This window comes from Caretta caretta, chromosome 7 (assembly GCF_965140235.1).
Source record: "Caretta caretta isolate rCarCar2 chromosome 7, rCarCar1.hap1, whole genome shotgun sequence".
Classification (NCBI taxonomy): Eukaryota; Metazoa; Chordata; order Testudines; family Cheloniidae; genus Caretta; species Caretta caretta.
In genome coordinates this window covers 109,348,247-109,420,335 of record NC_134212.1, presented here as the reverse complement: position 1 = coordinate 109,420,335, position 72,089 = coordinate 109,348,247, and the positions used below count along the sequence as shown (strand labels likewise).

Here is a 72,089-nt window from a genome sequence, read left to right as displayed (position 1 = left end):
GAATTAGGATCCTTTGTGACTGTTAATGGGGAGTGCCTCCCAAGCCTGGGGAGCAGCATGGGAGAAAACACAAAAGTGCTTGCTGGAAAATTTAACAAGTGGGCAATGGAGGCTGCATCATTGGCCAGTCAGAGGTGAGAGTCGACATCATGATTGTGAATGAGAGATGATAGGTAGGGTGGGAATAGGCTGTGAAAGGCCTTGAAAGTGAAGATAAGTAGCTTATATTTGATGTGATAGTGAAGGGTGAGACAATGCAGGGACACAAATAGAAGGGTGAGGCGGTCAAAGTATTGAGATAGGAATATGATCTTTAAAGCAGCATTGGGAATGGATATGAGCAAGGCAAGACTATTTGTTAAGGCCAGAAAAGGATGTTGCAGTAATCAAGACATGAGATTATGAGAGGTTAGATGAGTCTTAGCTGTGTCGATAGATAGGCAAGGCTGCATTTAGACACAGCCTGGATGTGAGGTTATGGAGAGGCGTGAGTCAAAGACGATGCCCAGCTTACGAGCCTCAGTGACAGGCAGGATGGGGGGTGTTGTCCACAGTGATTGGGAAGGAAGGTAGTAGGGAGAAATTCGAAATGGGAGGGGTGGGGGATGGTGAGCAGGATCTGTGTTTTAGCCATATCAAGCTTGAGCTGACAGCTAGACATCCACAAGCAGATGGCAGAGATTTTAGCTGGACAGAACAAGACAGCTCTGGAGCAGAGAGGTAAATAACTGAGGTAGGGTAGAGATTGTTGAATGTGTATGCAGATGAGATTACCCAGTGATAAGGTGTAGAGGGAGAAGGGAAGGGGACCAAAGACAGAGAGCTCTGTGGAACCCCCAGAGAAAGTTAGAGGGAGGTGAGGAAAATCCTCTGAAGGCCACACTGAAGGAGTGATTAGAGAGGTAGAAGGAAAACTAGGAGAGGACAGAGTCATAAAAGCCAAGCGAGGACAAGATTTAAAGAAGAACATAGACAGAGGTGTAAAAGGTGGCTAACAGCTCAAGGAGGCTGAGCATGGAGTACTGGTTCTGAGCTTTGGCTAGGAAGAGATCATTAGTTACTTAGTGAAAACAAGGGTCGGAATACGGATTGAAGAGGGTCCAGCATGGAACTGGAAGAGAGGACCTCCAGACAGCAACTGTAAACAGCTTGTTCAGTGAGCTCAGAAAAGAAAGTAAAAAGGGAGACAGAGCAGTAGTGGGAGAGGTAAAGGTGGTTGAGGGTTTTTTAGGATGGGAGAGGCTAAATCATGTTTCTGAGGGAGAAGAGCCAGAGGAGAATGAGAGGTTGAGGAGAACAGGGAGGGCAAGAGAGTGGACACAAGGGAGATCAGGATATGGGATGGGAGTCACTGGGACAAGTTGAGGGTTTAGAGCAGAACTGACAAGAAACTTGTCTATGACAGGAAAAAGGAGAGAGAGTTGTAGGTGGGGAGGGGGAAGGTCACCTAGTTTGTCCATTCTCTCATGGAAGAAATGGTGAGATCCTTTACAGAAAGAGGTGTGGAGGCAGGAGGAGGGGAAAGACTTAGGAGTGAGTGAAACATGGCAAAAAGGGTGGCTGGGATTGAGGACATGGGATTTAATTAAATTGGAACCATAGAGTGATGTAGTTCAAAAGATGGCAGAAGTGAAGGAGAAGAGAATGTATTTGTAATGGAGGAAGTCAGCCTGGTCACAGAACTTTTGCTAGAGAATAAGTGGTGGAGTGGAGGAAGCAGATGTTGGGGGCGAACCATGGCTGGGGGTCAGCAGGGTGAACCTTGCAGCTGGAGAGAGGCAAAAGAGTCAAGGGTGGGAGAGAGTGAAGGATGGACAGAAACAACCATATTGATGAAAGAATGGGAAGAGAGAGCAGGGAGGAGTGGACTGAGAGCAGAGGAGAAGTCATCAATGCTGATAGATCAGAAGTCACAGAAATGCTGAGTAACAGGATATGAGTGGAAAGGGGTGGGGAGGCTGATGGGCAATGCGGAAAGAAACCAGGTGATAGAGAAGGGAAACTCTAACCCAGAGGGAGAGAGGAAGAGAGAGCAGTACTTGGTGAAGACCAAAGTCCAGTGAACAGCTCTTTTGGTGAGTAGTGGAGTGTCACTGGGAGAATGAAGAGGTGAGGGGAGGAACTAGGCAGCCATGCTTCAGATAGCTCATCCGCATGGAATGAGTGTGGGAGATTGTGAGGGGAGGAAAAGAAGGAGGAATTGAAATCAGAGAAGGCGGCTGATAGGGAGGCATTGGGCAGATTGTAGATGACAGCAACATGAATGTGGAGAGGCGAGTCAGAGGCAGTGCTGTTCAAGCAAAGAGGAGGGGAGGTTATATAATATAGTTAGATGTTTGAATTGTTAGCAATAAACATACACCTAATTTTAAAAGGTTTTTTTCATATTACAGTTCGTTACTTGTTGTATTTTTGTTTGATCTTCTATCTGTAAAACAGGTATAATATCGCCTTTCCCCAATGGTAGGGTTGTGAGGTTTAATTACGTTTATGTAAAGCACATGAAGATAATGAAAAAGTACAGAAGAGCAAGATAATGAAAAAGTACAGAAGAGCACATTTTAATTAAAAATCCTCTACATTCTTGAGAAAAATAGCAAATCTGAAGATTTTTGCAGATGTTTTGTTGGAGTGCAGCAACTGAAGTTCACTTAAAGTAATGCAGGTTCTAATTTTTACTTCCTTTCCTGTAGCAATTGTGACAGGGTCGAGCCGGATGGCTACAGGAGAGTAATAGAAGGCAGATATATTAGCCCCAGGTTAAGTAGGTCCCTTTTCCCTGGGTAAGGTAACAGGGAAGGTTCCAGAACAATCAGGAACCTTCTAGAGACAATTAAGACAGGCTGATTAGAACACCTGCAGCCGATCAAGAAGCTGCTAGAATCAATTAAGGCAGGCTAATCAGGGCACCTGGGTTTAAAAAAGGAGCTCACTTCAGTTTGTGGTGCACATGTAAGGAGCTGGGAGCAAGAGGCACTAGGAGTGCGAACACATACTGTTGGAGGACTGAGTACAAACACTACCAGGAGGAAGGTCCTATGGTGAGGATAGAGAAGGTGTTGGGAGGAGGCCATGGGGAAGTAGCCCAGGGAGTCGTAGCTGTTGCACAGCTGTTCCAGGAGGCACTCTAGACAGCTGCATTCCACAGGGCCCTGGGCTGGAACCCGGAGTAGAGGGCGGGCCTGGGTTCCCCCCAAACCTCCCAACTCCTGGTCAGACACAGGAGGAGTTGACTTGGACTGTGGGTTCATGAAAACAGCCAAACTGAGGGCTGCTGTGAAGCTCCAAGGCGAGCAAATCCGCCAATAACCGCAAGACCCACCAAGGTAGAGGGGGAACTTTGTCACACAATATGCTGTAGTCACGCTACACAATGTAAAGCTGTAGAAGCCTGTAGTTTAATTGTATTGTATTCTAAATTATGTACAGACATTGCAGTTGAGTTATGGACACACCACCATCTAAATACAGCACTTCAGTTGTAGAGCTCAAAGCACTTCACATGGCTAAGCATCAATATGCCCATTTTTCACATGAGAAAAACTGAGGCACAGCGAGGTGAAGGGCCAGATGTTCAGAATTACTGAGCACATGCACCTGATTTCCAGCAGTGAATGCTCAGCACTTTTGAGAATCAGGCTCCAAGGTTTCACAAGGCAAATAGTCAGTGACAACGCTGGGAAAACAATCCAGGCAGACATTTGGTACCATTCTGACCAGTATCTACAAAATTCAGGTCAGTTTGTGCCTTATACAGCCAGTGTTTTGGGACTAAGGTGCTGAGGTACTGACTTGGTTCTTACAATCTGGCCCTTGTGTACATATAAAAGTATAATGGAATTATATTGCCTATGTTCAATTTTACATGTGATTTATCTTTACAGTACATTAACAGAGTTCATGCATTCTTAAGTTAAATCAAACATTTTTTTCCCCCGAGTGCAGATAATAAATCCTCACAAGCCCTCTTATGTTTCATAGACCTGAACTCACCCTTTAAATAAAAAAAAAAAAAAATCAAGCTAAAGCGATCCCAAAACAATGTTTGATAATCCTCAGCTGTCAATCTGAAATGCGGCTATTCTCTTGACAGACCCTCTGGACTCCAGTAACCAGGATTTCCTGATTTCACATTGAGAAATCCCAACTGCCATTGACAAAACAACTTGATAGATGCATCTTTGTGCTATGGAAGAAGCCTTTTACAGATTAAAAATTTAGGGCCTTGTCCTGAAAACACAAATGCACAGGAGCAACTTTACTCCTGTAAGTGGTCTCACTGAAGCCAACGGAACTACTCATGAAAGAATATCATGTCTGTGTTCACAAGATCAGACCCTCAGAGGGACACAGAGCTATAACAATACAAAACAAAAACATAGCTGAACATAGCTCCATTGAATTCAATAGAGCAATGCCAGTTTCTTCTTCTTCGGCTATCCCTTGATTCAAGGATGTCTGCCAAGCGGGTTCATGGGTGAGGTTTTAAGTGGCTGAGGAGCCCAATTCTTGCCTTGCAGATTTTCCCACAGAAATGACAGGTGTAATCTTGAAGGAGACATAGCTGTTGGCTGGAGTGTTGTGCCCTTTCTTTCCTCCTTTATTGCTTCTCTGTTTCATGAGGACATCTATTCCAGTTTACACCAGGTGGGGATCTGGCCCCATTTTTAAGTCATTATCCTTCTTTACTTATGCTACTGGAAGCATTGCAGATAATTAAAACAAAGCATGAAAATTCAATTTCCTGTACTTAACTCAGCTTACACAGTTAAATCAGACCAGTTGGTCTGAATGTCTTTTATCATGTACAGTGTACATTTGCAGCACTCCTGGGGAATGTTTAGATATGATTTAAAAAAAAACAAAACTCCTTAGGATTGTTAGCATTTTACTATTTCATTTAAAATTGTATATTTGTATTAGGTTTTGTAAACCCAATCCCACCCCTCCCCCTGCATTTTGGGTATAAAGTACTTGACAGCATCCATTCAACCAATACAGTACATGAAAATATTGTAAGACACGAAACCTTGGACCCATTCCTTGTCCCACTGAAATCAATGCCAAAATTCCCATGGACATCAATGGGACCAGGCACTGGCTCCAAGGTTCTCAAATAAAATAAAGTACATAATCTGAACAATAAAAATATAGCTTCTCTACCAACAAGAGAAAAAACTGAAAATGTGCAAAACATCCACAAGATTGGGCATGCATTCAGTTCATCTGTGCTATCATGCAAGCAGATCCTATTTAAATCCTACTCATGTCCTGGATTTGAGTTTAAATACTTTATTGAAAAGAAATAAAAGTACTTCTGCTTACTTATCTTTCATATAAAATCTATTCTGGCAATATTTACCATGAGTAAACTTACAGAAAATTTACATAACAGCAGATGGTTGACGGTTGATTTAAAGGCCAAATTCCAATTGGAGGGTTCAGAAAACTTTATAGGATACAGTGACAACTGGAGCAACATGTATGTCGGTTTAAGGGCCTGATCTCACTTATACAGTTAGATGTTTGAATTGTTAGAAACAAACACACACCTAATTTAAAAGGTTTTTTCATATTACAGTTCGTTACTTGCTGTATTTTTGTTTGATCTTCTATCTGTAAAAAAGGTATATCGCCTTTTCCCAGTGGTAGGGTTGTGAGGTTTAATTAAGTTTATGTAAAGCACATGAAGATAATGAAAAAGTACAGAAGAGCAAGATAATGAAAAAGTACAGAAGAGCATGTATTATACCAATTTAACTCCATTGGTTTCTGTGAAGCTACCCCCCGATTTACACCAGTGAGAGAGCAGAATCAGGACCTACATTTACAATCAGAAACAGTTTAGTTTTCTTTTAAAATGAAAACAGGTATCTGAAAGGATTCAGTAGCCCAGTGCTTGAGTCCTTTTAAAAAACAACAACAAAACCCTCCCCACACACACACACTAGAGTGCCAGAACACTTTTCTGGTACTATCGCTCCTAGAGTGATGATAATGCAAGCAAGCCCAAGGCACCAGGTTCCACCCAGCACCCTCCCCCCTACCCAAAGGAGCCTACATCACAGTCCAACACTCACTCAGGCTCTCTGCTAGCACTGGCAGCAGTGTGTCCCAGCAGCCCGTGAAGCACCCTCTCCTTCCTGCGGCTTGGGACAAAGCAAGTGAGCGAGAGCTGGCAGCACACCAAGGCTAGGTGAAGTCTCTGCCCAGAGCCAGCAGGAACCACGCTGACAGCCAGCAGCCCGTCAGTTGGTACAGACAGGGAGCTCTGGGCTTAGGGGGTGGGAAATGGCTCCAAGATCCAGTGAGGTGAGGAGGGGGGCAGGTGTAAACCATCCAGTCCATGACCCGCAGCCTCCCTATAATAGTGATAGTACCAGAAATACTGGAGCACCATTCCAGCTCCCCAAACAAGTGCTAGAATCACATTGTGGCATGAGGAGTCTTATAGACTATATAGGAAATCCTTTAGAGCCAAATTCTGGTATGACATGGAACAGGGACTCTAGGGGGTGAGTGAGAACTGGGTTTGAGACACACACGGCATACCCTATAGGTTTGTATAGCACTCTGAGAACATAGGATGGAATGCATTATAGGAGCATTAACTGGTTTGTATTACACTTAAGTAATCTGTTCTGCAGGAGATGCTCATACCAGTAGGTGATGTTTCTGATGCCAACTTTCCTTTAGGTGCCTGCCAGGGAAGGTTGCTTTAACTCTCACCAGAGCACCCTTGACAGAAGCTGCTGAATCAGCACATTCTCTGGCTGCCTTGCCATACTACCTTCCCAGCTAGAACTGTTCCTTGACAGCTTATCCCCTGGCACCACTTTCACTGCCAGGGCCTATGGCAGCGTAGACTCTAAAGGTGAATTTCACCCTGCATGCACAACAATATATTGTACTTCAACAACGCTATTTCAGGCTCTCCTACTTTTTATTAATCAAATCATAACACCTTGTGAGATTGTAACAGACATGAGAAAAATCTTGGCTTGTAATTGACTGTGAAGAAGCATAACTACTGATTAGACGGGACATATTTACTTACCTCAGAGTAAAATACTGGTAAGTAGCCAACATGCTCACAGATACCTGTAAATGATTATGTCCTGATTGGCTACACTGAGTACCAAGAAAACTTTTCACCCCCCAACTTTTTGTTTGTCTTAAACCCCCAAGGACTAACAACTTCATCCCCACTATTCAAACATTAGTTTCAAAGGAAACAAACACAGCTAACATGTTATAGCTTTGAATAGGATTCTAGCCTAACTTTTTCAACAAGGCTTTCAATTGGTCAGTATTTAGCTCTCAAATCCATAACATGTTCACTTCAGTAGAAAGTAATAGCTGTTTACACCCATTTTCCAGAAAGCTAAAGTGAAACAGCAGTTGTATCATAACAGATATGATTACTGGTCACCAAAAAAAGAGAAAGTGTACGATAATCAGTTTATGCGGTACCAAAAATATATACATTAGCCAGAGATTGTCATTTTAATCCATGATATAAAAACAAACAATCTTGGTATTTGTTTTATTTGACCAAAGCACTGATATCACAGCATAACTAGTTCTTGGAGACAAAGGTTATTTATATCAAAATATGTTTCTGGCCCTAAATCTAGACATGTTATTTTTATTGGTTTGCTTCAAAGCATCAAATGTATCTTTGTATTCATTGTTGTTTTGGCAAACATCCTTTAAAACATTTTGTCTTCCAGGAAAGTGAATGTTGAAATATATACATAGAGTCCCTGTATCCAGTGAGACTTTAAAAATATTTAGAGTAAAAGATCCCTCCTGTATATTCTCAGTTTACACACAGAGGAATCAGTGACAGATTGCTCCTGGCTCATTGCTTGAATACAGTATAGAGTGTGGGTTTGTAAAACCTACTCCTCTTGAAGAAAGAAGTGTATTCCACAACCCTGGGTGTTGCCTATTTTCCAGTGTCAATGTTCAACGCCCAAGAGTCATTCTTTGGAAATGTTAACCCTGGAAGAGCAAACGATCTGATGGGAACAGTTTCACATTGTAGGTCTCAGTTAAATGCATCCACTCCTTTGAGATGCTTATGTAGCTGGACACAAAACTATAACAGGAAAGGAGTAGCTGATACAAAATTTCTTAATTTAAAACAGTCTTAAAGATGAACAGCATTATCTTATCCACTGCGTTATCATTACAGTTGGACTTGTCATATGGGTTTGAGGCATAAAATTATATTCACTTCATGCTTTATATGATATAAAACTACTTAATTAAATGTTAATTTGCAGGAATTTAATTACAGTGTAAGCAGTTTTTATTATTGTTTATGGTTTGTATTACAGAAGTGCCTAGACCCCAACCAAGACCAGGACTCTATTGTGCTCAATACTGTGCAAACACACAGCAAGAGAGACAGCTGCCGTCCTGAAGAGCTTGCAGTCTAACTAGACAGACAGAGGATGAGGGAAAAGGTACATAACAGAGAAGACTGGAGACTGAGGCACAGAGAGATTAAGTGACTTGTCCAAGGTCACACAGGACTGTAGCAGAGCTGAGAATTGAAACCTTGATCTCCTGTCATAGTCCAGAGCCTTAACCACAAAACTATCCTTCCTCCTATACTGTACCATACAAATGATGGTGACTGAATCTGCTACTGAAATTAGTCAGGAGTCCCACATGAAAAGGACAAAACAGGTGACCGAAAATGGGGTATAGTTGTTGTGACCTCCCTCTTTCCTAGGGGGTCATTAAGAACCTAATTTTGCAAGTGGTTGGTGTTCAGCTCCCAGGGACTCAAATGGGAGAGCAGTACACAGAGGGTTTTGTAGGACCAGTGCCTAGGATTTCAGGACCCTCCTTAGGATACTCTAAGTTATGCTCAATGGGCCCAATTCCTTCTCCTGAGGGTGTCGAAGTTCCCCATGCAGTGGGACTAGTGAGGTTTCACTGCACTGGAGGTAGAGGACAAGGAGACATCAGTATTGCCAACCATGGCAAAATTTGGTGTTTTTCGTAAGGTCCCAGCTCCTGGAATCAAACCATCACAGGAAATGCTCACATTTCATTTTTTAAGATTTACCAGCCCTCGGGGTTGTAGAAGAAAGCTTGAACGTGTGATCCACCTGCACCCTAAAGTTGCAGAACCCAGAAGACAAAGAAAAAACAATCACTTATTTTAAAAATTCCATCAATCAATTTTCTATTTAGTCAAAGTCATGATTTATGGAGAACTGATTCATGATGATTTTTTGTATGTTTGGGGTTGTCAATTCTAATCTCTGTGGAGAACGTGATTCCGCACAGCATGGAACTCAGCTCCAGGGAGAGCCTGGGCTCCAATCACAGGAGGAGAGGCTGGGAAGAAGCTGCTATGGGGATCTTCCTTCCCCTAAGAAAGAGCATGGCTCAGGGGCTAGTTAGAAATATTGCCCATTTGTTTCCCTTCCTTCCCCTTTGTTTTTCGCAGCCCTCCAACTACACAACACATGGGGTAGAAAAGAAACTGCACTCACTCCCTTGCTGCTTTGCCCCCATACCCTGCTTGGGGCATCTAAAAGGAGTTCTGTTCATGCTTACCCTTATTTCCTTTCTCCATTTTCCTTCTCCGCTTTTACCCATTGGACAAACCTGTTTATAGATTTCAAAGACCTCCACAATTGGGTATCAAGATAAAGGCCCAGCTTCTGCAAACACTTAGTTAATCTTAAGCACAGAAGAGTCTCCTTGAAGTTAAGATGACTAATTATGTGCTTCAAGTGTTTGCAGGGGTATGGGCAAAACACCCTGACCTCAGTCTGAGTGAAGTACACTTTTCAAAGTGAAGCCACCTACACAGTGGGTAAAATTCAAACAGGGTAGTATGAGCCATACAAGGCTCCTAGGAGAGCAACACGATGATAGTTCTGCCACGCCAGAGTTTGGGCACCGAGAAGGGGCAAGTCACACCAATATCAAACAAGCTGACAGACAGGGCTGCTCAGAACATGGTTGAGAAGAGCTTACTTGCTCAGATCCACATGACATATGGCTTCACTGGGGGGAAAAAGTGTTCTTTACTCAGGTTAAAATAGCAGAACACATGGCAACTCAGTCTTTAACTCAGGTTAGCAGCTCGAGTTCAACTCCAGCCTCCCCTATAGGCTTTAATTCATGCTCACCCGAGTTCCTGTGTCTTCACTGCTATTTTAACCCAAGTTAGCTTAGCTAACATTTTCTTGGAAGGAGGGGGGGGCAGTGAAGACATCTTTATAAAGATCCTGTAGCTTGGGGTAGGGATCTAATCTCCACAAAGCTTGATTATTTTAGCATTGTGCTCATGTTGGAAGGAGTGTGTACTTGTCCTCAAATGCAAATTTGAAAACCGAGTTTGCAATGAGAGTAAATTATTTTTATAAGTGAGTGCACTGAGCCATGGAGTTTATCCTGGTACACCAATAAAGTTACAGAAATTACACATACATTTGTTTGGGCTGTGTGACATTGTTTAATTAAAATAGAACCATGCAAATTATTATTGCTAGTACTGTTATATAATTGCAACGAATCTTATACAAAATATAACTCATGGCCAGAAAGGGTTAAACAGCTTGTAGACTAACTAACCCAAAGCCGACCTTTAAAGACATGTTAGAAATGGTAATTAGGGACATTCTATGGCTAGGTAGGCTAGAACTTTGAAATGCAAACCTATATTGTTAGAAGTTAGAAATGATACTAATTGTGTGCATCTTAGATACTACCAATGTAAACAGACAGTTCCTGTCTGTCACTATAGCTACTAATTCAGAGATCAAAAGGGAATATTAACATTTAGATGAATATTGGGTGAAATAATGTCATTGTCTATATGTCTCTCTGAAGTTTTTGATAGACTGCCTCCTGGATAAATTGCCCTATGTTAATTTATGTAACTAATTACTGGTGGTGTTTAGAAAAGAGAAAGTTACATCAAAAGCCTATTGTTTACCCAGGATTGTAAGGTCAAGTGGATGCAAGAACACTGAATAAAAAGACCCTTGGTCTTGATCCTGTTTATCTCAAATTTGCTTGAGGCTTCCCCTGCATGAAACCTAAGCCACAAGGACTGAGATCCCAGTTCTGACTCTACTGCCCTAAAATATAAACATTGGACTATAACCTATGGACTAAATTCTAAAGGAACTCTTTACAACTACAAAGCTCACCATCTCTGCTATGTATCTGAACCTCCAGAATTGAACTCATGTCTGTATGTATATTGATCTTTTAACCCCCTTTTCTTTTTTAATAAATTTTAGTTAATAGGAATTGGCTGTGTGTGTGTATTTGGGTAAGATCTGGAATATTAAATAACCTGGGAGATAATGTGTCCGAACCTTTGGGATTGGTAGAGCCTTTTCTTTCATATGATGAAATAAGATATTCAGAAATCATCATATTTGACTTGGGTACCTGAATGGAGGCCTGAGTCTGGGTTACTTCAAGGGAACTGTGTTGTTTGGAATTCTGAGTAACCAGTAAGGTATAACAGAAGCTGTTTAGTGCTGGCTTGGTAAATCTAAGTATTGAACTATCCACTAGCTTTGGGGTTTCTCTGCCCCATTTTTTGCAGTTCACCTTAACTGAGTGACCTCAACTGGCTCCCCATTGGGACCCCGGTCACAGCCTGCATCTTATGCCCACATAGAGATCAACTTCATGAATATCTCTTGACTAAGGTCAAACGTGAGACCTCATTGCAAATTGAGGGAAAATGATCTTTCTAATGACTATTAGGCTCAAATTCTCAAGTAATAAATATTTGGTTTTGCACTCATGAGGGCAGTATGATGGGAAGAAGGCACAGGATTACAATTCACTCTATCAGCACTTAACTCACACGGAACATGCTCAAGGTTCTACAAATCTCTAGTTCAGAAACTCTCTGGATTTTTTCCAGTGTGGATCAGAGATTGTTGTCTGGCCATCTCTCCTCTCTGATCACATGAACTGTGCCCTCACCCAGCACTCATTCACAATCGTACATCATGGTTTACATAGAAAAGTAAAATATCAGGAAAGTATTTAATATGATACACGTTTTGTCCTTTCCAAAACAAAACTCATACTCCATCAGTTTTTGTTCACCACTCTTTCTGCCCCTGCTCCTTGGCACACGGTTCCCTGCCACCTAGTCTTGCTCTTCTCCAAATGCTTCCTTGAGACCTAATTCTCCATTCCCCTGCAGATGGTACAGTACTTTTGTTTTTCCTAATGTCCTTGCCCAGACCCCTTGTTGCTTGGACCCATTACCTGTTCTTCTAAACTAACTACTTTAACCTTCCATCTCTTCCTCCACTTGTATTCCACCCCAGTTCCTCAATCCTTTTCTGGCAGATCCCACTAGTGGCTGGCAAAGCTAGTTCCTCTTGTTGGCTTTAGTTTCTGACAACTAAAGGGGAAGGGGAAGGCTCCTTCTGAGGGGAAGGAGGGGAAGGCTTTAGTTTCTTGTGCCTTTCCCTCAGCTGTAGCAGTAGCCTGCAGAAGAACCTAGAAACTGTGGTGAACCAAGTACTACACATGGCCTACCAGTCTGAAAATCCGTTGCGTGCAGAATGGTTTTGAAAAGTTATTCAAATCCAAATGTATAAGTTGTCAGACTTCTACAGTTTGATAAAAAGCACTCTCCACTCATTTTAATTTTGTGTCTAATTCCATCAGACATCTGGTTTGGGTAACAGACAATTCCATAAATATGCTTATCATTGGAACAAATGGGAGGAACAGGCATATTTTAGAGCCAAGTTCTGTGGCTCTTATTTGTGCCTGCCAATGAAGGAATAAAAAGCCTCCATTGGTTAGTTAAGTACTAATTAGTCATGCTCATTAAATGCTTCACTACTAAAAATAACATCAATCTTTACTTTTCTGTAGCTTCTCTCATTAACACCAATGAGCCTTCATCCATTTCCTGACTAAACAGAGGAAAAAGGTTGAGGGGAAAGCACTTTATGTTTCTTTTCCATTACCTTTGAATTACAGATGGAGTAATTTTAGACTCTCCAAAGATCAGCGATGTCCATTCAAGGCTGGTGTTTCATTTCTTCCAATATACTCGCAAGACTTCAAAGCAACCTTAAAAGTAGCATAATGCATTACGAACAGGGTGAGGAAGAAGGACGAGATAGGGGAGACCTTTGATAATCAGCTATTTTCATAGTATTGATAATGCTTCAAAGAGTCAACTCAACTCAGTAAGTCAATGCAGTTGCTTCAGCTGTAAATGAATTACTTTAAAGACATAAGAGTGAAATGCTTACACAAACTCTTAAGGCCTTTCAATTAGTCACAAGACTGATGACAAAACCATCTCTTAATAGGTTCAGTATGAGGTTAAAGTTCGGCAGCTATCCACATTTGGTGGCCCTGAGCAATCAAGTACATGCCTTCTCATCAACAGGCTCTGCAGTTATTTTAACACCATATGGCCAAATATTGAATAGGTTGCTGTAAAATGTCATTTTTTATGCTGTCCTCAAATTCCTTGACAAAGTTTTCCTCTGTCCTTAAAAATTGAAAGCTAAAATACAAAAGGCGCAAAGATAATGCTATCACACTGTTACAACAAACAGCAGTTGGTGCTGTTATCTATTGTGGTGGAAACAGGGACTTGTAATGTATCATGGATATCAAAATAGTGCTTAGTTTTGCCAAAAGGACTCAACTTTAAAAAAAAATGGTGTTTTCAAGGAACTGAAAGGGGAAGTTTTAAGAGAGAATTTCTACTGTACTTTCAAGGGTTTAAGAGTAGTCCAGGGAATATTGATAATGTCTATTTGAAAATAGCTATGAAGTCTTTTAACAGGTCTGAAAAGGTTTCACTGACCTTTTATTTACCTGTAGAAGGGGTTTCCTCTACAGGAACATGGCTTTTGATTTCTGTAAGGTAGGCCTTCTCCCTATTCTTAATTGATACTTATATATTTAGGAGTTAGAAAAGTAGTGTCAGACATCTATCCCCTATATGTATTTACACACCCTTCATAGCTATGTTTCATTAAAATACCAAATTTATAGCCCTTATGATTGCAAAGATAAATGTCTGAATATGAACCACTACAGTGGTCTTCACTGGCTCAGGCCTGGTATATGCTTAAAGTTTCAGTTAACATTGCTATGGTACTCAAAGGTGTGAAAAATCCTAAGCCCCTGTGTTAATACAGCTAAACTGACCTAACTACCGTTGCTCATGAAAAAATCCCTTCCATCACTGTAGGCTAAGTCTAAGCTACAGGGTTATGCCACCATAGCTCCGGCGCCGTAGTGTAGACATGGCCTCAGAGAAATGGCTGACTCTTAAGATTAGTGTTGACAGCATCAGGGAAACTGTGTACCCATATCAAGTACTTTCATATGCAAAAATACAGCAAAAAATGGCACAACAGCACTGGTCATAGAAGTGCAAACCCCGCTGAGTGATACTCAATGTAAGAATATCTTTCATAACCAGAAGTCTAGTTACTACATAAAGGATCAGTCTACAACCTCCTACTTTCATCCGTAGGATATCAATTACAGATTGTGGCTGGTATATGGAGCTTTGGCCTCTATACTAATTACTTTAATTTGGCCCTTTAGCACTCCACAGTTAGAGAAAGGCTTAATTTGCAGATTAAAACTTCACCCCTTTTAAAGATGAGCCAAAATAAAAAAAAAAAAAATTGAGAAGCATTAATAGATACAAGGGAGCAGAGGTCCTACAAATTAGCTTTCTCCTTGTGGGAGCCAAGAACTAGCCCCCGGAACATAAGCTATGTTTGTACAAAAGCTTGTAAATAACATCTACGTGTGCTCTTTAAACAGCTGTACATGTGGCTTTAACAGGCCAGTTTTCATCTAGAAGATGGAAGCTTCATCCCTTACTTTGCCTCCCCCTGCCCCTCTTATGCCCTCCAAAAAACCAAACGGGTTAGCAGTGGTGCTGCTCTGGTTATTTTACATGACTTTACCCCTACTCTGCTCCAAAGAGAATGCTATATTTTATAAGAATCCTGCTCTGAGGCATTCAACAAATAGACATTCCTGTATATTTCAAACTTCTACCAGTGACTAGGAACATAAGAGATAGGTGCAAGAGGGTACACACAGACACCAACGCAAAACGGCAGCTGGATCTACTACCATGACCACTTAATACCACGTTTGTTTTTTACAAACAGCTGTCCAAAAGCATTTGTTTCCTTCATGTTTCATTAACTCCTCATGCATTCTAACTTGGCTTCCAACCATTAGTTGCAAATTTTCCCAGAAGAAAAAAAACAAAGAATCTATAATTAGCTGTTAGTAAAATTTGATCTTGAATTTTTTTTGTAACGTTTAATTACTTTTGTTTTAAAGTGTCTGCAAGATACGGACAAAATTTCCTATTTGAAAACTAACTATCCAATCAGATCAATACTAACTTCTAATTCCTTAAAGCCATCCTACTGCAAAACTTATGTTTACTCCGATACACAGGAATAAGAAGTTTTAGTGGAATTTTGATAGTTTACGAATACAGGCAGAACCCTGGTAAACTGATGCAGTAACCTTTCTTCCCATGCTACATACACATAGGGGACGTAGAAAAAAAAGCGCTAGGTAGGTGGTTGACAAGTAAACTCATTTGCTGGATAATGCAGCTAAAGTGATCAGTGGTCAAATAGTTAATACTGACATTAAAGTTGCCATCATTAGACTTCACGGTTATCAGAGTGAAATGAGGCAGAGTAAGCTGCCCAGAGTCATCATCTGAGATTGTTAGCACTCTCTTTCTGAATCTGCTATCAGTTTACATTAAAAAACTAGAGCATTGGTTTTAAATGAAAACTTAATATATTACAGCACAGGATTGTGGAATGCATGGGGCCATGCTCATGGTACTAAACAACCATATTTGAACTCTCTTCAAAAAACAAAAACAAACATGCACTACCATAAGCCATTTAAAGCGGGTAAGTGCAGAATTAATCTTAAAACAGCATCAGAGCTGCAATTTCTGTTTCCAAATGTAAACAATGCCTTTCCATTACACAATTTATAACCAAAGCGTCAGTTAATTTTTCCATTGTGTGTTTAATTATGCATTTTTGCATGATTGTTTATAGACTGCTGCTTTAATGCCTGTGTACTTAGGAGATCAGGACTAAGCATGTGCTTTTTAACTACGTTGTTTTCAATTGCCAAATACATAAAAATATGAGAAATTCAACTTACTCTTTAGACAAGCTGAATTCTATATTTATGTTTCAGCTGGATCTGACGGAAATTGTAGGCATCTCTTTACACAATTTGAGCTCAAACTGTGAGCAGCTACAGCAGAGATTTCCTGTAGTCACAAGGAATAGTACAAGAGCTGTACCTATGTTATTACAGGAAAAATGCTTAGTAATGACTGCAAGAGAAAGTTACTCAACTTGTGCAGTAACGATGGTTCTTCAAGATATCCCCCTATCGGTGCTCTGCTGTAGATGTGTCTGCGTCCCCGCGCCTTGATTGGAGATTTTACCTAGCGGTGTCAGTTCGGCCCACACATATGCTCTTCCTCCCTCATGCTCTGCCTTGAGGCTAACTAGTGCTGCATGGGCAAACCACCTTCAGTTCCTTCTCTACTGCAGAGCCCCGATTGAAAACTCTGAAGTAGAGGGGAGGAGGGTGGGTTGTGGAGCACCCATAGGGACACACATCTCAAAGAACCATGGTTACTGCATAAGGTGAGTAACTTCCTCTTCTTTGAGTAATGTCCCTATGGGTGCTCCACTGTAGGTGACTCCCGAGCAGTATCCCCAACGGAGGATTGGGACTTTGGAGTCAAGTCCGTTATTGATGATAATAAGCCAAAGATAGCACTAGAAGCTGAGTCCCTAGTAATCACATAGTATTCTGCAAAAGTATGCGCAGACACCCAAGTTGCTGTCATGCAGATTTCTACTATGGGAACATTTTAAAGGAAGGCAATGGAGGTGGAAACTAATCTCAGGGCATGTACAGGTGAATCGCATCATATGCGCATTTAACTTACGCGAATTCAACTATACACATTCGGCAAAAAAGAAAAACAACAAGATACTTGTAAATAGTGTGTGCGATTCCACCCACCATTCCACTCAATGAGCGTATGTCCTGGAGTGAGCATGAGATGGGAGACATGAATCTGCTGTTCCCTCAGTCAGTCTCAGTTCCCGCGTGCCTCTCATAGCATGAGCATCTCACTGCGCTGAGTGTGATTCTAGTGTTTAAAGATACTGTACGTATTGTTCGTACAACATGGCCCCTAAACGCAAGCCAACTACTTCATCTGGTGCTCAACCGAAGAAACAGTGATCTGTTCCAATGCTGGAGGAAAAAATGGCTGTGTTGGACTTACTGAGAGATAGTATGTTGGTCTCCAACGTGGCGCGTAAATATAGCCACAACGAATCTAGCATCTGTGCCAACAAGATTCGAGAGAGAGAAATTCGTCAAGCCGTGGTATCAAGTGCTCAATAACTACTAAGGTGACAAGCCAGGTGTGTGATAAGACTTCAGTGAAGACTGAGAAGGCATTAAACTTATGGCTGGAAGACATGAACCGTAAATGTGTGCCTATTGATGGCAACATGTTGTGAGAAAAGGCTCTTAGCCTCTATGCGCTGTTCAAACCTCCCACCAAAGAGGGACAGACTTCTGATGAGAAGGAATTGAAAGCCAGCCAAGGTTGGCTTAACAGTTTTAGGAACCACTTCAACCTCAAAAACGTGCAGACTACTGGTGAAGCTGCATCTACCAATGAAGAGGCAGCAAAAGTCTACCCCGAACAATTAAAGAAAAATCATAGAAGAAAAGGGCTGTCTTCCGGAACAAGTTTTTAAATGCTGATGAGACTAGGCTCTTCTGGAAAAAAATGCCCAGTCTCATCAGCATTAAAGGCACTTACACTTTGAAATCAGAAAGACAAGTCCCTGGCTTCAAAGCAGCTAAAGACTGTGTTGTTTTGTGGCAATGTGGCTGGGCATTTAATAAATCCAGGCTTGCTCTACAGGGCTCCAAATCCCTGTGCCCTAAAAGGCAAGAACAAAAATCTCCTGCCTGTGTCCTGGCAATCAAATAAAAAGGCTTGGGTAACAGCAGTATTATTTCTGGATTGGTTCCATAAGCGTTTCATTCCGGAGGTCAAGCGGTACCTTGAAGAGAAAGGACTTAACTTTAAAGTCTTGCTGATGGTAGACAATGTTTCTGGCCACCCTGCGGCACTCCGGTTTGCACATAACGACGTTGAAGTAGTCTTTCTCCCCCCTAATACAACCTCCATCCTCTCAACCAAGGCGTGATTCGCTGTTTCAAGACCACGTACACGAGGTTTACATTCTCACGGATACGTAGTGCTATGGATGCTGATCCCCAATCTTAATGTGATGGAGTGTTGGAAGTCCTTCAACATTGCCGATCGCATCACTTATATTAAACAAGCAATGGATGCAATCAAGCGTGAAACATGCAATGCATGTTGGCGAAACCTATGGAAAGAATGTGTGAATGATTTTAAGGGTTTCCCGACCATTGACAAAGAAGTGAAATGCATTGTTCAGGTGGCCAAGCAAGTGGGAGGTGATGGTGATCCTTAAGGAAGAAATTGAAGAATTGAGAGCAACAGAGAAACATTGACTAACGAAGAGTTAGAGGAACTGATAAAATCATCTACAGAAGACTAAGATGACAATGATGAACAGGAAGAGCCAGCAAGTTGGAATCTTCATAAATTTTCTGAAGTGTTCCAAGCAGCGGAACACTTGAATGATTTAATTTCTGAATACGATCCCTCTATGGAACAAAGCCTGAAAAATCACACGTAGCATTATGGACTATTTGAGACCCTATCAAGAAATGTTTGAGCAGCTCAAGAGAAAACAGCGACAGTTGCCGATCACCATGTTTTTCAAGGAAAAATAACCAGCAGCAGATGAGCCTACTAAATCAACTTCTCGAGCTGAACCAGAGCCAACCACTTCGTCTACGACTCACTCTCCATCACTCAAGCTCTCCATCACCTCCGTCTCCTGGATCAACATCAAGCCCTGATAACCCCCTGTAATTAAAAATACAGTACTGTAAAATTATATTTTACATATGTACTCTATTATATACTGTACATTACTGTATACATTATACATATTACTGTACAGGGTTGTATACACAAAACCATGTACACTATACTGTACTTTATGAGCGATTTAAGGGATTTTCAAGGGTAATTTTGACCATACGCGATTTTTGCCTTATGCGTTGACTTTAGAATCTAACCCCCACGTAAGATGCGACTCCACTGTATATGGATTCTGAATGCAGGTAGCAAATTACAAGCATAACAGCAATAGTTAATACTATTGGAGACCCATTTGGAAAACCTCTCAATGGATATTGCTTTACCTTTTGACCTGTCCGCAACTCAGAGGAAGAACTTCGGAGATTTTCTAAAGAGCTTTGTCCTGTCCAAATAAAAGGCCAAGGCTCTCCTAACATCAAGTGTATGTAGTATATAGTCTCCCTGTTGCCACCATGAGACTTTAGGTGGGAAGGTGAATGAACTGGTTCATGTGAAAAGACAAGGTCACCTAGGGGATGAACTTCAGGTGCGGCCTCCGAGTGACTTTGTCTTTAAAGAAAATTGTAAAGGGGTGTGTGTGTGCCATTAATGCTGCTATTTCCTCTATTCTTCGTGCCAAGGTGATGGCTACTAGGAACATGGTCTTCATTGATAGATGCTAAGAGAACAAGTGGCAATAGGTTCTACTTAGGCTCTTTAGAACTAGATTTAAGTCCCATTTAGGTTGGAGCAGGGTGCCTGGTTTTCAGAAAGAGGTTTTCTACACCCTTGAGGAATCTCTGTCATTGGATGGGTAAAAATAGAATATCCCTCTATCATTTGGCAGAAGGCTGTTATGGCCACAAGATGTACCTTGAGGGAGCTAAGAGATACCCGTCCTCTTCAGGTCTAGTATGTAGTCTAGCATGAAGGGGACGGAGGAAGACACCGGTGGAATTTGTTTGGAATTACAACAAACCTGGAATCTTTTCCATTTTTTCAGGAAAGTGCAGTGGGTAGCTGATTTTCTACTGGGTAATAATACTTCTGCTGCTCCGCGTAGGTGCAAGCTTTCTATGTTGGAACCATGAAGGAGCCAAGCCTTGAGCTGGAGGATCCGTAGGTTGGGATGGAGGGTTTGTCCGTCATTCTGGGAGAGAAGGTGAGGAGTGGGTTGAAGAGGTACTGGTGGACACATTGCTTGCTGTGACAGGTATGGGTGCCATAGTCTGTCTCAGCCAGGTGGGAGCAATCAGTATAACTTTTGCCTTTTCTTTCTTTATTTTTAATCAGAACCTTCAGCATCAGAGGGAACGGAGGAAAAGCATATAAAAGGCTTCTGTCCCATGGGAGGAGGAGAGCATCTCCTAATGAGTGTTTCCTGAGGCCAGCTCTGGAGCAATAGAGTGGGCGTTTCCTGTTCAGGTAAATGGCAAACAAATCTATTACTGGGGTTCCCCAGTGATCCAATATGCAGTGGTGCACTGCTGGGTTCATTTCCCATTCATGGTCATATGAGAACTTGCGGCTAAGACTGTCTGCTACTTATATTCTGTACTCCCGGCAAGTAAGTGGCTGATATGAGAACATTGTGGCAAATGCACCAATTCCATAACTTTAGTGGTTCCGTGCACAGGAAGGATGATCTGGCGCCACCTTGTCAATTTACGTAAAACATGCACACTATCTTGTCTGTCATAATTTTCATACGAGTGTCCTTGATTAGTGGAAGAAAGTGTGCACAAGGATTTCTGACCGCTCTTAATTCTAAGAGGTTGATATGAAGAGTCGACTCTGTGGGGGGACCATTTGCCATGAACCTCTGGGGTTCCCCAGCATATTAGGGATGCATCCATTGTTAGAAGCAATATGGGGAGGATGGTGCTGCTTGAATGGGACCACGGCACAGATGTTCATAGTGTCTTTCCACCATTTCAGGGAGTGTTTGATCCTGGAGAGTATTGACAGAGGTTTGTCTAGTCTGTTTATCTGGAGTGTAGACCAACCTGATCCCGGCTTAGGCACCTCATATGTAGTCTGGCGTGCGATGACAAAAATATGCATGCCACCCTGTGCCTGAGAAGCTGGAGGCAATGTCTGGCTGGTGTTTGTGGATTGGCTTGAACCGTCTATGAGAGTGGTCAGGGTGTGAAATCTGTGTCAGCAGAGGAGTGCTCTAACTTGTACTGATTTGAAATTGGCCCCTATAAACTCCAAGAACTCTACTGGAATTAAGGTCGATTTTTAGGCATTGATTTGCAAAGCCAACTGTGAGAATAAATCCATAGTCCTTTGGGTGGTCCGTAGGACATCTTTGAAGGAGTGGGCTCTGGGGAGACAGTTGTCCAAGTAAGGGTAAATCACGATCCCTGATATACATAGATGAGCAACTTCTACAGAGGACCTTGGAGAATACTCTGGGTGAGGATGAGAGACTGAAGAGAAGTATTTAGGACTGGTAATGGTCCTGACCTAAGGCAAACCTGAGGAATTGTCTGTGGGATGGCTAGATTGATATATGGAAGTAGGCATCCTGGTGGTCCAGGGCTCAGAAACTGATCTCCCTGCTCAAGAGATGAAATAATCACTGCTAAAGTGATATTTTTGTGCCTTCATGTATTTGTTCAGTGCTCTTAGATCTAGTATGGGTCTCCAACCTCCTTTTTTCTTGGGAATTGGAAAATGTTGAAAATAAAAACCTTTGCCTCTGAGGTATACAGGAACGGGTTCTATGGTGCCTAGGCATAGAATGTGATCCATTTCTTGTCTTAAGTCTCTCATGAGAAAGGTCCCTGAAGAGGGATGGAGAGGAAGGGTGGTGAAGTAGATAGAGTACCCATTGGAAATGATCTCCAAGACCCATCTGTTGGAAGTTAGGTTTCCCCAGTTTCGGAGGAAAAGAGTGAGATGACATCCAAAAGGGATGTAGAAGACCTATAGGTTGCATTTGATGTTGTGGGGAGTGGCCTCTAGGGCCGCGACCAAGACATCAAATCTGGTATTTTGAGGACATGGGCTGAGATATTGAGGACTCAGGGTCTGATAATTTTCGCTTTTGAATCCTAGGCCTCTTTTGCTGTGGCACATAGCCCTGGTCTACATGAGGAGTTGGTCGAATTTAGCAGCGTTAAATCGATTTAACCCTGCACCCGTCCACACGATGAAGCCCTTTTTTTCGACTTAAAGGGCTCTTAAAATCTATTTCCTTACTCCACCCCCGACAGGGGATTAGCGCTGAAATCGGCCTTGCTGGGTCGAATTTGGGGTACTGTGGACGCAATTAGACGGTACTGGCCTCCGGGAGCTATCCCACAGTGCTCCATTGTGACTGCTCTGGACAGGACTCTCAACTCAGATGCACTGGCCAGGTAGACAAGAAAAGGCTCGTGAACTTTTGAATTTCAATTCCCTGTTTAGCCAGCATGGCAAGCTGCAGGTGACCATGCAGCACCAGGTGACCATGCAGGTGGCCATCAGCAGAGGTGACCATGATGGAGTCCCAGAATCGCAAAAGAGCTCCAGCATGGACAGAACAGGAGGTACAGGATCTGATCGCTGTATGGGGAGAGGAATCCATGCTATCAGAACTCCGTTCCAGTTTTCGAAATGCCAAAACATTTGTCAAAATCTCCCAGGGCATGAAGGACAGAGGCCATAACAGGGACCCGAAGCAGTGCCGCGTGAAACTTAAGGAGCTGAGGCAAGCCTACCAGAAAACCAGAGAGGCAAATGGCCGCTTTGGGTCAGAGCCCCAAACATGCCGCTTCTATGATGAGCTGCATGCCGTTTTAGGGGGTTCAGCCACCACTACCCCAGCCGTGTTGTTTGACTCCTTCAATGGAGATGGAGGCAACACAGAAGCAGGTTTTGGGGATGAGGAAGATGATGAGGAGGAGGAGGTTGTAGATAACTCACAGCAAGCAAGCGGAGAAACCATTTTTCCCGACAGCCAGGAACTGTTTCTCACCCTGGACCTGGAGCCAGTACCCCCCGAACCCACCAAAGGCTGCCTCCCGGACTCGCCAGGCGGAGAAGGGACCTCTGGTGAGTATACCTTTTAAAATACTACACATGGTTTAAAAGCAAGCATGTTTAATGATTAATTTGCCCTGGCATTCGTGGCTCTCCTGGATATACTCCCAAAGCCTTTGCAAAAGGTTTCTGGGGAGGACAGCCTTATTCCATCCACCATGGTAGGACACTTTACCACTCCAGGCCAGCAGCATGTACTCAGGAATCATTGTAGAGCAAAGCATTGCAGTCTATGTTTGCTGGCGTTCAAACAATATCCAATGTTTATCTCTCTGTTATCCTCAGGAGAGTGAGATATCATTCATGGTCACCTGGTTGAAATAGGGTGCTTTTCTTAAGGGGACACTCAGAGGTGCCCGTTCCTGCTGGGCTGTTTGCCTGTGGCTGAACAGAAATGTTCCCCGCTGTTAGCCACGGGGAGGGGGGCAGGTGGAGGGGGTAGCCACGCGCTGGGGGGAGGCAAAATGCGACCTTGTAATGAAAGCAAATGTGCTATGTATGTAATGTTAACAGCAAGGTTTACCATGGAAGAGTGTACCCATTGTTCTAGAAAATGTGTCTTTTTAAATACCACTGTCCCTTTTTTTCTCTCCACCAGCTGCATGTGTTTCAAGGATCACAGGATCTTCTCCTTCCCAGAGGTTAGCGAAGATTAGAAGGCGAAAAAAACACACTTGTGATTAAATGTTCTCTGAGCTCATGCTGTCCTCCCACACCGACAGAGCACAGACGAATGCATGGAGGCAGACAATGTCAGAGTGCAGGAAAGCACAAAATGACCGGGAGAAGAGGTGGCGGGCTGAAGAGAGGGCTGAAGCTGAAAGGTGGTGGCAGTGTGATGAGAGGAAGCAGGATTCAATACTGAGGCTGCTGGAGGATCAAACCAATATGCTACCGTGTATGGTTGACCTGGAGGAAAGGCAGCATGAGCACAGACCGCCGCTACAGCCCCTGTGTAACCAACCGCCCTCCTCCCCAAGTTCCATAGCCTCCACACCCAGACGCCCAAGAACGCGGTGGGGGGGCCTCTGGCCACCCAGCCACTCCACCCCAGAGGATTGCCCAAGCAACAGAAGGCTGGCATTCAATAAGTTTTAAAGTTGTAACCTTTTGAAGTGCTGTGTGGCCTTGTCCTTCCCTCCTCCACCACCCCTCCTGGGCTACCTTGGTAGTTATCCCCCTATTTGTGTGATGAATGAATAAAGAATGCATGAATGTGAAACAACAATGAATTTATTGCCTCTGCAAGCGGTGATTGAAGGGAGGAGGGGAGGGTGGTTAGCTTACAGGGAAGTAGAGTGAACCAAGGAGCAGGGGGTTTCATCAAGGAGAAACAAACAGAACTTCCACACCGTAGCCTGGCCAGTCATGAAACTGGTTTTCAAAGCTTCTCTGATGCGCACCGCGCCCTCCTGTGCTCTTCTAACCGCCCTGATGTCTGGCTGTGCGTAACCAGCAGCCAGGCGATTTGCCTCAACCTCCCACCCCGCCATAAACATCTCCCCCTTACTCTCACAGATATTGTGGCGCACACAGCAAGCAGTAATAACAGTGGGAATATTGATTTCGCTGAGGTCTAACCAGCGCGCTTTTAAACATCCAAATGCACATTCTACCACCCTTCTGCACTTGCTCAGCCTGTAGTTGAACAGCTCCTGACTACTGTCCAAGCTGCCTGTGTACGGCTTCATGAGCCATGGCATTAAGGGGTAGCTGGGTCCCCCAGGATAACTATAGGCATTTCAACATCCAACCGTTATTTTCTGGTCTGGAAATAAAGTCCCTTCCTGAAGCTTTTAAAACAGACCCGAGTTCCTGAAGACGTGAGCGTCATGAACCTTTCTCGGCCATCCCACGTTGATGTTGGTGAAACATCCCTTGTGATCCACCAGTGCTTGCAGCACTATTGAAAAGTACCCCTTGCGGTTTATGTACTCGGCGGCTTGGTGCTCCGGTGCCAAGATAGGGATATGGGTTCCGTCTATAGCCCCACCACAGTTAGGGAATCCCATTGCAGCAAAGCCATCCACTATGACCTGCACATTTCCCAGGGTCACTACCCTTGATATCAGCAGATCTTTGATTGCGTGGGCTACTTGCATCACAGCAGCCCCCACAGTAGATTTGCCCACTCCAAATTGATTCCCAACTGACCGGTAGCTGCCTGGCGTTGCAAGCTTCCACAGGGCTATTGCCACTTGCTTGTGAACTGTGCGGGCTGCTTTCTTCTTGGTATTCCTCTGTCTCAGGGCAGGGGAAAGCAAGTCACAAAGTTCCATGAAAGTGTCCTTACGCATGAGAAAGTTTTGCAACCACTGGGAATCGGCCCAGACCTGCAATGCTATGCGGTCCCACCAGTCTGTCTTTGTTTCCCAAGCCCAGAATCGGCGTTCCACGGCATGAACCTGTCCCATTAGCACCACGATGCCCATATTGCCAGGGCCCATGCTTTGAGAGAAGTCTGTGTCCATATCCTCATCACTCATGTCGCCGCGCTGACGTCGCCTACTCGCCCGGTATCGCATTGCCAGGTTCTGGTGCTGCATATACTGTTGGATAATGCGTGTGGTGTTTAATGTGCTCCTAATTGCCAAAGTGATCTGAGCGGGCTCCATGCTTGCCGTGGTATGGCGTCTGCATAGAAAAAAGGCACGGAACGATTGTCTGCCGTTGCCCTGAGGGACAGAGGGGCGTCTGATGACATGGCTTACAGGGTTGGCTTACAGGGAATTAAAATCAACAAAGGGGGTGGCTTTGCGAGAAACTGAACGGCCCCCCTCAAGGATAGAACTCAAAACTGGGTTTAGCAAGCCGTTGATTTCACAGAGGAAGGGAGGGAGGGAGGAGAAAATGAATACAAAACAAATCTGGTCTATTTCTTGTTTTGAGCCACTTCATTTATCTTTATATATCTTGCTGGCAGCAGAGTGTGCAGTACGACCGCTAGCCAACGTCAACACCTGGGTGCTTGGCAGAAGACGGTACAGTAGGACGACTAGCCATCACCTTCTGCTAGCTGCAGGTTAAAAGACAGTGCACTGCCAGTAGGACTCAATCGCCATGAGACGAAACAAGGGAAATGACCTGGCTGAGTCACTCCTATGTTTGCCCAGGCGCCGGGTTAAAAGAGCACCAGTCATACTGCACTGTCTGCTGCCAAAAGGCAATAAATTGCTGCTGTGTAGCAATGCAGTACCACGTCTGCCAGCACCCAGGAGACATACGGTGACGGTTAGCTGAGCGGGCTCCATGCTTGACGTGGCATGGTGTCTGCACAGGTAACTCAAGAAAAAAGGCGCAAAATGATTGTCTGCCCTTGCTTTCATGGAGGGAGGGAGGGAGGGAGGGAACGGGGGCCTGACGATATGTACCCAGAACCACCCGCGACAATGTTTGAGCCCCATCAGGCACTGGGATTTCTACCCAGAATTCAAATGGGAGGTGGAGACTTCGGGAACTGTGGGATAGCCACCCACAGTGCAACGTTCCAGAAGTCGACGGTTGCCTCAGTACTATGGACACACTCCGCCGACTACATGAACTTAGAGCATTTGTGTGGGGACGCACACAATCAACTGTATTGTCAAAGTTTGACTCAGACTCACAATTTATCAGACCACTCTGTTTTATTAGCAAAGCTGCTCTGCTAATACATTTAGAAGTGAGCCCCCCGAGTGGGGCTTGCGTCTCTTAATTTATACAGTTTTTTGGAGAACAAGTTACAGAGAAGTTACAGACAAAAGAAGAAAAAGATTTTAGTCACCACCCTTCGAGATCCCTGAGACCAGTCACGTATCTTCAATTACCTGCCACCCTTAATCTCCTTTAACAGCTTCCAGTTAACTAATTGCCCTTCACACCTTCCATTCTGATGCCTGCTTCTTAGACGTGCTGGCTCTATCTTAATTGCTTCTCCATTCAAAAGCTAACTGTCCCTACGTGTGCTCCCTCAGATACTTTGTAACATGTTTTGGCATGCCCTCTCATAAACAATGTATCCAGCATGTCCCCTTATACAACGTTATACTTATACAATGTTATATTTCCACAGTACAAAAACGCTTTCTACAATTCAACCTAATTTCGTAGTGTAGACATACCCATAGTAACACTATGGTGGTGGGTACTGGGGTAGCCAGGATCTATGGGATGACTGGGGACTGAATTTCCTTTTCTGTCCTAGTGTGTAGATCCCTAGCAAGTGTAGTGCGGCTCTGAAGTCCTTGAGTATGGAGTGATGAGTTGGTCTTGTCTGCAAAAAGTTTGGAGCACTCAAAAAGGAGGTCCTCAACAGTCATCGGCATCTTCTTCAGCAGTCCAAGACGTAACCTGTCACATCACTGTTGTAGATACTGAGTGGGCTGCTGTATCCACGACATCTAGTGCGGTCTGGAGTGCTGTACTCGATACTAACTGTCCCTCACGTATGATGGCTTGAAACTGTTCCTGTTGTGCTTCTGGCAGATGATCAATAAATGCATTACATTTAGGATAGTTCATATGGTCGTACTTCGCCATTAAGGCTTGGTAATTAGCAATCCTGAATTGGAAAGTCACCAAAGAGTATGCCTTCCTATCAAATAAATCATGTCTTTTCCAATTTCTGCCGTAAGGGGTGGATATAATATGATGCTGTTGGCCATAGGAATGCACAGCGTCCATAACAATGGAGTTAGGTGGAAGATGTGAAAAAATAATTTTGCATCCTTGGAGGGCACATAGTACTTTTTATCAACCCTTTTACATGTTGGAATGATAGAGGTTGGCGTTTGCTAAATGACCTTAGCAGGATCCAGAAGTACCTTGTTGACAGGGAGAACAATTCTCGAGGAGGAAGAGGTGGTGTGCAATATATCTATCAACTTGTGGTGGGTTTCTTTCACCTCATCAAAAGGAATTTATACTCTGCCACCCTTTTTGTGAGATCCTGAAACAGTTTAAAATCATCCACCCTGGATGGCAGAGGGGGCATCACTGCCTCATCAGGGCAGGGGGGATATTTATTGGTGGCATAGCCGCCTCTTCTAGTCTGGCCCTACTGCTCCTCAAACGTTTCCTCTTGAGGCTGTGGGGCTCTAAATATAGAGGTTTAAGGAGACCATCTTATTGAGTCTCAGCAGGAGACACTAAATGCCCAAGAAGTATGGTGCCTGTGGGCTTCCCTCAGGTCCCAGTATGACCACTGCGGTGGGGGAAAGTGCATGGGTGGTGGTACCCACAGGTGGTCATACCAAGAGGGTTGAGGCTCAGATTGAGCATGCAACTGGGAGAGCCTTGGTTGATGTAGAGATGGACCATGGTGTGAGTATAGTGAGAAGATATCATCCATGTCACTATTTGAGTCCTTGCTGGATAGTGGTGGAGCTGGCAAGGAGACTGGAGGCAAACACCATGGTACCTGTGGTGATTCCGGGGATCAAGATGTGCTGGTACCAAGCAGCAGGGACTTTGGAGTCTCATTCACCAGGAGATCTCAGGAAAAACAAAATTCCTGTGGTACCGTGCTGATCAGTACCATCAGGGCTTGTTGATGCAAACTTGCCAGTACCAAGGAAATCAGTGGAGATCTTGTATGAGATGGTTGGTCCAACAAGGATTGTTTGGAAGTAGTTGGTACCAAAAGTTTCCCTGTCAGTACCGCCTTTGCAGAGATAGTGTGGTCTTTGCTCTTGCCTTTGACAGCTGGTGCCGCCACCTCAAGAGCCTAAACTCTTCAGGTCTTTATGCTTACAGGCAGTATCTGCACTGGAGGAACCATACATCCTATGGGTACTATGTTTCAGAGTCATCAGTCCAGAGATGACAGATCACAATGGCAATCTCCTCTGGCCGGTCAGGGGTCAGTTTGCAAATTGCATGAAGCAGGATTTTGAAAGAACCGTGTCTAATCTATTGTAAAATAAATTTCAGTGAACAGAGAGCTCTTACTTGCTTCATTGGAATAACAATATTGTGCAGGACAGAGCATTTCAATGCTATCCACAAAATAGTTCTACATGATAAAAGAAATGTATCACTATTCACACATGAAGCACTCAAAGCTCAAAATGCCAGAAGGTAATGTTCCCCACTGAATCTTAACTCCGCCCCTTGTGTAGACACAGTATAGCCTTTAAGTAGTCAATCATATTACTTTTTATGCAGGACCCAGCCTCATTCACTGCAAAAGTTAGTTGATATATGAAATGAGTGAAGTAGTTTCAACACAATGATCTCATCAACCTTTCACAATGAACAAGGAATGGGACGGTCCTGCAGAAAAAGACAGTAACTGAAGACTATTGGAATTCATATGCTCAAGGAGGCAGGAGTTAGGTTTCATGTGCAACTTTAAACTTTGAGACATTAACGTATTTAACAGTGATCTGTATGAAATAAATATTTTAAAATTATATGTATATAAAATACCTTACACATAAATGTATGCACATAGTTTACACGGTCAGTCTTGTATTATTGCTAAGAATTTAAAGTAAGAGGTAGAGGCAGGACAACTTAAATGACAAAACAGGATAAACCATTTATAACTTTTTGCTTTTATTTAAATGTTTTCTGAAAACATTGATTACAGCCTTGCCTCAAGTTCACCCATCAACTTCAGCCACGAAAACTCAATGGTTGTTTGAAATCTGAAATCCTAGCGGCAAGGGGTAATGTAGTGGTTGACTTCGGCAACTGGAGAGCATGGTGGATCATAACATAGTCATTCATAAAAACAAAATGGTGCAAGAGGCTCTTTGGTGCCAAAAAAAATGAAAGGTAACTGTCACTGGAGTATTTATGAACGTTATTGAGAAGAAAGCAATCAAAGTATAAACTCTTCCTCACAATACTATGGAATCATTAGTCTAAAGACACTGGAGACTCCTGTACCTTGAGTATTCTGCAAAGAAATATCAGTGTTAAAGAAAAGCTGTATAAAAAAGAAACCATTAGAAGAAATTAATTATCTGAGAGAGAAGAATACTGTGGCTCTCAGGATGAGGAGAAGAGACATCAGTTACAGCCCAGTCCTGCAGTGGCCATATCAGACTTCTAAGATCTGTGTGCTGAGATCTTGCAGGATCAAGGCCTTAGTTTTCTTCCCAATTTCAGTTGGGTGTTTATGTGGTGATGTACCTGCAGCATCTAAATATTGAGTAAACTCATGAAAGAGCATACTGCTCAAGTCATAGTACAAACTCAAAAAACATCAACAATTTTACTGCTTTAGTTATATTCCAACACCTAGCCTTAAGGAGAAACCCCACTCTTCACATGGAAGCAAACAACAAACCTTAAAGTAACTTGCAAATTCAAATAACTCATGATTCATTAAATATTTTTAACCAGATAAGCATTATAAAAAGTCAGACTTATTTGTGAAATTTATAGACTACAATGTATTAGCCAATCTTCGCTTAAAGATATACATATTTACAAAATGTAGACAAATTTCTAGCTTGAGTAGAACAGCAGGTAAACAAGAAACAGAGAGATAAAGGGCCAACTTCTGCCATCACAAGCACTTGGGGTTCCACACTGACTCCAGACACTATTGCATGCATAAGGTGTGCATCAGAGTTGCATATATGTATCTGTAGGTATAATTTAGCTCACTGTCTAGTTTCTGTTAGAACTCCTTCCTTTCACCTTGATCCAAGAGATAAGGGTTCTATAAGTGATTTGGCTGCAAAAGGAATGAATAAATCATTCAATTCTCTAAAACAGTAATATGTGCAGTCATTTTAACTACTTGGATAGATTTATAATATTAAAGCAATTTTCTATTTCAAAATCCTATTCTAACTTGAAACTAAAATAATATCTATGAAAGAAATAGAACAGACTAAAAATATCAGGATTCTCAGACTTTCTTCTGGAATTGTAAACCCTTTGAATGCAACAATCCATTTTTCATGCAAGTTTACTTCACTGGACTATCACAGCATGTCCTATTTGCTTTTTAAAATCAGTGCTTGTCTCAGTGTATTCAAATATACAGCTGAAACATTTGCACCCCCTAGCTGTCACAGGTAAAACACAGTACTTATAGCTAACTTACATTCATTTTCAACTTCAAATTTATTGAGGCAGTTTATATCAATGTATCCATAAAATAATTCAGAAATAACCCAAGTATACCATTTAAACATCTTCATGATTTATCCATTTATACACTCAGTACACAAACAACCCAGCCTCTGTACAGGTTCATCACATGCAAACCACCCATAAAGACAAAAACTTTAGTTAAAAATAAGTCACAACTCAGTGTACTGTTTCAACTGCATCTCCATTTACCAAATGGCACATTGAATATTCTGTAAAATAAGATGTTTTTAACAATCTTGTTAAAAAATCCTTGGGCAAAATATTTCTAGACTTAAAAAACATCCCAAGATTTTTCAAAACACTCAAGATACTATACAACTTATAATAACCTTGAAATAGGCTTACAAGGTTGTTAACGAAGGTATTTACATACCCGATAATGTAAAGCAAAAATTCAGATTTCTAATAACAAAAAGGTGATGCATTAAAGATTTATGAAATTAAAATTAAGGCTCTTTGTATAGTAATTTATGTAACTTTACATAATAGCCAACTTTGGAAATGTCAGTCTTGCACATTCTTGTCAGTCTACTGCATTTCAAGCAGTAGAGTATATTAAGTATTACTTTGAATAATTACAAGCTACTTCTATGTTTGAGCATGCTTTTGAAACATTGTAGTTATTAAATATTTACAATGTGTAGCCTTCAAACTTTATGTAAAAAGCACAAGTATGACTGCCTGACTAATACAAACACCATACTTGCAAAAACATTTTGCGTCTCAAAATTAAATGCAATTACTAGAGTTTTAAAAAGCAAACCAGATTTGAAAAGTTTTAGTATGTGCCTGAATGTGGACAGCAAAATTTGCTCAAATAACTCAGACAGTAATGTTTTTCAGCTTAGATTGAAAGTTTATTTTGTATCAGACTTCAGTTTCTTTAAGCATATAGAAAAATTAAATATTTAAAAAAAATATTTCCAAGAGCATGTATGTTTTCTGAATGATGCCCTCACATTTGTTGAAAACCCACTACTGTCTTACAAGGTGTAATGACCGGTCCACAGTTAAATTTCAGGATTTGTGTTTAACTGAAAGCAGCTTACTGTATTTCAAATGTCATTTCTCTTAAAAAGCACAGGGATGTAAAACACTGAAGACAGAACAAAAAAAATGGAATGGTAATCTAAGGATCAAATTCATTAGCCATTTATCCTACTATATCAAAATTTGTAGTCAGAGTTGTCTTTATTGACTTTATTTTAGTTTTTGTACACAAAGAAAAACATGTTCATATCCATCATGAACAAAAACTTAAAAAGGCAGAACTAGAAGACGTGTGTTCTTCACCAAAGCAAAGCTGTGCTAAAGGTTCCAAACATTTCCATTTTTAAAATAAATATTTTCTTCTTCCGGTGTCTACATTCCAGTCTTCAGAGTATCACTGGAAACTGAAGCCTATCATGAAATACACACGTTTAAACAGAGTCCCAGCTCACTGTGTTTGGTAACTTGCCATGCCATATCCAGCTTGGTTAGGTATTACAGGAGCACCTTGTCCCTGGGCAGGCTGAGCACCAAATCCACCCATCCAGGCAGCAGATGGAGATTGGCTTTAAAAAACAAACAAAAAAAGGCAAGCCAATCAAGTTATTTACAAAGAGACACAAAATCTGATATTGCTTCTGTTACCTTCTATTCCTGCCAAGGTCAAAAGCTTCCCAACTTCTCACAAAAATAATGCACATACAGGAAGATTTTAAAACAGGTTCTCCTCCTAAAACGTGCCTGCTTCTGGAAAAAACCACAAGCCAAGAAACCTATATACTAGCTGCATGGGCTAGCAATCTCCAAAGCAGAAAGGTATTGTTCAAATACATAAAAGGGAATTATTAAACGAAATCAATTTTAAAATGCGGCCCCATTCAAGTTAAACAAAACAGACAATTTGGTTTGGCTCAGATGGAGAAGAAACATTCTATTATTTTCAAGAGCTCTCTGGACCCTATACAGTTTTCTTATCTACAGGAGATGATGACTTGGCAAATTGCCAGCATTTGGAGCAACTTAATTTTATAAACTCAATATGTATCACACCTTTTCCATTAATATTCAAATGCAAGGAAGATTTAAATATAGTATTTAGGGAATACGTTAAATCAAATTAAGACAGATTTTGTGTAGTACTTAAATATAAATTCTTCCTATAGCCACACTCAAGTTTCTTTGGCTTTATTTCAAATGCAGCATGATCAGTCTGAAGCCACTTAATTGAAGAAACACACTTGGGTACAGAAACAATATGAACTTCTCCACTGATTTTACAGCAAGAGTTAACATTATTCCAAGAGCTGTGCAAACTTCTATCAACATCACTGATGCAGATGTATAAAAAAGGAAAACATAATGGAGACACATCTGGGTGGGAGAGGGGGAACACGCTGATAAGTCAGCAGTGAAAAATATTACTGTGAAATCAAGAGAATATTACAAAATTAAGATAATGTTTAAAAAACTGTTCTGGACATATATTTTAAATACTCTTAAGAGCAGATGAATGCTCAGTTATGCGGCCCATGCCCTTCAGAGTTAGTATGCCACTTAGGTAAATGCTTTTGGGTTACATGGCATTATGACTGCTCTCAGCTACAGGCTGTTGGTTTTTTTGTTTTTTAAAATAATCGCCACCCAAGAGCATTGAAAATCATCTGCTAAGTTCTTTTAAATCAAGACTCAGAGTCCACCAAGGAAGCAAAATGTGTCTACCAGCCATCTTTTATCTCAGAACATCAATATACACAAAATGTTGAAACAAGTGCATATCATAATGCACTGAATAACTCCTCAGAGAGCATGAGATTCAACAGACTTAAGCTTCCTAGTGAAGAGGGTTTGGCCGGAAAGGCTTGAAGCAAGAGCACTCCTGATACCAAATTAATCTGAAGTGGGGATTACTGAAGAGTTTTAACATTTTTGGAGAACTGCAACACACCTTTTTTAAAATATCTGAAACAAGTATAATCACTTACTCTACTCCAAATCCTTGTTGATTCCATGCTTGACCATACATTCCATAAGATGGTACTTGCCATCCGTTGGCCATATATTGCCCGTACTGCTGTGGATTTCCATAGACTTGACTCCATTGCCCCCACTGACTGTAGTCAACCTAGGCAAAAAAAATAGTTCGTAGTACAACTCCTACAGACATATTAAATTTTATGATGGCTGGCAAGGGCAAAACCTTAATCTATGGCGTTATGATACCGCTGGAGTTACAATTCTTTGCTTTAATTACTGAAAAAAGAATTGCCTTTGCAATAAGAATAAGGTTTCAATAGCACCATAAAATATTTGACTGGGGATGGAGCTAGTCTTCAGTAGCTCAATTAGCTAGAATTCAGAGATTTCCCAGAGCTGCTTCCCATCTTGAATCATACAAGAAGTTATGTTCCTATAAAGTTGCAAGCCCAACCTTGTAGTGAACCGCAATGTGCGCTACCAAAAAGACCAGACCATGCAATTTCACTAACTGTATTAATTAATACTTTATTAATAATGTATCAATGGGGAGAGATAATGGACAAGAGATTACACTTAACACAGCTGGCTTATGCAAAAACACTCAAACTACTAAAAATAGATTTAAAATGTAATTACCTGTTGGAAGTTTTTAGTCATATCAGGGGATTCTTTACCCCAATAGCATTTAACAACATGTCCTTCAATTGTAGTTCCATTGACTGAAACAATAGCATGTGCTGCACTTTCATGGGTTGAAAACCTAGAGATAAGATAGAAATGAAATTAACACTATGTTTTACTATAATTGATAGTGCTATTACTTTAAAGAACTGTGACTACATGCATGCGTCACAAGTAGAGCTGGGTGAAAAATTGTTGGCTGAAACTCTCCTCCCCTCCTACTCCCCAAATACAGATTTGGGTCCACCGAAACATGTGAATGTGCGTTAATTCACCAAATTAGTTTTTAAAAGAAATCCAAAACTTTGTTTAGAAATTTACTTCAATTTCATTTTTATTAACTCAAAATCTAAACAAGTTTTGGGGTTTTATTTATTTTTTTCCACTTTTCAGTCTGCTGAAAGTTTAAAATGTTTTGTTTCGGGTTGACCCAACCTCACCCCCAATGACTAGCAAATCAATAACCAAAAAACAAAAAAATAAAATAAATCAGATATTCAGAAAACTCTAATAATAAGAAATGCAAAAATCTTACACCAAATTGAGGCTGCCTTTGTAAGCCTTTATTTTCTGAGAAGCAAATGCCCATAACCTTTAAAGCTTCAATTTCTTCAATGTATACTGCAAGCGAGAGCTTTTAATTTAACAGCACTGCTAATTAAAGTACATGTTACATAACAATACATGAAATTCTAATATATTGAACAATCATAGATTTAGTTTAACAGCCTTACCTGACAAATGAGTAACCTTTTTCAGGAAAAACTCTTATTTCCATAATCTGTCCAAATGGTGAAAACGTCTGCCTCATAAGTTGATCTAAAACAGATGATATTTTCAACCAATTCATTAGCAACCTTGGGGCTGCAAACTCATTAGTTAACACGTCCCCCGTACCCTCAATAAAAGTGAATCATACCTGTTAGTCCAGAGGCAATTCCTCCACAGTAAACAGTACAATTTTTTGGACTTGACTGATTTACTACATCTTCAAATCTCAGCTGTTTCGTGCTATCTATACATAGAAAGGGTCATTTTCAAACATTAAAACAGGATCTGCATTCCAATAATTTTTATATAATTACAAAATTATACATTTGACAAATCTGCTCAATATTTTAAGACAAATCAACAGGAAAAATAAGAAAGATAATGATTTAATATACTAGGCCTTTTATTCCTGAATATCTGGGAGTCAAACACATACTAAATTACAAGTTAAGTGAATTTGGTGGCTTAAGCGTATTGCTAACTGTACATTGTAAAGTCCAGCATAACAGTACGTGTGCTGGAGAGCTAATAAAAGGTTAACACAAGCATCTTACTTTCTTGTGTACTTTTAGGAGCAGGTGGTTTTCGTGTTGCCCAGTTAGTTCTGATCTGACGGCCGCCCAACCACTGGCCTCCCATGTGCACAATTGCATTTTCTGCATCCTGAAGGACATCAGAATTAAGACTCATTCAACATGCATGGACAAGGAGAGAAGACAGGCAAGCCTACTACTTTTGAAAATGTACTCATCTGTCACTGGGATTAATTTTTATATAACAGCAATACCAGTTACTAATAAAGTTACTGTAGTTTTCAAGATTTGGGGCATTTAATATATTAAAGCAGCGACATCATAAAATTCTGCAGTAACAACAAAATCCAGTAATGAAAAAATTACTTCACTAGTGAATTGCTATTTCCAATGCACAGAATACACAACAGAAGACAATGGAAGCCATGTATATAGCAAGGATACTATACCTAGACAAGCAAACAAAAACAAAGCCTATAATTGAATACCCAGTGATCTCCTGATCAATGTTATATGATTACCAAAAGCAATCTTAAATAAATTAAACCAAAATATAAGAGTTTAGTTATACAAAGCTCAAATTATACTATAATTAGTCTTACCAATAACTATATGGGAATGTAGTATGCAAAAAAGCATTAATAGAAACAGATGGAAAGTAACAAGAACCTATTATACTTGGATATAGAAAAAGTCATAATTATGAATTTCCTTGATCTTACTGCTTTATCTACAATATTCATAATGAATACATTTCTGACCCACAGATTTCCAGTGTGACAAATTATGTATCAAGAAGGAATTGCTGCAAAAGGGTATTGCATCTTCATGTTCAAAACCATCATCAACTTGGTTGCATATTGGTTAAATTTTGGTAGTAAATGGTGATGTAAGAGGAAATACTACACTCTGAGAAGGCAGAACTGTAGGTAAGAGGAATTTGCAAAGCTGAGATCTACCCCACCTTCTCTACCACCCAACCTAACCACCTCCTATTACCCATTTTTCCTGCTACAGCCTCCCGTTTGCCCCTTCATGGTATTCAACTTATATCACCTCTGAATGCAGTCCAACATTTACAGAGCCATAAGAGCAATCATCATCATACAAACACGGAAAATAGACAGTCCATAGCCTGAACAGCTTAATTCAGACATAATTCACAAGTGCACCACTGAATGCAGATACTTTGAAGGAGGAGAGACAGGGTCACATGGCACACAGTTTGGAAGACTGTTTCAAAGTCATGGGGGCTAGAACAGGTTCCATCTCCCTGAACTACAAGGTGCAAAGCTGAGAATATGTGGGGATGAATCAGAGAAAATTGGGAGGAACTTAAAAGACAAAAGCAGGAACAGTAGCAGATGAGAGAACAATCCTGGTCCTACAGTGTGCCGAGCACTTTCAAGAGAGAAAAGCACAAAGCACTCAGAACTTTGTAGGACTGCCTCTAAGTGTTTCATATTTTTGGAAGAAAATAAGACTTAAATGTGATAGAGAAAGGGAGGGATACCAGAGAAGAGTAGACGGGCACATGCAGGAAGTAATTTTAAAACACTTTTTTACACTTAAAATAAGCAGTGGCTGATCTACAGAGACTAGCACTCAAGAAAGTAACAAACCCAGCCTATCAGTTAAGAGTTTTATTGTTTTTTTAATTAAAATATCTGGTACAAAATTATGTGGTCCTATTTGACACTAAGAAAATACCAAGTTCCAAACTGAACTGTACTATTCACTGGTACACTCTTAAAAAGGAACAATCACGTAATTTAGGCTCTACATACATATAAACCATCTAAGCATTTTTTCTGCAGGGCTGAAAACTGAAACAACCTTATGATAATGCATGAGAATCAGAAAATTAAAAAAAAGACATATCTACTTTTGCTGTCTGTACTGAGGAATGCCAACTAGACAAAGCATAAGTGGTAAAATGTAAACTAGAGTTTCAGTGATTTCAATTTTAATAAACCAAGGTTTCTTAATATTATTTTCATCATGGAATGTCCTTTTAACTATGAAATCACTGAACTTCATTTCAACATTACAAAAATGACAAAAAACAATGTGAAATACTTCCAACAACAAAGCACTAGATATGTTTGTTATAATTCCGAGCCCCTGAAATATTTGTACATTTGTCTCTTTTTCAATACACAGAACGAGCTTAGGAAGGCAATATGGAGGAGCTATGTAAACAATCCCTCAAGTACTTCTGTTTAAAAATAGCTCTGTTTCTCATAGCTACCTTGTGTGGGCAATTCGTTTCACAACATGTTCTCAGATATTTTAGTTAACATATGGTATAACTTAAAATTACTCTTTATAAAAAGCACCTTGTTGCCATAAATAGTGAGGATGTATCATTAACTATGGACACTGTATTTAATATAATTCTAAAAAATAAGGTTAGCAAGCCTATTAAAGGGCTAGTCAACGTAAGTCACTTCTGTCTGGAATATTTTTATCCATTACTACTATATTTAAGATTACAGGGGGAAAAAAAATCTCTTCACTTTTACTGTATGTTTACCTTTTGTTTGACAGTACTTTGTTTATAGTCAATTTCAATATTTTCCCCTGAATAATCAATTCTTTTCCCTTAGGAAAGGGATCACAGCAAAGGAGGAGGGGAAAACCTTTTTTTAAAAAATGGAAAAAAAACCACTGGTAAAATTACAAAAATTGGCAGGATGACTCTGGCAGGATTAGTACCTGAAACTTTCAACTTTTTTTTTTTTTAAATACAGAGGACTTCAAGACTCTTTAATAACTGCTCTGCATAAATACTGGTCTGTATAAAGATTATTCCTGCAGTGTGGTTACTCACCAGTTTATTATAAAATGATACAAAACCATAGCCTTTTGATTTTCCAGTTGCCATATCTTTAACTACCCGTGCATCCCTGTGAAAAGAAGCACAGCTATATGAGGGAATTATTATTAACCTTCAAAATAAAAACTAAAAGGAACCACACACACTGTATTGTGAGCATATTTGTTTTTCTTTTTATAAATTCAGTTAGCCCTAAAACTATAGCCATTCCTGAACTCTCCCTATTGCTTCTTTACCTGTTAGAAAAAAGCAGTAGGACAAAAAAATAACATGTAATAAACATGCAACCTATCCACATAACCTCTTCTGGCTAAAACTAAAATGTTCAAATTCGAAGTTTAAAAAGGAACAAAGTTTCCTTTTCTAATATTCTATTAACTAGGGTCCTCTAAGGTTTACTGTTCTATAAATTACTGTAACAGTTCTATCTACTTTACCATGCATTTTCTAAATAGTTAAATGTCTTCTGCCTAGTGATACAAAATATATGAAATATTAAAAAATTGAAAAAGAGGAAAAAAAATAGGAATTAAAAGGCATACATGGCCTGGTTAACAGATTTCTTTATTTTTCTTGGTCAATTCTCTACCATCATTTTGGAGTTTGGGCAGCTGTAAATTTTGAAAAATTGACATTTTCAGAAATTTAAGAAAGGATAATAAAACTAACAACAATGCTAAGCACACCAGTACGAAAACAACAAATTTACACAGAAATTTTTAGTGAGTAAGTTAAAATGATTGGAAATATAGAACTGCACTGAATATAGAATGTTAAAATGTAAATACTAAAATATGTATATATAAATAATGTATAATAAGAATAAATAGAAATGAGAAAAAATCTACAACTGAGTTCCAGTGTGCACAGTTCCTTGCAGTTAGCCTTCAAGATCCTGTCCATTCTTATGAGCAATTCTGCAAAATAACCAGAATGCTATTACTTTTAATTGTGACTTGGACTTTAGAAAAACTGCAGGTCTCAGGTATAAATATAGACTGAGAAATAGAAACCTGTATTCTTTTTATATTGATTTTTAAACAGTATTACTTACCACATTTAGAGATAAAAAGCAAAGTAAACAACAAAATAGCAGAAGGTAAGAAATAAGGTTTATGGTTCATTTAAAAGTGTACAGAGCAAGAAAAATGAGAATTTTTGTTCTTAGCAGAAATATAGTCCTGTAAAGTAGCACAAAAAGTTCATGTGTAATTTTTTTTAAAAGGATTTTAAAAAGAAAGTGATATGAGATCAATGTACTTTTTGAAGCCACTACCTTATTCAAAAGAGACATACATGCTTTAGCACTTCAAGAATTCTTGTAATATTTAACATGTTCAATTAAAACACAATAGATGTTTTGAAATCTAATCTCAAATATGTAATATAGATAGGTATTTATCCCTTAACGGACAGAAGTGTGCACAAATATAAACAGCATTTTTTCATTGAAATACAGCACTTTTAACTTAACCCCCCTTCGATTAACTGAAAAGTTATTTCATACTTTAGGGGAAAAAAAACTTACATTTATACAAGATACATTCATAACTTAGCTAAGTTTTACAACTAGCTACACTTACTGCATCTCAAAATAATACCTTGATATTTACCTGCTTTCCTATACTGCCTATAGGCAAGTCTGATGGAATACACACCACTTGTAATTTTTGAAATCACTATTCTGCACACAAACACTAAGCAAAAAAATTAGTTACACTAACAAAAGCTGTTGATTTGTTATTTTTCTGGTTATTCAATTAAAAACTGCAATGACCTTTATATGTAAATTAGGTTAAAAGCGTACTGCTTTCAACTGGATTGGAGAACAGAATTCATTAATTGTATTTACAAACATGTGATGCACAACCTGAAATGAAGACATCTCACCACCCACCCTAATATAATGAAAACCTTATCGCACAATCTGCAAAAAGATGAAGAAATACTATTTCAGACAAAAAACAAATTTATGCTAGTTTTCCCTGAAATGATGTTTGCAGTATTGATTATGATACTTACGATATTTTACCAAAAGGAGCAAATGCTGACTTGATGTCTTCTGTTGTTATTTCTGGACTTAGATCCCCAACAAATACATGGAAGTGATCTGCAAATAAAGCATTATATAATCAAATATTTAACTGCTATCTAGTAATTTAACTCCTTGCATACTTCTGAGAAAGTGAGTCTTAACAAAGAACTGGGATCCAGGAACTCCAAGGAAATTTAATTCAAGGATTCCATCAGACATTCAACAGTAATTTAACTTCTCCACCTCAGATTTTTAAAAAGGCTCCAGAGGTAATCCTGGCAATTACTGGCCAGTAAATTTAACTTCAGTACCAGGCAAACTGGTAGAAACTATAGTAAAGAACAGAATTATGAGAGCCACAGATGAACATGATATGTTGGGAAAACGTCAACATGCCTTTTGTAAAGAGCAATCATGCCTCACCAATCTATTAGAATTCTTTGAGGGTGTCAAACAAACATGTGGACAAGGGGAATCCAGTGCATACAGTGTACTTGGACTTTCATAGAGCCTTTGACAAATTCCCTCAACAAAGGCTCTTAAGCGAAGTAAGGAGTCACAGGATAAGAGAAAGGTCCTCGCTTGGATCAGCAATTGGTTGAAAGACAAGAACGAAGGATAAGTATATATGTTCAGTTTTCACAGTGAAGAGATGTAAATAGCAGGGTCTCCCAAGAATTTGTACTGGGATTAGTGCGGTTTTCAACATATTCATAAATGGTCTGGAAAAAGGTGCAAACAGTGAGGTGGCAAAGTTTGCAGATGATACAAAATTACTCACGATAATTAAGCCAAAAGCTGACTGTGAAGAGCTACAAAGGGATCTCACAAAACTGGGTGACTGGGCAACAAAATGGCAGATGAAACTCAGCGTTGATAAACGCGAAGTTATGCACACTGGAACACATAATCCCAAACAGAAATACAAAATAGCGACTAAATTAGCTGTTACAACTCCAGAAAGATCTTGGAGTAATTGTAGTTCTCTGAAAACATGTGCTCAATATGCAGCGGCAATCAAAAAACTATCAGGATGTTAAGCACTATTAGGAACAGGACAGATAATGACAGAAAATATCCTAATGACACTATATAAATCCATGGTACACCCACACCTTGAATATTGCATGCAGTTCTGGTTGCAACATCTCAAAAAAGATACATTAGAATTGGAAAAGGAGAGAAGGGAAACCAAAATAGCTTCCATATGAGGAGAGGTTAAAAAGATTCGGACTGGTCAATTTGGCAGAGACAACTAAGGAGGAATATGATAGGGGTCTATAAAATCATGAATGGTGTGGAGAAAGTGAAATAAGGAAGTGTTATTTACCCCTTCACATAACACAAGAAATTGGGGTCATCCGATGAAATTAATAGACAGCAGGTTTAAAACAAATAGAAGAAAGCACTTCTTCAAACAATGCATCATCAGCCCGTGGGAACTCATTGCTGGGGATGTTGTGAAGGCCAAAAATATAACTGGATTCAAAAAAGATTTAGGTAAGTTCATGGAGGGTAAGTCCATTAATGGCTAATAGCCAAGATGGTCAGGGATTCAATCCTATGCTCTGGCTGCCCCTAAGCCTCTGACTGCCAGATGCTGGGTCTGGACAAGACAGGATGGATCACTCAATAATTGATCAGTTTTGTTCATTCCCTCTGAAGCATCTGGGATTGGCCATTGTCAAAAGACAGGATACTGGGCCACATGGACCATTGATCTGACCCAGGATGGTCATTCTTATGTTTAGTTTCCACCATTTGTAAAATAGAGTAAAATACAGGGAATGTTTTAAGACTTCAATTGTAAAATATGAATGTGGGTATTTCTTCTATTAAAACTCAGCATGAGGTAAAATACAATGATATTTAGACGTGTCACTGCAACCTATTCTTACACTAATCGCTATACAAATATTTCACAATGTAATACTGCGGTATTACTTACTGGATGTATCTTTTTTCTGGCTACTCGGTGTTGTTGCCCAGTTTACTTTGACCTCCTGAAAATAAATGTAAGATTTAGCATACATGCATAAAACTAGAAATTAATGTACACTCAAAGGCCACTTACAAATATTAACCTACACAAATTCTTTCTTTTAGAGGAGAACAAGAGTTTTTTTAAGGCATCAGAGGATGTATTGATCATTTTCAGTGAAATTCTTCACATCATAATTTAAATATTTTACATAAGTCTAATTTCTTAAACCTTAGCATTTTTATACACAACTTACCTTTCCCAAAATTTTTCTCCCATTCATAGCAGCTAATGCAGCAGCTGCATCTCTGTGTTCATAAAATTCCACAAAGCAATAAGGGTCATTGCTTGTATGCTGCAAAACAGAAAATCCAACAGAAGAGTTGACCCTTCTGCTATCGGGTTGCTGAGAAAAAAATCCAGGAAAAAATATTACTTATAGCTAGAAACTTTAACAATGTTATTTCATTAGTATAAGATAACCTTTAAAATAACATTAAGAATGTAATACATTGAACTCTAATTTTTAAAATTCAACTCTTTTTGAAGATACTTCAATTATACTGAAAAATGTGGACATTTCTTATCAAGGTTAAATCCATTTTTTAAGTCTTCATTTAGCATTAGTCTACTAAGCTTAACACATACCAGGTTACCTGCAGAGGGGAACAATGGGTTTGGGAAATTCTGCATCTTTAACACATACAAAGAAAGCCTGAAAGGTTTTATCATTTCCCTCCTATCCCCTTCAAGTTTTTCTTCTTCCTCCTCCTGATTGACAAAAATCTTTCCTTTATTTGCCAAAGGACTCCTTGGTAGACCAGAAACCTGGAGTGGGAGCTCTCTTAGCTCCAACAAGTGAAAATATTAAATCTTGTCAATAGTTGGATGCAAATATCTTTTAAAGGAGTCAGTGAGTTAATAGTAAAGTGTAAAAGTGACTAAATATCCTCTCTTCACAAGTGGTCAAGTTTTAGTCTTGATGCTTGTGATATCATAATACTACATGGTCTCCAATCATCCATACTGTATGCTAGGAACTGCTGGGGTTGGAAAGACCTGAATTTCTAATGTAAAACCAAGCAGACAAACCTGTCGGACTTTCTTTAGACATTTTGAAGCAGGGAAAAGGAAGGGTACAAACAGCCCCATCTGCCCTTCAGGTCACTTTTAAATAATACTAATTGCTAAACAGTTTTATTAAATACAACAGAGATATTAAATGTAAAGACAGTCAACGACTTCTGAGAAGCCAATCAAATCGCAATCATTACAGTATGAAATTCAAAAACTAGATTTTAAGCTTTGTGAAAAATGTTTGCAGCGTGCACTAAGCTGGGTAGTTTTACACTGGGATATCTGCATTACTGATATTGCATGTACAATCCCAGGACCAAAGAGCTCATAAAGCAAGTTCTGAAAAATAGCTAATTTAAAACAAAATTAAGTTCACTTTAAGAACCCCATTTTCCCTTCTGTCTTCTTTCACATGTATAGGAAAATTTCTGTTGTAAATTAATTGCTAACCCACCCTGCTCTTGCACAGCAGCACTTTCTCCAGTAGTGCCAGCAAAAATGTGGAGATTGGGTCTTTATTTCACACCGCTTTAACCGTTATTAGCCAATATGTTGGTTCATATACGAAGTATAAGATACAAAGAAATGCCTATTTAAGGGACATGTGCTCAAATATAGTTTCCAGAGGGATATAAAGGAATGCAGTCATTCACTCACATCTCTGATATTGACAAAAGAGAACTGGATAGTAGGGCCCTAAAGTGGCACTAAGGGACAATAAAGAGGGCAGAAATAGCTCTCCGAAACACCCTCAATACAGGGCATCTGCCAACTGGTGCAGAGCCAACACATGGGCTCTACGCTGGCCCTCCTCTCAGCCCTTATGATAGGGACATGTCAGGAGGAGGACAGGATGTGGCTGGGGGCCCTGGGAAGCATATTTTAAGAGTTAGAGAAGTCATGAGACTGCACTAACCACAGGACTGGGGTAGGTCCCCAGGTGCCCCAGAACACCAGATACAAGTAAGGCTTAAAGCCCCTTTTCTCTCTCTCCCCCCATCACATTCCTGCTGCAGGAAGAGGAAGAATGGAGGAAACTCAGGATACACAGTGCATGTATTAGAGTTTATTCTTCCATTAGAAAATGCCCCATTTTCACACTAAAGGGCCTTTTAAGGGCCTTTTAAGGAGTGATTCTGGGTACCTCTGTTTTTGGGTGTCCAATTCAAGATACCTTTAAGGGTCCCAATTTGCAAAAGTTACTGAGCAGCCACGCTCTGAAAAAAATCAAACCCATTCAGGGCATCTCAAGAAGGGCACCCAAAATCTGTAGTTATTTTTGACTATTTGGTCCATGTCTTCTACAAGCGGGATAACAAAAATTAAACACAGAACTGAGAGCAAAGTAAAGTAGCATGCTAATTAGTCCTGGGGAAGAAACTATGCACCATCACAGATGGACTCATTCAATACTATCTCCACTTGGGGGAGATGAGAGATAAGTTGGTGACTAGGTCTTGAGCAAGAGGCTCTTAAATAGGAGAGCTAGTTTAATGCCCGTGAAAAGATGAAAAGTGCTCTGATTTTAGAGAGAAGGACAGGATAGGCAGGTGCAGCTCAGCCTGTATCCATAAGTATAGTTTTGCCATGTCTTCCCCTGCAATACACCCACTATTCTAGTTCTGGAAAAGAGTCTGCAAGTTGAATGTGAATTATGTACTCATTTTCAAGGTGTACAAATGGGAACAAGGAGTAAAAGGGTTTTAAGGCACCTATTACCCAAACTAGGTTTGGGATGCATTTCCACAAATTAAAGGCTGTTGTACTGACCTACTGTACCACCAGCATAATATTTCCATCTAAATCTGAATGAAATGCAATTACCACAGACATTCAGACATTTGCAGTCTATTAAATACAATATAAAATACAAGTGTTAGCATGCTGTTTGTAGTGAACCACCCTAACAGAAACATCATACATTCCATTTTCTGTTTTCTCTCAATCTGCATTCCTGAAACTCAGACAAGACAAAGATGCCAGTTAATAATTTCTAAAAGCAAGCATTTAAATTTGGTACTACTACAGGCCACCAAATTCAGGGTGAACTTTGAACGCGCACACACACTTTAAAGGCCATAAATGGACACTGCACATTTGGATACTTTATTACAGATGAAACCTGTAATTTGACTAAGAAAATGGCACTGATTCTACTCTTATTGATCTATCTTCTTTCAGATTAGATAGATGTCAGATTACTAGTCTGTCCTTGAGTTGACTGGCTGAAGAGTCCTGGGTCAGTGAAAGATGTTGGAATATCTCAACCCTTCATCCATTCTAGACTATTTATTGACAGCTACTGAAGTCAATGGGTAAGGAAATGAACATGTGTGACTGAGAATTTACCTACAGCAGATTACTAGAACTCCATTTAACCATCTATGGTTATTAAAAATGTAGAACTATAAAGACTGGGTTAAAATGTCTGCAGTGCTAGAAATTCCCATCAAGTGTCACGAAACCAAAGGATGCCAATACTCAATTATACAAGCTGAAGACTGTCTTGGAAGGAACTTATTCCTAAAGAGTAAATGGCAACAAGAATTCTGTTGCATCAGATGACAGCCTTTGAGCACAAGCTGACAACTGCTTAGTCATGCATTGCGTTGAGTCCAAATATATAGAGCCCTGTGCAGATACAAAATTATATTCGCGGATGCGGATATCCGCAGATATAAATCAGTATCTTCAGAACTGCAGAGCTCTCACAGGAACCGCAGCAGTGAAAGGAGCAGAATGTGGGGCTGCCGCTCCCAGGAGCCAGTGCCCCGCGCCAGCGGCTCCTCCGGCGCGGCTATAGTGTCTCCATCACCGCTTACTGGGGCGGGTATCAGGCTCACTGGCAGCTGTTCCTGATCGTGCTCATGTGTTCAAGTGGCACGCATGCCCACAGACAGGAGACGCAGATAGCTGCGTGGAAGGGCCAGAGGCAGGACTGGGGACGGTACAGAGGAGGAGGAGGAGGGGAGGAGCTGCCTGCATGGGGTCCTGGGAGCAGCGGCCCCACGTTCTGCTCCTTTTGCCACTGCGGTTCCCAGGAGAGCCTTGCGGGTCCGCAGGTATAAATTTGTATCTGTGCAAGGATCTACAAATACAGTTTGCCTAGGAAGCTATATTCCACCATACACCAGTGTTGCAGAGATATGCTGCCAATCTGATTTTCTGCATTTTAATGCAAACCCAGTATGCTATATTTGATACCATTTGAAAATGGAAGGCCTTACCTCTGTTATCATTTTACAGCTTTTGCATGGTCCAATCTGGCTGAATAACTGAAGTATAAGTACTTCAGTCACATCTCTGGAGAGGTTTCCTACATAGCTACACAAGGAAATAAACAGTATTTTAAGTCCAGCAACTTTATCTCCAAGTTTATAATAGATTTTAACATATTATACGATTTCTATGTAAAACCTCCTTTTAAATATCCCACACTGAACAAAATACTTTACATTTGCATATGAACTTATTCACAGTTACTAAATTAACAAGTTTCCTAAATTATAAGACTGGCAGTGCAACTGAGATCATGAAACTAGAAATAATCATGTAATAGTAGATAGCAATAATACTGCTGTCAGCAGCAACAAAAAGGGAGAACAGGCAATCAAGTTGGGAATGATGTTTAAAATCCAGTTTTGCCATCCACTGACTAGAAAAAATTATTCTTTTATATAACCAACATAATATTTCTTAATATTTTATTGATATATAACTCAGCCAAATGTGATGACGACAAATGATCTCATAGTCAGAGAGCTCAATTCTTTGGTTCTATTGCATCTAGTCATTTGGGGGAAAACAACACACCCACAAACAAGAATGTAACTTAGAGGGTAGTACAGAGAAGGAGTATTCCATTAGGCATCTGTTGTGGTAACTGAGAATTCCAGAGGAAGGGTAAGTGTATTAAAAAACAGTACACATGCAACAAAACTCTTGCAAGTTTTGACCAAAAGTCATTCTGATACTAACTACTACACTGCCTTTTTCACCTTTTTTTTTTTTTTTTAAACGTAAGAACTTTTTAGTACTTACTCAACCTTCGGGACAATTCCAAATTTAAAAGTGTATGAGTTGGTCAATTTCAGGTGAAAAAAAGTTTCCTACTCAAACTCCAACAGGAAAGTTCATCTACTTTCTTCAATACTGAAAGCTAGTAGAGAATCTAGAATGCACCTCCACAAAAGATAAAGCCATATCATGAAAACCTGCTGAAAATCCACATTTTCTAATTTGAATTATCAAATTTCAGTAATGAAATGTACAGCTTTGGAACTGAATTTATATGTAAAAATTGTACAATGATATTCAGTACATTTGTCAATAAAGTCTCAAATCTGGAGCACAGGAACGTTCACATCATGTAGGTATATTTACAACTTAAGAAAAGGAGTACTTGTGGCACCTTAGAGACTAACAAATTTATTTGAGCATAAGCTTTTGTGAGCTACAGCTCACTTCATCGGATGCATTCAGTGGAAAATACAGTGGGGAGATTTATATACACAGTGATATACCGATGATATAGTGATAATCAAGGTGGGCCATTTCCAGCAGTTGACAAGAACGTCTGAGGAACAGTGGGGGGTGGGGGGGATAAACATGGGGAAATAGTTTTACTTTGTGTAATGACACATCCACTCCCAGTCTCTATTCAAGTCTAAGTTAATTGTATCCAGTTTGCAAATTAATTCCAGTTCAGCAGTCTCTCGGAGTCTGTTTTTGAAGATTTTTTGTTGAAGTATTGCCACTTTTAGGTCTGTAATTGAGTGACCAGAGAGACTGAAGTGTTCTCCAACTGGTTTTTGAATGTTATAATTCTTGACGTCTGACTTGTGTCCATTTATTCTTTTACGTAGAGACTGTCCAGTTGGACCAATGTACATGGCAGAGGGGCATTGCTGGCACATGATGGCATATATCACATTCGTAGATGTGCAGGTGAACGAGCCTCTGATGGTGTGGCTGATGTGATTAGGCCCTATGATGCTGTCCCCTGAATAGATATGCGGACACAGTTGGCAACAGGCTTTGTTGCAAGGATAGGTTCCTGGGTTAGTGGTTCTGTTGTGTGGTGAGTATTTGCTTGAGGTTGGGGGGCTGTCTGTAAGCAAGGACTGGCCTGTCTCCCAAGATCTGTGAGAGTGATGGGAGACAGGCCAGTCCTTGCTTACAGACAGCCCCCCAACCTGAAGCAAATAAAACTATTTCCCCATGTTTATCCCCGCCCCCACCCCACTCGCCACTGTTCCTCAGACGTTCTTGTCAACTGCTGGAAATGGCCCACCTTGATTATCACTACAAAAGGTCTCCCCCACCCCTGCTCTCCTGCTGCTAATAGCTCACCTTAAGTGATCGCTCTGGTTACAGTGTGTATGGTAACACCCATTGTTTCATGTTCTCTGTGTATATAAATCTCCCCACTGTATTTTCCACTGAATGCATCTGATGAAGTGAGCTGTAGCTCATGAAAGCTTATGCTCAAATAAATTTGTTAGTCTTGAAGGTGCCACAAGTACTCCTTTTCTTTCTGCGAATACAGACTAACACGGCTGCTACTCTGAAACCTGTCATTACAACTTAAGAGTATCACAATGCCACCCAACTTTAAGTATTCAAGTGTGCCTGTTAAACCACAGACACTTCGCTTTAGTGTATCACTTTCAAACAACTTCACAATGAAGTTTAATACATATGGGTAAAAATGGAGGCAGGAATACCACTATATACTAAGCGAAAGCTATTTAAAGTCTGTTTGAAAAGTTGCTTCCTTCAACTAACAAATGAGAAACACCAAATATCTTTAAAATCACTTTTTAAACACTTACATTTACTCCCTTTTATCTGTTTATTACCTTTGAAAAGCCTGAAATAAACTCTCTGCCAATGTTATAGTTCCCTATGGTCAGTCTTCTACTCGAATGGTGATGAAATCAACACTACATACTTGATTGGTTTTGCACCAGTACCACACAAATCTAAATCAAGAGAAAACCTTTTAGGTTTAAAAACAGTATTTGTTAACTATTGTTTCAGTGAATGTAAAATATTTGTTTCTCTAATCTCTCAACCAGGTCTTAAATTTTAATCGGGGTCCAGAATAACTTTTTTAGATATCAGCTGGATATAAACTTTCCCATTTAGAATATGCATGCATATTTACAAAGTCAATTCTATATATAGTAGGGAAAACTCACTATCAGAAACTAATGGTTCACAACATTTTAGAATAAATTTCACTGAACAACTTTTTCAAAAAAGCTATCCAGACAAACCAGCTATTTGGCTTTTATTTATATATATTACACACACACAAAATATACAGCAGCCAGCTACACTAACACTGAGAACTACACTTCTGTCACTACTTGTAACACCGCTGTCAATACATATCACATCTTTCACTGAATTGCAACATAAGATTTAGAACTTTCTTCTAGGTTACCTAGCCACAACAACATGAATTGTCTTTTCAAACTACATAAATATATGCCATACTAAAATTAGTTTAAATTTTAAAACAATAGACTAAACAATACTTAATGTTTAAAAAATGTGTAGACTATTCATAGTCTGAACCCAAAATTTAACCTTTGAGGATGTTACTAGAATCAGACAAAAAAATAACTGAGATTATAAATAAAACAATCCTTGTGAAGAAATAACCATTAATTTTGTAGGACCTACATAATGAGCACTTGTGTTTCCTCTGCTATCACTGCAGCAGTATAAGCTAACACATTCCCAAATGGTGTACATAGTCCACACTCATCAATTGCGCTGCACAAACATGAATGTAAACAGAGTGAAGTCAGGGTGGCTTCATCTCCATTGACTCAAAGAAATGAGGGAAGATTATGTTTGCAATATAGTAAAATATCAGAAAGAGCATCATTCCAAGGTGTATATTAATACTGTGCAAAAACTATACAAAACAGAACTTCTTTCATGCTGGCAGGAAACTAGAAAAATCATTCTTCAGGAATTAGCATAAGCTTTACTCCACACTAATTTAATAAATTTCCAAAAAGGACAATAGGCAGGTTTATATAACTACTAAAAAATCATTATGAAAAAGGTTAAGAACTTACTATAAAAGTCATGTTTCAGCCATTTTGTAGGCTGCTTCCTTATGGAAAAAAGCAATACTACTCTGGGTCAGTTAGCTCCTATATTTGAAGGAAGTGTAATGCTTTATTGGCTTAAGAACAAGTTTTTAAAAATTCCCTGAATGAATTTCAGATAATTGCATCATTCTATATTGTAGTATGTTTTCCTTCAGCTTTCAGTGTTATAAAAAATATACAAAAGCAGTTAACACTATTCTCAAATTGCTACTACCATTCTGAAACTGCAGTACTGTAGACTCAAGTACACCTATACTACACACACACAAAAACTGCAGCAGCAAGTCTCAGAGCTAAATTCAACTGACTTAGGCTCAGGCTATGCGGCTAAAAATAGCAGTGTAGATGTTCCCTTTCGGGTTGGAGCTGGGTTTTGGAGCCTGGGCTCCATCCCAAACAGGAATGTCTACAATGCTATTTTAAGCCCTTTAGCACAAGCCCCATTACCTCAAGTCAGCTGACCCATACTCTGAGACTGGATGTCCTGGTTTTGTTTGTTTGTTTTTAGTGTAGATGTACCCTCAGACCAATCTGTAATATAATGTTAAACAACATAAGCATAGCAATATCTGCAGAGTCCAGATTTTTAGAACCATTTGGCCATGCAAACTTATAGAAGTTCGGGCCAGTGGGAGTTAAAGATGAAGATTTAGCTTCAATATTTCATGTAGTCTTTGTACTTAATATTAGCACTACTCCCAATATATTCAAAGAGGACTTAAAACAAAATACAAATATCAAACAACTTTGGTGTAAAGTACTTGAATATCCCAAATAGCCAGGGTACGGAAGACATTCAACCCCTTTGGAACTGAAGTCTTATGTTACCAAAATCCACTCCCCGTGAAGCCACAAAACACCAGCTTGGCTTGAGTGGCAAGACAATATACTCATGACTTCACAACAGCCAGGGAAACAGCCACTTGTAACATGCAGCCAGCTTAGAAAGTTTTTTTAATATAAATTATGCATAGTTTAAAAGTTGTACTATCTATTTAGACTATAAAATACTAAGTTCGCAGAACTATGCAATATGACGTTTGGAGTAAAGCAAGTGCTTTTAAAAATACTACTTCTATGGTCTTCCAAGCTTTTTATATTATTATAACCCACAGGATAATAGTTTCAATTTTGCAAAACCATACATTATACAGTAAAAAAATGTACTTACTATACCTCTCTAGGCTGTCTCCTTAATTCATGGGATATCAATATGCTGTGGCTTCATGCATATTGACATATTTGTACAGTGTGTTCACTTCTGTAAAATTGTGGCATTTACATACTACACTGATAGGCATAGTTTAAAAACCTAGACCAGATACCAGAAGTCCAAGATATTATACTACTGAATGATTTTGACAATGTCTATAGACCAAGGACTTGTCTTCACTACTGAGGTGAGTCGACCTAAGTTACGCTACTCCAGCTATGTGAATAACATAGCTGAAGTTGACACAGCTTAGATCGATTTACCCCGGTGTCTTCACTGAACTGCATCGATGGGAGACGCTCTCCCGTCGACTTACTCCAGCTCCCCAAGAAAATTAAGGTAACAGGGTCGACTGGAGAGCACTCTGTGGTTGATTTAGTGCGTCTTCACTAAACCCACTAAATCTATCCCTGCTGTATCGATTGCAGCAGTGTGGATCTCCCCGTAGTGAAAACCAGCCCCAAGAAACAATATTTGAGGTTCACAGATCCTGTTAAGCTAGTAGAAGAAAAATTCTAACAGCAGAGCACATCAACAATCAACTAGGCTGAGGATCAAAAGAGCTCTATGAGGGTGACACGTTTTTTATCGCTGTACAGTAGGCAAGTGAGGACAGCTACGTTCATAGCTACTTCTTTTTGGCCCGTCAAAGTTCTTCCAGGTTCTACCTTAAAGAAGGTTATTGAATGTTTGCGGGGAAGGGTAAGAAAAGGGGAAAGTTATATGGTGAAAATTTCACATGAATTCCAACTCTCTGAATTGGTCAGATGGCATTGTCTCACAGATACTACTAGTGAGCTACAGGAAAGAGGAAATGCTTTGGAAATTCCATATTGTAGCTTCCAGAAATGGAAGCTATTACCTTTATCTATGAGACTTGGCTTTAAGTGAAGTTTGAGATTCAAAGTTTTAGTCTTAGCTCAGTGCCCCATGGATCAGATCCACATTCCAAAATACATAATTTGGCATAGTGGGTGATATAATACCTTTGTGTACAGTGGTGACTATGCGATGACTGCTAATATGGAGAACAAACAACTTTAGCGTGCTAAAAGGACAGTCCCAAGTCAGAGTACAGATCATTGGCAGGACTCAGGTTCTAGCTTCCCAGGGAATCAAAGTAATAAGACTTCAATGTCTACTGTTTGTGAAGGATCCGACAGAATTTACAAGAGTAAGTTTGATTCCAACTGAAACTTTCATCTCAACAAGATGTGTTATTAGTAAGTTCTAAAGTACTCTTATCAAAAGAGCTTTGAGGCCTCAAAAATTGTATTAAATTTGTTAGTCTAATATATTTTATTACTGATTTCAGTCTCAACTAGCGTGGCATTGAGAATCAATTCAAAAGTACTTTTTTGCTGTTACTTTCTATATAATGTTAATAAGGAGAGGCTTTGATCAGAATCCAGACACCGTTATATGAGGCACTGTAGAGGTAAACATAGTTCTCTCTTCTTTACCATACTGCCATGTTATGCTGATGAAGCGAGCTGTAGCTCACAAAAGCTTATGCTCAAATAAATTGGTTAGTCTCTAAGGTGCCACAAGTACTCCTTTTCTTTTTGAAAAATAAGCTGATAAATTATCGAAATACTACCATTTCCTTGGACAAGTGAGCCAACTATAATTTTTTTCAGATTTATATAAAAGCCTGCTAGCTGAGAGAGGTTAAATGGTCTTTGTTTTCTAGTATTTCAGATACTTTGAACCATTAAGAAAGTCATTAAACACCAGAAAGCAATATAATACCACTTAAAATACTGCAAAATAAGTTAATACTGTAGGCAATTAACATTTAAAACAATTACTTAGGACCTAAGGCCTTTGGTATTTTTTTTGCCAATTAAAACATTTGCTCCCTAGCTGTGGTGTCTATAGGAGAAAAAACAGTAACATACAGTATTTTCCAGTGTGGCAATAGAAGAGAACTCCTGAGATATATTTTCTCTAATAAGTGAAATACCGCATGGGCACAAAACCATGACACTTATTTTATTGACCATGTGATTATACAATTGGTCAATTGGGTTTAAAGATAAAATACCTACTACTTACTTTATAGAAAATTACTTAAGAGTTCAATGTGCAATATTACTATTTCGTACTAGATGTCAGTGAGCATCTTATTCAAATGAAAAGGCATGAATGCTATACATGAATGGCTTAACGTAGGCCAGTAATCTTAAAAAAAACCCCACAAGATGAGGATTTGAGAGAGAATCCTAAATTTAAAAACATTATTGGTATTTCAGATAAAGCTAGAGGTGAGTGGAATGTCTAAGCAATTCTACAGCAGGATTTTTTATATTATTATGCAAGAGAAAATTATTTGTATTTTAAGAAAAGCACTTACTGTATATTAACTTGACAAATTAAGCAGAGATATAATCATATGTGATTATTCAATCTTCTTCTGCAGCTCTTCTGAGGTGTTATTTCAGACATCTTAGCACAAATGTAATCTTGTCATTAAATGGCTAAGGGTTAAACTAGTTCACTTCCAGATGCCTCAGTCAAAAGTATAAACTACTAACACCACCAGAACTTGACAGCAGCAGTCAAAGCATATTTAAAACTTAGCCTAGTTCCAACTTTCCCAGAAGTGTTTTTGTTTTTAGAGGGGAAGTCAGGAGTATCTTTCATTCATTAAAAATAAATGAAATTAAACCTCACTGTGCATCTTACTCTTTCTCCTTCCCCCACTTAAAAAAAAATCCTAAGATTATTCCCCATTGTTATAAGTGAATTCCAAGTCCTTTTAGGCAGTCAATATCCATTTCTAAAAGTTATTTGGGGTAGAAGGACTCAAAATATGTACCTCAAAGAGCAAAGGCAGGCCTGGTAACTGTTGTTATACTAAATCAAATCCAACTTTTGTGGATTGGGGAAGAGGAGGGTAAGAGACAGACAATGTCATCTACAAAAATAAAATTGGTTAGAGACCAATTTTATTCCCAACACAGTCTGCATTTTTAAGTGTCTTAACAACCCAAATTAGGCCCCAAAGGCCATTTCAAAGCTATTTTCCCAAGGTAGGCAAAAGGGCAACATCTTTCTTACTCACATGCATAGTCTGAGTTTTTTGTATTTCATTCAGTATATATATACTGTTCTTCACAAAACTGGCAGAGGGAGCTGAGATTATAAACTAGTTGAAAATAGTCTGAACAAAACTTATTTTATTTAGACTTTTTAAAATGCATATAAAGTGCCAATTTATACTTTCCAGGTACCTCCCATATAACTTAAAAATACAACAAAATATTCCAACATAACGAAAGCACAGCAGATTTCAGTAAGACTATCAGCAAACTAAGCAATTCAAAACCTCCCATTTTTTTAAGATTAAGCTCATTTGCTTAGAAGGAAACCTTCAAGCTGTTAGTAAGTCACCACATACTGACACACTCAAGATGATGTGAATTCTCATGACAGTGTCTAGCAAAAAACATACTATGTAAGTACTGGAGAAAAAAATAAATGACTTTTCTAAACATCCAGTTTTAGGGAAAGAATCTTCTTTCACAATGGTCTTCACCTCACCCCAGGAAAGAAAATGAAACAATGAACATCTGTTTGATGACACCACAAACTAGAACCATGAGAAATCCATTTACCTTGGAGTAGCTGTGAGCATTCTTCTGCCACATATACAATTCAGATGGGTGAAGGGAGGGTTTAGTCGCAACAACAAAGCAGGCCGACATATATGCCTACCCTACTACTCTTCCCTTAGCCTCAAGAGTACAATAAGGAGCATGCCTTCCTCAAAATTGTCAGTCATTGATTATGCACCCCATTCACAATTCTGGATCTCTCCCGTGCCTCCCTCTATACTCACACGTCTTCTGGCTCTCCACCTCCCCTCCCAAAGTCAGAATCATCCAACCTAGTTTCCTCCTCCTACCTCACTTCAGTTTTTGCACTTTGCCTTTCAGTTACTGGATCTTCCCCTCCTCCCAGTCAATATACTCATCCTCCCCCCCGTCGGTATTTTACTCCTCCGCCTTCCCACACTTCCAATTTCTGGACCATCTCCTCAGTATCACCCGTTGCCCTCCCCCGTCAATATCCTCTGCCTTCCTCCATTCCTCCAGGTTATGTGTTCTCTCCCCCCCAAATTCTCCTCCCCCTTTCCCTGTTTCTGTAGCTTCCTCTTCCCTCCCTCTTGCAATTTCGGTCCCACCCCAACTCCCGTCAGTATCTTCCACGTTCTCCTTCCTCTCTCCGGTTTCTGTGGTCTCTCCTCGCGCCCCCTCCCCCGCGTCAATATCCGCCTCCCCCCGGCCAGGCCCCTCATGCTATGGCAGCACGTCCCGCGACACGCTCTGAATCCCCCCGGCCCGCCCGCCCCGTCAATATCCTCCCTCTAGCTCCCGACGCCCCCCAGGCCCCTCTCCACCCGGGGGCTGCTCCCGGCCAGTCCCCATGGGCCCCCATTCCCCGCCCGGCTCCCGCTTCTCTTCACTCACAGGGTCCTGGGCTGCCCGTCGTCTTCCATCACGGCGCGTGAGGGCCGTTCGTAGCTGTCTCCGGGGGGCGCGCTGGGGGGGGGGCTCCGCCGCGCACTGAGAAGGGAAGGGAAGGTGAGGGCCCCAGCTCCCCTCGCTCAGTCTCGCCCCCGCGCCAGGTCCCGACACTGCAGTCCGAGCAAGAGAGGGAGGCAGCACTACAAAATGGCCGCCGCCGCCAGCCACTCAGGAAGCCGCGAACTGCGCAGCCGCAGCCCGCTCCCTCTCCGGCCGGATTCTCTTTCCCATTCCCCGCCACCGCGCTGCGGTGCCGTCTGGGGGTCGTAGTCACAGAGGATAAGACTTGGGTAGGTGGATGGGGTCGCCCCACGGCCTTCTGGGAATTGTAGTGTTAGGAGGCGGGACTATCTCAATACTCCCAGAAAACTGGAAGGGATGGGAGGGCAAAAGACTATAACTCCCAGCATGGCCAGCGGCGGAGAGACCAGGCATTTTAGGGAGAACATGGGGAATCCCCTGACCCTCCTCTGAAATGCCTGGTGCCACAGTTCGTTCCCGTTGAGCGGGGCGATAATTGGCAGTAGCTGATTCGCCCCAGATCACCTGGCTGGGTTTAGTTGGGGCCTTTTAAACCTTGAGTAAATCGGCCTGTTTGGACTGAATAAACATAGACAGTGTTAAGTTTCAGATTGTTCCTTGCCGGAGTGAAAGGCCAAGTGTATGGTGAAAGCCCAGATCCGCAGGCAGCGCTGGGCTTACGCCACCACTTCTTCTCCCCCCCCCCCTCCCGCCGGTTGCTAAGTCTGGCCGCAGCTACCAGGAACGGGAGGGCGGGGGCGATGGTGACCTCACTCGCTCCCCGGTGTCAGCCTTTGCGGGGCGGCGGGGGGGCCGCTGGGCCAGGAACATGGGTAGGAAGCCGGGCGCCCTTCTCTGTGACCTCGGGGGGGTTAGGTAGCGTTAGGACTCAGGCTCCCCACCCCAGCCACGGGGCAGGAAAGGCAGGCGCCCACCCCAGCCCCTCCCGAAAGTGTTAGTAGCGCGGGGCAGAACGTATCCGAAACTCAGGGACCGACATTTTGTAAAGCATTTGGGGTTCCAGCTTTTTACGCTATAAAGGGCCCTGCTTCTGAACACCCGCCCTCTGAAAGCAGGTCTCGTGTTAGGCACCCGTCCCAAAATCACCAGTTGCTTTTGAAAACATAGGCAAAGACGCCTTCTGCTCTGCCTGCATGGACGTTGGAGTGAGCTAGGCAAAATTAGCATGTACATGTTCCCACCCAACCAATAACCCTCTTGTTCTTTTACTTTCATGTCCCAAAGTACGGAGTAGGTGTAGGTTGATTAAAATCCATGAAATTTTGTAATGCTGTGTTTAAGATCTCAGCCCACTTTCTGTAAAAAAGGGTATTTGCTCTGATGCTGCTATCTTTCCCCAGTTTATCAGTTGTTCCTCCGCAGACATGGTTGCATTTAATAGATTCATAGATTCCAAAGACAGAAGATACCTGTGATAATCTAATCTGACCTCCTGTATAACAGGCCATAGAATTTACCCCCAAATAATTCCTTTTGAACTACAGCATATCTTTAAAAAAAATCTATTTCAATGCTGTTACGTGTATCAGCACAATTAGAACCATTAAAAAGTGTTGCCATTTGCTACGCTGCAGTGTGTGTGATGTTCCTTATTCTTAGAATGTAAACAATGGAGGAAAATTTTACTACCACACCTGGGTTTGTTGGGTTTTTTTTAAGAAAAACACCCACTGTGCAGTAGATAGGGCTTGATCTTCTAGAGACATATAAGTAACTTTACTCAGATGAGAGAGACCATTGAGGTTTACACATGTAACTTTACATGTCTATAAAAAATTGCTCTGGGCTTCTTTGAGATGCTTGATAAATGTAAAATATTATTACTGTTTGTTGTTTTAGCAACCTAAAATTAGGCAGACCTGGGTTTTTGGGTGAAGAAGACTGCAATAAGGTGTCTTTTTAAGATTATTTTTATACATTTATTGATAACCATTATGCTTGGCTCCATACAAAACACACTGTAAATTCCTTTGTCTTACACTTTAACTTGGACAGACAATAGTTCGAATGAAAACAGTTCAGAAGAATATTCTGCTGAATGGCCAAGGACTAGAAGGTCTAATTAAAGATGAAGAACATTTTCAATTTTGTAGATGGATTATTGTTGAAACTAAGGCTTCCTAGAAGTGCTTGAAGCTGTGAAGCATTTCACTGCTAAAACAAATGCCTCTAGCAGGGCCAGTTTGTATGTATGAATATTTAACAATACAAAATGATGCATGCAAATTGAGGACCTGATCGTCTCAACACTTATTGTACTACCAAGTATTGTGCTTTCTACAACCTAGCTGAAGTCACAGTTGAAAGTCTCATTGGTACTGTGGCAGGATCAGGTTCTTATTTTGAAAAGCATATTTCTACAAACCATATGCCCTCAAAGTGCTGTACATTATTAAATTCTACAGTTACAAAGATAAGTGACAGCAGAAGGATGAATACATTAAGAGGTAAAAAGGGAGAAAAAAAGGAGGTTGAAGTTGAGATCTGAACAATATTTTAATTCCATTTTTGCTAGCACTTTTTACTTAGTGCATTGCCTTATTATTTAAATGTCAACAATGGAAAATTAGCTACTGCTACATACATTGTGGTACTGTCAAGTTTAATGACATTTTAAAAGCCTGGTAGAGGTGACAGAACCCAGTGTGAATCTCTTTTTCTGCCTTCTCAAAATTTCAGACATTACATATCTTCCTCCTAATATTGAACAAACTGTCAACATGCTGAATTGATGGTAGTAATCCCAAATCCCATTTGATATGGGTAAGCAGGGGAAAAGGAAGATATAAATGACAGCTATGACAGGCAATAGTATACATAAATGACATACTATTACGTTATACAATATCATAGGAATCACAAATACATTCAGCAAAATATCCTGGCTTTTAATCTTACATGTCAAGAAAGTGAGACCATCCATTTCATTAAAATCCTGTTTTATTAATAAGCTGATAATTAACTCACTAGTTTCACTAAATTCTATGTACCATTCAGCTATGTTGAGTCTTGGCATTTTTATAGTACCTAACAACTAGTGTGTCAAAATGGTCTTAGAATTACTGAGCCATATCCTACTGTTGTTTAGGTGTTCCCACACAAGAGCTAGAACAGAGGTGGGCAAACTGCAGCCCGCGGGCCACATACGGCCCAGAGGACCGTCCTGCCCAGCCCTTGAGCTCCCATCCGGGGAGGATAGCCCCCGGCCCCTCCCCTGCTGTCCCCCTCCCCCGCAGCCTCAGCGCGCCGTGCCACCAGCGCTCTGGGCGGCAGGGCTGCGAGCTTCTGCTGGGCAGTGCGGCTCTAGCCTGTGCGGCCGCATGGCTGGCTCTGGCCAGTCGGTGCGGCTGCCAGTCCTGGTGGTCTGAGCGGCATGATAAGGGGGCAGGTAGCAGGGGGGTTGGATAAGGGGCAGGAGGTCCTGGGGGGCAGTCAGGGGACAGGGAGAAGGGGGCGGTTGGATAGGTGTGGGAGTCCCAGGGGGCCTGTCAGGGGGCGGGGGTGTGGATAGGGGTCGGGGCAGTCAGGGGACAGGGAGCAGGGGGGGTTGGATAGGAGGTGGGGTCCTGGGGGGGCAGTTAGGAGCGGTGGGGTCCCAGGAGGAGGCGTTCAGGGGACAGGGAGCAGGGGGGGTTGGATGGGGCGGAGGTTCTGGGTGGGGCAGTCAGGGGACGGGGAGGTGGGGGGGGGTTGGATAGGGGGTGGGGTTCCAGGGGAGCGGTTAGGGTCGGGGGTTCTTGGGAGGGGGCGGTCAGGGGACAAGGAGCGGGGGGGGGTTGGATGGGTCGAGGGTTCTGAGGGGGGCAGTCAGGGGGAGGGGGCGGATAGGGCGCGGGGGCCAGGCTGTTTGGGGAGGCACAGCCTTCCCTACCCGGCTCTCCATACAGTTTTGGAACCCCAATGTGGCCCTCAGGCCAAAAAGTTTGCCCACCCCTGAGCTAGAACACTGTGCAAGGATCTTCTTACAAAGTTTCTCCTGAATAGTTCCATTTGAGAGGGCACTGGAACTAGGAAGGGGATTGACCCACTGTCAAGGCTGATTCCTCACTCTGGCACTTCGAGTGCAGAAGGTGGGTGCCTGCAAGGATTCTAAAAATTAATACTGACCACTCTAGGCTTGTATTAAACTCTTAAGGTTATAGCTTCTCTCTGACCTTGGATGGGTAGATGCTGCCACTACTCAAATGCAACCTCCCCCGCTTTTTTGGAACCCAGGAAGGCGCACTTGGGAATTCCTTCCTGTGGGGTACCCTCAAGCCCTTTCACACACACCCCTCCCGGGGAAGAGCTGAGAAAGAAAGCAAAGGAAATCAGCTGTTGCCACCAGCTAATGAAACAACATATGCACAAACCTCTTAGGACACAAAAACCCAATCCTTAAAAAAAGGTAAATTTTATTAAAAACAAAAAGAAAATACATTTGGAACTTAAGCTACTGCTAGATTTAAAAAGAGCAAATATAATAATTAAGCATCAAGAATGGCTTTCTGGAGGTCCAGCTTAAAGGTTACAAGTGAAACAAAAGCACTTGGGTTAGCACAGAGAGAAGTCCACAAGCCATAAAGAAATAAAAGAAATAAACCTAATCGTGTCTTCCTAGACATTTCCTGATCTACTTACATATCTGGGGTTTTTAAAGGAGTAGTTTCTAGGTATGAGCTGATTGTTTTTCATACCTGGCTTAATGTTTTTTACAGCATAGTTCCAGCCCCATCCCTGCTCTGTCCCCTCTCTCTGGAGAACAACAACAGACAGACAAAAGGGGAGTCTTGTTTCAATTTTAAAAAGTTCTAGCCCTCCCATTGGCTCTTTTGCCAGGTGCTCACTCACTTCCTTTTTCCTATGCATTCAGTCAGACTTTTTAACCCTTTACAGGTAAAGCAAGTAGAGAACAGCTACCAACAGGGATTTTATAGCTAACTGTCTGGCTGGGTGTCCATAAAAGGGAACTACCCCTCTCCCCCCCCCCCCCCCCACACACACTTCATTTATCACACCCACAAAACCCATAGATGCTCCAAGATTCACACAGATTTTGGGACATTTCCAAAGACCCAGAGCATACATGCAGCAGCCCAAGGCCTGTATCCTGCTCTTTAACCTCTCCCATTGCAGCACATACTGATATACAACCCCTAACTTGAGGCTTCACAGAAATCTACACTGGAGCAATGGGTTTGTGTTTTAATATAGGGGGATTTACTTTTATCTAGCAGTAGCTGCTACGTGAATTGATGCTTGGAAATCCATCAGGATTTGTGAGAAGCATGCCACAGAATGCAGCTATTCCTCAACTAAGTATACAGGATGGAAAATGCAGCAGAATCACTTCTCACACGCACTCCCACTGAAGATTTGAGGGATTTTCTCGCACATTGTTTTTAGCTTCCCAGCAGAGGGTAGTATGTACCCCAAAGTTTTGATTTTATACTACTTACTTGCAACACACCTAAAATCTGGAATCTCTAATGCTCTCAGTCTTTCTTCCAGAGGGGTAGCTTCAAGAACATCAGAAATTCAGGATCTGAAATTTGATGCTACAATATTTCAGCCATTTTTTTCAGAGCGCTGACAATTTTTTCTGTATAAATTACATGACTTGTGGGACAGCCTGGGATATACTGGGATGTTTCTTATCTAAGTCTTGGTAAATTTTAGATGGTGATTCTTTAAATATAGATTCCAGGTTGTATTCATATTATTACCATAAGGATTCCATACAACTGATTAACACTAAACACTGAAACATATTAGGTATCAGAAAATTGATGCAGTACTTCCGAAAGAATTGGTGCTTTGTATCTTATCACTGTTTAATATTAACATTGGTTTCAAAAGCTTTTATTTCAATCCAAACTCGATCCTCTTCAAAAGGCCTCAAAAAATAAAGAACCATGCTGACTGAAATTGAGGTGTTTGGAAGCAAAAATGGAAAGTATTGTACCAAAACTACTGGCCCTTTTTATACTGTCATTTTAAAACTGAGTAAATAAATATAAAAAACTACATTCAAATTCGGACTTGAATCAGCAAACTGGTTTTTACCTTAATCCCTTACATCTAAGGATTCAAACTCAGTGCAGGGAAGTTACATGTTCATCATAGTCATAAGAGTGTTTCAGTGCAGTTTCTAAGAATGAGGTGTCTGCATCACAACTGTCATCTTTATTGGCAATTTCAGCAGAGAGGGCAAGCAATAAATGAACATGGAAATGGAACTATCCTCTCTCAACTAGAAGTGCTGTCTAAGTCAAGTATCAGGAGTGTCATATGGAAAAAAATGCATACTTCAGCCTGTGCTGAAGACAAATAGAGGACTTTGGTTTTCAGGGCTGACCCTCCGTTACCTTTCAGAAGCACTTATTTCACAACAATGTTAAAAATATACTGGACAAAATATAGTGCTCTGTGAATGATTTTCTTAAAAGGTGTTGAGTTTCTGTACGTATAAACACAATCTCTGTTAAGGTAAAAATGAAAAACATAATAAGAGTTAGCAAACTATTGCTACTTATATATTTTGTAATATTATAGTCACTTTTCAGGGTGTTCTGTCCTGCTCTTCCCATACGCTCTCTAAAAAGGCAGTTTTTAGGGAAACTACATTTCTGACCAGACTAAGATTCCTATACCTAACACATAAACTACTACGGGCATGATTAAAATGTTCTCATTATGAAGATTCTGAATAAAGGCTCCATATAAAGACTAGCATAGGAACATCTTTATTTTTCTTTACTTAACGATGTCTATTTAGGGCTTTTCTACACAGGGAAATGGATCGGACTAGCTTCTTGTATGGATGCTTGTATCCCAGAATAAGAGTGCTTTTTCTGATTTAAATTAATCCACTTTGGAAGTGGATTAAGCTAAAGTGGAAAAAGGCACTCTTATTCCAGAATAAGAGTGTCCACATGGGAGTTATTCTGGACTAGCTATAGCACTTCAGATTCACATCCTACCTTCTTCTGGAATAACTTCCCTGTGTAGGCAAGTCCTTTAATACTTTCTCCCATCCCTTCAAATCGTGACATAATAAAGAAAACAATCTGTAAAGAGGTTTGTCAGGACATTTACAAGTCATGCTGTTTATGCACTGATGTTTTCACATCATTATTCCAAACTGTCATAAATATAAAGGGAAGGGTAACAACCTTTATGTATGCAGTAATATAAAATCCCTCTTGGCCAGAGGTACAGAATCCCCTTACCTGTTAGGGGTTAATCAGTTCAATTAACCTCGTTGGCACCTGACCAGAAGGACCAATGGAGAAAGAAGATACTTTCAAATCTGGGGGGGAGAGAAGGCTTTGTTTTTATGCTCTGTGTGTGTTCTCTCCGAGACAAAGAGAGAGACCAAGCAAGTAATCCAGCTCCTACTGAATGATACATCTAAATTACAGGAATAGTAAGTAATAGCAAGGAAATGTGTTAGAGTATCTTTTGTTTTAGCTTGTGAATTTTCCCTATGGGTAGAGGGAGGTTTATCCCTGTTTTTTTGTAACTTTAAAGTTTTGCCGAGAGGGGAATCCTCTATGGTTTGAATCTGATTACCCTGTAAAATTACCTTCCATCCTGATTTTACAGAGGTGCTTCTTTTACCTTTTTTTTTATAATAAAGTTCTGTTTTTTTTAAGAATCTGATTGGGTTTAGTGTCCTAAAAGCCCAAGGATTTGGTCTGTGCTCACCTGTACCAATTGGTGAGGATATTATTCTCAAGCCTCCCCAGGAAAGGGGGTGAAGGGGCTTGGGGGGGAATATTTTGGGGAACAGGAACTCCGAGTGGTTCTTTTCTTTGAACCTTTGTCTAACTCACTTGGTGGTGGCAGCGAATACCATCCAAGGACAAGAAGGGATTTGTGCCTTGGGGAAGTTTTAACCTAAGCTGGTAGAAATAAGATTAGGGGGTCTTTCATGTGGATCCCCACATCTGTACCCCAGAGTACCCCGACACAAACATACATTACAATTGCTGGATTTTGAATCCACATTTTTGGAAGAAGACATTCCGGCTGGAGGCAGTATGGGTTTTGAAAATGTAAAGTGGATAGGTGTTTTTTTGAAAAGTGTTAAAAAATGCAAGAGGGATGAAGATGCGAGGAATTTTTGGCATGGTGTAATCAGCTATATCAACAATGATGGGTCTTGATTTGTCAGAGATCAGATGAGATTTTCCACATTTCTTTTGTCTGAGAAAAATTGCTCCCTGATGAGGAAGATCTGTGCAACTCAAGGTTGCCTGGTATGGGAGATTTTAGGTAAAATGTTTACATGGGGGGGATGTGCACTACGTTGTGTGGTCCATGTAAGATGGGCAACTGGATCTGTGCTTCTGCAGATCCAGTAGCCTGGAATCCTGCAGATCCTGATACAGACGTGCAGTGGCTGCTTCTGAAGCCAGAGTCTAGAAACAGCAACTGCAGAGGAGCTACCCATATGTGAAAATGGCTCAATTTCATCTATGTCTTTGAGTAGAGATGATTAATTTGCAGCAGCACTTTTAAACTACCCATACCCATTCTTCACAGAGTCAAGTAGCTCTGTAGTGAAAATGATGTAACCAGGATATTGGACATGTCCATGTCCTAGTACAGGATGACCAGCTATAAGCAAGGAACAATGTAGCCAAGATATTTTAACAAATCATAGAAGCAATTGTTATGTGACTCTTATTCTCCTTAGATGACATGGCATAGGGGTTTCAAATATGTTTCACACACACATATTCCTTGTTTAATGATATTTTAAACCCGTTTTTCCTGAATGCAGAAATTAGTGTAATCTGCAAGAGAAGCTCTCAGAAGAAAATTAGTTCATCGGATTATTGTTCCTTCAGGGGATCACAGAATCATAGAATATCAGGGTTGGAAGGGACCTCATGAGGTCATCTAGTCCAACCCCCTGCTCAAAGCAGGATCAATCCCCAACTAAATCATCCCAGCCAGGGCTTTGTCAAGCCTGACCTTAAAAACTTCTAAGGAAGGAGATTCCACCACCTCCCGAGGTAACGCATTTCAGTGTTTCACCACCCTCCTTGTGAAAAAGTTTTCCTAATATCCGACCTAAACCTCCCCCTCTGCAACTTGAGACCATAACTCCTCGTTCTGTCATCTGGTACCACTGAGAACACTCTAGATCCATCCTCTTTGGAACCCCCTTTCAGGTAGCTGAAAGCAGCTATCAAATCCCCCCTCATTATTTTCTTCTGCAGACTAAACAATCCCAGTTCCCTCAGCCTCTCCTCATAAGTCATAAATCATGTGTACTTCTCCATCTATTCTGAGGAGAACCCTTGCTTCCATTCACTTAGGGCAGGTCTTAGTTTTTCTAGAGGTGTACAAGAGATAATTAAAATAGTTTGTGGAACCTGAACTCAGACAAATAGGATGGTGCATCTGTACACCCTTGGAGCTTGCAAACTAACTCTACTGGACGTTTGAGAGAAGTTATGAACTCTACTAAGAGCTCAGGTAATTTGTATTATCCAAAATTAACCATCTCGAAAAAAATTCCAGTACATTCTGCACCACATCATGCCTCCTATATTCACACATTGATGAGACCATACATACCCAGATCTCTTTTCTTACGAGCACGAATTCCCTTACACCATGGCAGGGTCTTGCAGAGAGACTTCTCTGCACAATCTGAAGTCTGGGCCTGAGAAGGGGGTGGAGACTTTTAGTTGAAAGGCACTCTGCCAGAAAATGCAACATAAGAAGAACCAAAAGTTTGCCACCTTGTTTAACACCATTTGTACAGCCACTAAAAATGGCTTCAGTTTTAGAGATTTTAAAACACACTGCAAATTGCAGGCCAAAAATGGTTTTAATCCTGCATAAAACTATATTGATACCCAGGGAGTAAAATACTTTATAAAAGCAATTGCAAAGTCTCTTAGGCTTTGTCTACACCAGCACTTTTGTCAGTAACACTTTTGTCGGTCAGGGGTGTGAAAAAACACACCCTTAACATAGGCACTGACTCCGTGGGTGCTCTGGGGCTGGAGCACTCCTGAGGAAACAATGGTGGGTGCTGAGCACCCACTGACAGCCCTCCTATCAGAACCTTCCCCTCCCCATAGCACCTCCTGCCTGCTGGCAGGTCAGGTGGATCAGCACCTCCCCCCTCCCTCCCCATGCCTCCTACCTGCTGCGATCAGCTGTTTTGCAGCATGCAGGAGGCTGGGAGGGAGGGGGAAGGAGCGAGGACATAGCATGCTCGGGGGAGGGGGTGTGAAGAGGTGGGGAGGGGCGGGGGTGGGACCTTGGGGGAGGGTATGGAGTGGGGTGGGGCCTTGGGCAGAGCTGGGGATCAAGCACCCCCCAGCACATTGGAAAGTCAGTGCTTGTGCCCCTAATCAACAAAAGTTTCACCAACAAAAGCACAGTGTGGAAATGTTATACCAATAAAAACAAAAACCAGCAGGATCTTATTAAAGGGAAAAAGGCAAAATACCACATTTATTGTGAATACAGAAAGAATCATAGTAAGCAGTTAGTTATAGCTATAACATTCCATTCAATCTCATATTTATTCACACATTCATTCATATATACACACACACACACATATTCATACACACACACATTCATTCATATATACACACACACACAGGTTCTGCAAGGTTGTTATCATAGTAAGCAGTTAGTTTTTAGCTATAACATTCCATTCAATCTCATATTTATTCACACAAAGAAAAGGAGGACTTGTGGCACCTTAGAGACTAACCAATTTATTTGAGCATAAGCTTGCATCCGATGAAGTGAGCTGTAGCTCACGAAAGCTTATGCTCAAATAAATTGGTTAGTCTCTAAGGTGCCACAAGTACTCCTTTTCTTTCTGCGAATACAGACTAACACGGCTGTTACTCTGAAATCTGTCTTTATTCACACATTCATTCATACACACACACACACACACACACAGGTTCTGCAAGGTTGTTATCATAGTTACCAGCCTTAGAGTTGCTCATGCCAAGCCACTGGCCAGGTGGCCTGGACATGAGGAGGGAGCAGGGCCTTGTCAGATGTTTATCTGATGCTCCTGGAAGTTGGTTTGCAGAATCAGACCCCAAAGTTCTCACTTTCTAGAGTCCATTTTTATAGGAATTTCTTCCTATGCCAGTCTATGGGAATTGCTTCATCATGCTGTTTCTGAATCAATCAGCAGATAGCACATTCCTGACGGCTCCATGCTGCTAGATGTTATCTTGTTCTTTGATTCTCCCATCCTTGAGGCTGTTGGGTGGATTCCAGTCTGCCCTCCGGGAGTCCTCTGGTTATTTCTACTTGACGCCTTCTTCAGCCAATGGACACTGGATTCTTAGGCTGGCACCTCCCTGATCATTCAGTTATTATCCACACCAAGCATCCATCCACATACATCCTCTATCTCTATTTTAATCACAATTGTTAACAAAGCAAGATGAATACAACAAAAGGGCGGGGAGTCTCTGGGTGCTGTTTCTGTTGTTACAGAGTATTGTTTTGAGTCTCTCTCTGTGTGAGTAGTTGTTATTACAAAGAATTGCTTTGAGAACAGACTCTGTCTTAGAATGTACTAACGCAATTAGCAGTTTGCAAGTTTAACACATAGAGGGAGAGAAACAGTACCAAAAACCAAGAGACCTCTTAATTAGTAATACCCTGGAATTTAAACTATGGGGAATCAAACTTATTTGTGATTTTAATACAGAACTTCTTTAATATGATCCAACAGACAGTGCTATGCCACTCATTGAGTTGGTTTTATAATGTCGATTGGAGAGCTCTCTCCCGTCGGCATAACGTGGCTACATGAGCGCTTTTACAGTGGCACAGCTGTATCAATACAGCTGTGCTGCTGTAAGCTTGTAAGTGTAGACATGAACTGGGAAAACTTCTGTTATCTTCACTGAAACAGTAGACTTGGGATCTGACACAGATGATGGTATCAAATAAGAATAACAACAGCTTTAGGGGTTGTGAGGGTCAGGAGAGAAGAACTCCAATCAATATTGGTTGGCCTGAATTTAGATGGTACAGCAGTGAATATGGCTATTCAAAGGATGCGCAGGCCACGTTTAGGCAAGATACAGTATAGCAAGCTCAAGTGTATCTCAAAAACTTGACATCTATCTTAGAAAGTTATAATGGATTAATTTTTAACACTGAAAAGTGATAAGAAGTTATAATTCAGCTGTTGCCCATTTGATCATAACACGGAAACTCAGTCAGGGCTGTCGTAGTCCAACTTAGGGGCATTCTATTCAGGCAAGACAGGGAAATTTGTGGGGAAACTGTATTTCATTGTGACTGAAGCCTCTTTTATTTTTCAAGGAGACGATCTCTTGTGTGTGCAGATTCATGATTTTGGCACTCACAACAAGGAAAGGCATCTTGGCCCCTCTGTCTGCAAACTTATTCTTATAGAGGGTAAATCTGAACCTTTCTGGGCCTTTAGAGTAGGTCTATGCTGCAATAAAAGACCTGCAGCAGTGAGTCTCAGAGCCCAGGTCAACTGACTTGGGCTGGCAAGGCTTGGGCTGCAGGTCTAAAAATAATACTGCACGGAGGGGAGGGGGGTCTTTCGGACATACGACTTCAGGGGGAAAAAAATCAGAAGCTGACTTTGAAAATGGGTGTCAGACCCACCAGGATCTAGTAACCACGATTGATCTGATTTCTTTGCGCTGCTGGAGCAGTGCAGACTGGACAGACAAGGGACCAGGAAATGCCTTGAGGTGGACACCTTCAGCACTGAGCATTTTCACAGCGGCATGTAGCCATTTAAATTCATTGCATAACACTCAGCATTTTACAGCTTCAAAACACTGTTCACTTATTAATTAATCCAACAAGACTCCTTCCAACGAGGTAAATAAGTATAATTAACTCTGTTTTACAGATAGGGAAACACACAAAAGGCTTAAGTGAATTACCTGACCTCACGCAGCAAATCAGAGCCAGAGATGAGACTAGAACACAGAATGTATTCAGCTGTTCTATTTAAATGATTATCAGTTTGTATGGTGTGGTTTCTCTCTCCATTCCCCCCTTTTAGCTGGAACAAAGCGACTGAAAAACAGACACACAGAATCTTCTGTGTGATTGAGATCCTTACTCAGAAATATCTCTAATCTCCTAATTAAATGGTGAAATCTGTGAAAAAGACTTCTTCCATGGTGGATGTATCATCAGTGTATCATACTGAACCTTTGACAGCAGAAGGCAAGCAGAGTCTCTTAGATGCTCAGTTGGTGGTCAGCAGACCCATGCTTCAACCAATCAGCTACTCTGACTAATCCATGCCAGTTAGTTTTGTTTCCGGGACTAAATAAGTAGTTAACATAGTCCTGGAAATGTGTCAGTCATCCAGTCCTTCACGCATTGGGCCACACTGTAATATCAGTTGTCCAGCACCACTCCACATTGATTCCAATGGAAAGCTGATAGTTAGAGCTCTGCAAATCTGCAGATATCCATGTGTGCAGATCTGGTTGTATTGTTTACCATCTTTGAGGATCGGATGCAGATCCAAATTTTTCTATCTGTGCAGGGCTCTAACGGTGATATAGAAAGGGTGCTGATGCAGATACATATAAAAGGTGGAGTGCAGATCGCGGGTCGGATAGAAGTTAATTATTGTTGATGTGGATCCAAATTATTGTATCCATGCAGAGCTCTACGGATAGCACAATAAGGCCCACTTGGGGGTACTGCACTGGCTATAGACTCTACTGGGGGAATTTTATGAAGTACCTTCTTGATTTCTCTCTTTGTATGTGCAGTTTATATTATAAAACTTGTTTGGCTTCTACACCATCATTTTTAATTATATCCTTACCCATGACAGTCCTGGAAGCTACATTGCAATTGTGAAACTTTGGGATGAGATGATATCTCAGCTCTGATATCTTCTTAGTTTTCACCTCATCTCTAAAAGTGAAATGTTTGTTGATGAAACAGACACATTTCTGGTTTATGGAGCAAAGTGACCTACTGTAAGGAGTTAATGTCTTGATTAAGACCTCGGGCCAGAGGCTGCCCCCCTGACACTGTCCAATTTGCACTGATCTGCTGAGTCAAAGGGGACAGAGGGATGCCCCGAGAGAGAAACCTGGAATTCCCTTGATGTCAGGGGAATCCTCAAGTGGCACAAAGCCAGCATAGCTTCTACACTATCTGCTTCCCCTCAGGAATATTGAGCAAGCTGCAGGTAGGATGGGGTGGAATCAGAGTGTAGTGCACTCTTGTGATCCCCAGCCAGGTGAGTGGTCTGTAAGGGACCACTCTAGCAGGCATAGTAGCAGGGCTACTCTATGACAAACTGGGGACTAATTCAACTCCAGGTTAATCCAAGAATCATCTTTCCTTCCACCCCAACCTAAATCCTGTACCAAGTGCAACTAGGCTGGACCTGGGGATCTGGCCCCTTTTCTTACTTTTGTAGATATTCCCTTCCCAACTGAACAATCCTCTCAACAGACACCATGTGCAATGAGATATAACAAAGCTCTTCTAGTCTGTGAGATCTCACAGGAATAATAATAATTTTAAAAAAAGCTAGCACCAAATCCTGAAGTCCTTACATTGGTTTTACTTAGTCTTTATTCACACAAACTTCTATGGAAGCTAATGGAGTTTACCAGAATAACTATGGAGAAACAACAGAAAGGAACTTGGACTTGACCCCTATTTAGGAAATTAAACTCTGTACACATGTTCTCCTCCTCCTCTACTGCATAGAAAACAATCTCTTTTTCTTGATCACACTCTAAGAAATCAGAATGCTTGATTTAAATAAAATATCTTCTGAGATCAAATTTATGCTATATCTCATTCCAGTTAAAGACAGGTTTCAGAGTAACAGCCGTGTTAGTCTGTATTCGCAAAAAGAAAAGGAGTACTTGTAGCACCTAAGGGTATGTCTACACTACAGAATAAGGTCGAATTTATAGAAGTCGGTTTTTTAGAAATCGGTTTTATAAATTCGAGTGTGTGTGTCCCCACAGTAAATGCTCTAAGTGCATTAAGTGCATTAACTCGGCGGAGCGCTTCCACAGTACCGAGGCAAGCGTCGACTTCCGGAGCGTTGCACTGTGGGTAGCTATC

The 72,089-nt window shown here is 40.8% G+C and overlaps 1 protein-coding gene across 3 annotated transcripts; it reads right to left on the bottom strand.

Annotated features, from left to right (window-relative positions):
- Window positions 1-29,615: 29,615 nt before the first annotated feature.
- On the bottom strand, window positions 29,616-57,131 carry TIAL1 (TIA1 cytotoxic granule associated RNA binding protein like 1). Of its 3 annotated transcripts, none has more exons than XM_075131056.1 (12): window positions 56,895-57,131; window positions 47,301-47,397; window positions 43,253-43,351; window positions 42,964-43,018; window positions 41,003-41,090; window positions 38,975-39,050; window positions 36,163-36,271; window positions 35,757-35,852; window positions 35,572-35,656; window positions 34,793-34,916; window positions 34,162-34,301; window positions 29,616-32,745 (listed from the first exon to the last, which is right to left on the bottom strand). In XM_075131056.1, exons 1-12 carry the CDS (start codon window positions 56,921-56,923, stop codon window positions 32,628-32,630), a joined length of 1,116 nt encoding a protein of 371 aa, XP_074987157.1. In that variant the 5' UTR covers window positions 56,924-57,131; the 3' UTR covers window positions 29,616-32,627. The 3 variants fall into 3 exon arrangements, with proteins under 3 accessions (XP_074987157.1, XP_048713114.1, XP_048713116.1); XM_048857157.2 differs by having other exon boundaries at window positions 43,253-43,402; window positions 56,895-57,130; XM_048857159.2 differs by lacking the exons at window positions 41,003-41,090; window positions 42,964-43,018; window positions 43,253-43,351; window positions 47,301-47,397; window positions 56,895-57,131 and adding an exon at window positions 39,523-39,597.
- Between the last annotated feature and the right edge of the window lie 14,958 nt (window positions 57,132-72,089).

What these genes read in the sequence shown, in the direction of transcription:
- TIAL1 (XM_048857157.2), bottom strand. Translation starts at nt 56,923, where the DNA reads ATGGAAGACGACGGGCAGCCCAGGACCCT. An exon ending in GCTGTAAAATGATAACAGAG is followed by an intron (nt 43,403 to 47,300) that starts GTAAGGCCTTCC and finishes TTTTTTTCTCAG; the next exon opens with CAACCCGATAGCAGAAGGGT. An exon ending in TCCTAAAAGTACACAAGAAA is followed by an intron (nt 35,853 to 36,162) that starts GTAAGATGCTTG and finishes TTCTATGTATAG; the next exon opens with ATAGCACGAAACAGCTGAGA.